Source organism: Oncorhynchus mykiss, chromosome 27, assembly GCF_013265735.2.
Source record: "Oncorhynchus mykiss isolate Arlee chromosome 27, USDA_OmykA_1.1, whole genome shotgun sequence".
Taxonomy (NCBI): Eukaryota; Metazoa; Chordata; class Actinopteri; order Salmoniformes; family Salmonidae; genus Oncorhynchus; species Oncorhynchus mykiss.
The window spans coordinates 1,701,798-1,762,745 of NC_048591.1; the positions used below are offsets into that span (position 1 = coordinate 1,701,798).

The following is a 60,948-nucleotide window of genomic DNA, read 5'->3' on the forward strand; positions in this document are numbered from 1 at the left end:
TCATAAGTGAGGAGTGAGGTTGGTTGGGGTCGCGGCGATTCAGACAGCTAGCCGGGCCATGGGTCGCAAGATGGCAGAGGATGGAGGTTTGTTTATAGCCTCCTCGTGCGTTTCCGTTGGCAGATTAGTGGGGTCCCGTGTGATAGAGGGGACCAATCCAATTGGCAAAATAGATATACAGTGCCTTGCGAAAGTATTCGGCCCCCTTGAACTTTGCGACCTTTTGCCACATTTCAGGCTTCAAACATAAACACATAAAACTGTATTTTTTTGTGAAGAATCAACAACAAGTGGGACACAATCATGAAGTGGAACGACATTTATTGGATATTTCAAACTTTTTTAACAAATCAAAAACTGAAAAATTGGCCGTGCAAAATTATTCAGCCCCCTTAAGTTAATACTTTGTAGCGCCACCTTTTGCTGCGATTACAGCTGTAGGTCGCTTGGTGGTATGTCTCTATCAGTTTTGCACATCGAGAGACTGACATTTTTTCCCATTCCTCCTTGCAAAACAGCTCGAGCTCAGTGAGGTTGGATGGAGAGCATTTGTGAACAGCAGTTTTCAGTTCTTTCCACAGATTCTCGATTGGATTCAGGTCTGGACTTTGACTTGGCCATTCTAACACCTGGATATGTTTATTTTTGAACCATTCCATTGTAGATTTTGCTTTATGTTTTGGATCATTGTCTTGTTGGAAGACAAATCTCCGTCCCAGGCTCAGGTCTTTTGCATACTCCATCAGGTTTTCTTCCAGAATGGTCCTGTATTTGGCTCCATCCATCTTCCCATCAATTTGAACCATCTTCTCTGTCCCTGCTGAAGAAAAGCAGGCCCAAACCATGATGCTGCCACCACCATGTTTGACAGTGGGGATGGTGTGTTCAGCTGTGTTGCTTTTACGCCAAACATAACGTTTTGCATTGTTGCCAAAAAGTTCAATTTTGGTTTCATCTGACCAGAGCACATTCTTCCACATGTTTGGTGTGTCTCCCAGGTGGCTTGTGGCAAACTTTAAACAACACTTTTTATGGATATCTTTAAGAAATGGCTTTCTTCTTGCCACTCTTCCATAAAGGCCAGATTTGTGCAATATACGACTGATTGTTGTCCTATGGACAGAGTCTCCCACCACAGCTGTAGATCTCTGCAGTTCATCCAGAGTGATCATGGGCCTCTTGGCTGCATCTCTGATCAGTCTTCTCCTTGTATGAGCTGAAAGTTTAGAGGGACGGCCAGGTGTTGGTAGATTTGCAGTGGTTTGATACTCCTTCCATTTCAATATTATCGCTTGCACAGTGCTCCTTGGGATGTTTAAAGCTTGGGAAATCTTTTTGTATCCAAATCCGGCTTTAAACTTCTTCACAACAGTATCTCGGGACCTGCCTGGTGTGTTCCTTGTTCTTCATGATGCTCTCTGCGCTTTTAACGGACCTCTGAGACTATCACAGTGCAGGTGCATTTATACGGAGACTTGATTACACACAGGTGGATTGTATTTATCATCATTAGTCATTTAGGTCAACATTGGATCATTCAGAGATCCTCACTGAACTTCTGGAGAGAGTTTGCTGCACTGAAAGTAAAGGGGCTGAATAATTTTGCACGCCCAATTTTTCAGTTTTTGATTTGTTAAAAAAGTTTGAAATATCCAATAAATGTAGTTCCACTTCATGATTGTGTCCCACTTGTTGTTGATTCTTCACAAAAAAATACAGTTTTATATCTTTATGTTTGAAGCCTGAAATGTGGCAAAAGGTCGCAAAGTTCAAGGGGGCCGAATACTTTCGCAAGGCACTGTATGTATATATATATATATATATGTGTATATATATATGTATATGCTTCCTGGCGGATGTTTTGGTCACTTTTGAATGCTGGCGGTGCTTTCACTCTAGTGGTAGCATGAGACGGAGTCTACAACCCACACAAGTGGCTCAGGTAGTGCAGCTCATCCAGGATGGCACATCATTGCGAGCTGTGGCAAGAAAGTTTGCTGTGTCTGTCAGCGTAGTGTCCAGAGCATGGAGGCGCTACCAGGAGACAGGCCAGTACATCAGGAGACATGGAGGAGGCCGTAGGAGGGTAACAACCCAGCAATAGGACCGCTACCTCCGCCTTTGTACAAGAAGCAGCAGGAGCACTGCCAGAGCCCTGCAAAATGACCTCCAGCAGGCCACAAATGTGCATATGTCTGATCAAACGGTCAGAAACAGACTCCATGAGGGTGGTATGAGGGCCCGACGTCCACAGGTGGGGGTTGTGCTTACAGCCCAACACCGTGCAGGACGTTTGGCATTTGCCAGAGAACACCAGTGTCTGGAGACGCCGTGGAGAACGTTCTGCTGCCTGCAACATCCTCCAGCATGGTCAGTCATGGTGTGGGGTGGCATTTCTTTGGGGCGCCTCCATGTGCTCGCCAGAGGTAGCCTGACTGCCATTAGGTACCGAGATGAGATCCTCAGACCCCTTGTGAGACCATAGGCTGGTGCGGTTGGCCCTGGGTTCCTCCTAATGCAAGACGATGCTAGACCTCATGTGGCTGGAGTGTGTCAGCAGTTCCTGCAAGAGGAAGGCATTGATGCTATGGACTGGCCCGCCCGTTCCCCAGACCTGAATCCAATTGAGGGGGACATCATGTCTCGCTCCATCCACCAACGCCGTTTTGCACCACAGACTGTCCAGGAGCTGTCCAGGAGTTTAGTCCACCTTATCAGGAGCATGCCCAGGCGTTGTAAGGAGGTCATACAGGCACGTGGAGGCCACACACAGTACTGAGCCTCATTTTGACTTGTTTTAAGGATATTACATCAAAGTTGGATCAGCCTGTAGTGTGGTTTTCCACTTTAATTTTGAGTGTGACTCCAAATCCAGACCTCCATGGGTTGATAAATTTGATTTCCATTGATAATTTTTGTGTGATTTTGTTGTCAGCACATTCAACTATGTAAAGAAAAAAGTATTCCATAAATGTGTGTGTGTGTGTGTGTGTGTGTATGTATGTGTGGAACAATAATGTGTGTAGTGTACTGAACTATGACTTGAGAATGACTGGGAAAATCTCACTGACTACTTCATACACTGTAGCTCTGGTGTCACTGAGGAGGTTTTCATTAGAGCCCACACTTCCCTTCTCAAAATGTAGGGTGTCTAGTTTCACTGACTGGGAGAGGCGGTGGCATGGTTGACGAGGCGGTAGTGCACTGGTCCCTCATGGCCTGGCTCATGACAGCTGAAAAAGGCGATTCATTTGGCAGTATCCAATGGTGGAGTGGGAATTCTCATTACATACTGTATGTCACATGCTCTTCACACTGTGAATCTCCTTCTCTGCTGTGGGTGAATCCTACCCTGGGTGTGAGTGACAAGAACATGTTTAGGAGGAGACTATTCAGAGCTATTCAGGACTTGACTCAGCATGTCTGCCATTCTATCCATACTGCTCTGCGTTGAGGCACTCATTACCTCTCTGGGGCTGCTGGATGTTATGTTTACATGTTTGCGACACTCACATGGCACGTCTGATTGTGTGCTGTCACTCACCACGGCAACGATCGGTCGAGTGAGTGCTTACTGGGCCTGCATTTCAGCTCTGATATTCATAGATTATCCCGCACCTCCTTCGCTGTTCAGCTGTCAACCATCTTGCTCTTAAACACAACAGACGGATAACTCAGGGCAATTCCTCACAAACATCATGGCTACCTCCTGTTTCGGGTTTTCCATTCTCCTCCCTTTGCTTTGGAAACACTCATCTGCTATGTCAGCTACTTTCTTCAGACGCACCCAGTAATCAACACGACTTTCATGGCCCTCGGGCAGAGTATTATAGAAGTCTGCAAGAGGCATGCAGGAATAGGAGAGGTCACTGAAGTGTTGCTTGAGGATAGCATAAATTGTGTCAGGATGCTGTACAACATCAAGAGATGTGTCACTGTGTAATCCTATTTTCACCACATATTTGGCTCTCCCCATCAGCCTACTCATTATCTCATCAGACTGGTCAGCAGCACGGACATCCTTCTTTCTCCAATATGTTGTCATCAAATCAACCCACTTATGGACAGAGTACTTGTCAGCTCCGTGTTGTCTGGTGCGTTGCTGCTATCACTGGTACTGTTTTGTGAAGGTGTTTATTCTCCATCAGACATCAACCTCGCTGTGACAGAATCCCCAGCGTGTGTCCCCAACTCTGTAATTAAAGCACCTAAATGCTTGAATAGATTGTCTGCTTTACGTGACTGATGGTAGGGAGTGGAGGTGCATGGAGCCTGTGTCACCTTGTCATACACATTATCACTAACGAACTCATCAGAAAATAACTGCTCACACAATATGTGAACCCACTGATCCTAGCACAATAACTGAGTGATAAGGAATGGGCCTACCCCTACTGTACCAACCAATGTTTTAGGGCGTACACAAACGGTTTGAAACAGATTATCACTGTTCCCCTCTGCCATTGTTAATCATAAAAAAACAGTACCAGAATTTAAAATACGAATAATCACACAATACAAATGACCACTGACGCTTGATGGCATACTATCAGCGTAAACAAATCTGACGTAACTCATTAGGCAAATATGTTAAGGACTTAACTTGCGCTAATTGCGTAACCTGCACTGTCTCTGTGGATGCAAACTTCTCCGCTGTCATACCGCTTTGTAGCTGCGTCCCGCAACCGGCAGTGAAGCCTCCATGAACTCACCAGGTCGGCACCAGATGTAACCCCTCGATTCTTGACTGTCACTACTTTGCAGGACTGATACACGTGCCCACAGGATCATCGTTCAGTCAAGTGCCCAGTTTATTGTAGTCTGGCAGTAAGAACACTATGAAATATCTGGGAAACCAGGACTGGTTTACATAGCTGACTTTGAAAAGGGTTGTGATAAAGTACAACTGGAGTTTATATATATATATATATATTTTCCTGGAATATTTCATGTATTTTCTCTTATAAAGTGGGTTAAAGTTATGTATAGTAACCCTAGGTGTAAAATAGTACATTATGGCTACAGCTCAGTTTTAAACTGTCAAGAGGAGTGAAACAAGGTTGTCCACTATCTGCATGTCTATTTATTATTGCCATTGAAATGTTAGCTGTTAAAATTAGATCCAACAATAATATTAAGGGATTAGATATCCATGGCTTAAAATCAACGGTGTCATTGTATGCTGATTCATGTTTTCTTTTAAATTCACATTTAGAATCCCTCCACAGCCTCAGAGGATCTAGATACTTTTTCTAACCTCGGGATTAAAACCAAATCATGATGTGTACTATATTACGTATTGTATCACAAAAAAATACACCTTTTACATTACCATGTAATTTACAAATAAAATGGTCTGATGTGGACATACTCAGTATGCATATCCTGAAAAAAAAAAAATCTTGCTCCAATACATTTCAATAGAAAGTTAGCAAAAATAGATAAGATCTTGCTACCATGGAAAGGAAAATACCTCTCATTCAAAAGTTATACTTAAATCCGAAATGGTTCTCTAGCAAATTAGTAAGAATCTCTCATCCCATGTTCAGGAATGGTATTTTCCCCTTTTATTAAGATGACAACCGCTCACTTTCGGTTATTTGAAAATGAAATTATATCACAAAAAAAAGTTTTGAACAAGCCATAAAGTTTGCAATTTCAGTTTAATCCACCTGAAAATACAGAACAAATAATTACAAGTATTGTGGTTAAAATCTATACTAATTGATAAAAGAAAAACAAGAACCTGAAGATCTCATACAACGCTGTGTACTACTCCCTTCATAGAACAGCGCAAATTGTGTCTAACCAGAATAGGAAAAGGAGTGGGAGGCCCCAGTGCACAACTGAGCAAGAGGTCAAGTACATTAGTGTGCATCGGGGCCTCCCACTCCTTCTATTCTGGTTAGAGACAGTTTGCACTGTTCTGTGAAGGGAGTAGTACACAGCGTTGTACGAGATCTTCAGTCTCTTGGCAACTTTTCACATGGAATAGCCTTCATTTCTCAAAACAAGAATAGACTGACGAGTTTCAGGAGAAAGTCTGTTTCTGTCCATTTTGAGGCTGTAATCGAACCCAAAAATGCTGATGATCCAGATACTCAACTAGTCTAGAAGGCCAGTTTTATTGCTTCTTTATTCAGTACAACAGTTTGCAGCTGTGCTAAAATAATTGCAAAAGGGTTTTCAAATGCTCAATTAGCCTTTTAAAATGATAAACTTGGATTAGCTAACACAACGTGCCATTGGAACACAGGAGTGATGGTTGCTGATAATGGGCCTCTGTACGCCTATGTAGATATTCCATTAAAAATCTGCTGTTTCCAACAACAACAGTCATTTAGTCCCATGTGTATCTCCATTGTTTTTGTCGCAATGCTTTGCTTTATCTTGGCCAGATCGCCGTTGTAAATGAGAACTTGTTCTCAACTGGCCTACCTGGTTAAATAAAGGTGAAACAAATAAAAATTTAACAATGTCTACACTGTGGATTTCTGATCAATTTGATGTCATTTTAATAGCCCAAAAAATGTGATTTTCTTTCAATAACAAGGACATTTATTAGTGACCCCAATCTTTTGAACGTGTGTGTGTGTGTGTGTATTTACCCCAAAAATATAAAAGGATTGGTAATGATGCAGATAATTACATTAATAAAAACAACAATCCATCTGCAATATTCAAACTGATCCACCCCCTAAAAACAAATAAATAAAATATTTAAATGAAGCACACAACACAGGTTTATATTTTTTGTTCAGTATAACTACCATGCAACAATTTAAAAGATTTTGTTGAGTTACAGTTCATATAAGGAAATTTGTCAAATCCATTAGGATTTCACGACTGGGCAGTGGCACAGCCATGAGCTGGCCTGGGGCTGCAAAGCTCACCCACTGGGGAGCCAGGCCCAGCCAATCAGTTTGAGGTTTTCCCCACAAAAGGGTTTTATTACAGATAAATACTCTTCAGCCCCCTTCCCCTCAAATGATCCCGCAGGTGAAGAAGCCAGCTGTGGATGTCCTGGGCTGGTGTGGGTACACGTGGTCTGCAGTTGTGAGGCCGGTTGGACGTATTGCCAAATTCTCTCAAACAACATTGTAGAGAAATTAACATTGAATTCTCTGGGAACAGCTCTGGTGGACATTCCTGCAGCCATGACAATTGCACGCTCCCCTCAACTTGAGACATCTGTGGTGTTGTGTGAGACAACTGCATTTTTTTTGTCCCCAGCACAATGTGCACTTGTGTAATGATCATGATGTTTAATCAGCTTCTTGATATGTCACACCTTTCAGGTGGATGGATTATCTTGACAATGGTTAAAATGCTCACTAACAGGGATCAAATCAAATGTATTTGTCACATACACATGGTTAGCAGATGTTAATGCGAATGGGGCGAAATGCTTGTGCTTCTAGTTCCGACAATGCAGTAATAACCAACGAGTAATCTAACCTAACAATTCCAAAACTACTACCTTATACACACAAGTGTAAAGGGATAAAGAATGTGTACATAAAGATATATGAATGAGTGATGGTACAGAACGGCATAGGCAAGATGCATTAGATGGTATTGAGTACAGTATATACATATGAGATGAGTATGTAAACAAAGTGGCATAGTTTAAAGTGGCTAGTAATACATGTATTACATAAAGATGCAGTAGATGATATAGAGTACAGTATATACAAATGAGATGAGTAATGTAGGGTATGTAAACATTATATTAAGTAGCATTGTTTAAAGTGGCTAGTGATGTATTTTACATCAATTTCCATCAATTCTCATTATTAAAGTGGCTGGAGTTGAGTCAGTGTGTTGGCAGCAGCCACTCAATGTTAGTGGTGGCTGTTTAACAGTCTGATGGCCTTGAGATAGAAGCTGTTTTTCAGTCTCTTGGTCCCAGCTTTGATGCACCTGTACTGACCTCGCCTTCTGGATGATAGCGGGGTGAACAGGCAGTGGCTCGGTGGTTGTTGTCCTTTATGATCTTTATGGCCTTCCTGTGACATCGGGTGGTGTAGGTGTCCTGGAGGGCAGGTAGTTTGCCCCCGGTGATGCGTTGTGCAGACCTCACTACCCTCTGGAGAGCCTTATGGTTGTGGGCGGAGCAGTTGCCGTACCAGGCGGTGATACAGCCGACAGGATGCTCTCGATTGTGCATCTGTAGAAGTTTGAGTGCTTTTGGTGACAAGCCAAATTTCTTCAGCCTCCTGAGGTTGAAGAGGCGCTGCTGCTCCTCTTCACTCCATTCATATGCAAATACATTTGATTCAAACACTGTCTTGTCTGACTGTCATGTTTTTATTTTCACCTGCCCTTCCCTTATCTGCACTGAAATAATATCATATCTGTAGTCCTCTGTTTAAAAAAATATATTTCTTACATTGCTCATTAGTACACCCTTGTGGTTGAATGAATATAGATGTATCTATATATGTATCAAGATCTAGGATACAACAATGAATAATTTGGAACAAGTAAATACCATCAAAGGATACCTTACAACTTGTCAATCAACTGTGAAAACTAACCTACCAATATTTAAGATTTGACATAAAATTTGAATGTTTTTGGTACAGTTGTCATTCATTTATTTTCACAGATTTTTGTGTGCACTCACATGGCAATCATAGACAGTCAATGGTCCTAAGCCATTTGGGGAGGTAGTATTGGATAGAAAACACTCTGAAGTTTCTAAAACTGTTTGAATGATGTCTGTGAGTATAACAGAACTCAAATGGCAGGCGAAAACCTGAGCGAAATCCAACCAGAATGTGGGAAATCTGAGGTTTGTAGTTTTCCAAAGCTTGGCCGACCGAATACAGTGTCTATGGGATCAAGTTGCACTTCCTAAGGCTTCCACTAGATGTCAACCGTCTTTAGAAACTTGTTTCAGGCTTCTGCTATAAAGGAGGGGGATTGGGAGCTGAATGAGTCATGGGTCTGGCAGAGTGTCTCAGGCTCGTGACGCACAGCCCCAACAGAGTTAGCTCTCGTTACAGTGCTTTTCTACAGACAATGGAATTCTCCGGATGGAACCGGATGGAACCTTATTGATGAGTTATATTAACATCCTAAAGATTCATTCCATACATCGTTTGACTTGTTTCTACGACCTGACGAAGTGCTTGCGCCTCATGAAGATGGATTACTGGGCTAAATACGCTAACAACAAGTGGCTAAATGACTGATTTGTTCCATAAAGTCTGTCATTTATTGTCGAACTGGGATTCCTGGGAGTGCATTCTGATGAAGATCATCAAAGGTAAGTGAATATTTATAATGTTATTTCTAACTTCTGTTGACTCCAACATGGAGGATATTTCTTTGGCTGGATTGGGCTCTGAGCGCCGTACTCAGATTATGCTTTTTCCGTAAAGTTTTTTTGAAATCTGACACAGCGGTTAAATTAAGGAGAAGTCTATCTTTAATTCTGTCAATAACACTTGTATCTTTTATCAATGTTTATTATGAGTATTTATGGGATTTTATGTGGCTATCTGCAAAATCACCAGATGTTTTGGAATCAAAACATTACTGCACGTAACGCGCCAATGTAAACCGAGATTTTTGGATATAAATATGCACATAATCGAACAAAACATACATGTATCATCTGATGAAGATCATCAAATGTTAGTGATTAATTTTATTTTTTTATTTTTCTGACTTGGCTCTGACCTAACAAAATCAAATGTTGTGCTTTCGCTGTAAAACCTTTTTAAAATTGGACACGATGGGTAGATTAACAATAAGTTTTTCATTTGCTGTATTGGACTTGTGAAAGTTACATATTTCTAAAATATATTTTTAATTTCGTGCGCTGCCTTTACAGCGGAATGTTGTCGAGCGGTTCCGCTAGCGGAATGCCTGTCCTAAAAAGGACAGTTTTTCACAATTCCTGACATTTAATCCTAGTACAAATTCCCTATCTTAGGTAATTAGGATCACCACTTTATTTTATGAATATTAAATGTCAGAATAATAGTAGAGTGATTTATTTCAGCTTATTTCTTTCATCACATTCCCAGTGGGTCAGAAGTTTACATACACTCAATTAGTATTTGGTAGCATTGCCTTTAAATTGTTTAACTTGGGTCTAACGTTTCAGATGGCCAAATTGTGGGAAGCTTATGGAAGGCTCATTCCTCCTGACAGAGCTGGTGTAACTGAGTCCGGTTTTTAGGCCTCCTTGTTCGCATACGCTTTTTCTGTTCTGCCCACAAATGTTCTATAGGATTGAGGTCAGGGCTTTGTGATGACCACTCCAGTACCTTGACTTTGTTGTCCTTTTTACCACAACTTTTGAAAAACCCATTTGCGACCAAGCTTTATAACTTCCTAACCAAGCTTTAACTTCCTGACTGATGTCGTGAGATGTTGCTTCAATATATGCACATAATTTTCCTTTCTCATGTTGCCATCTATTTTGTGAAGTGCACTTGTCCCTCTTACAGCAAAGCACCCCTACAATATGATGCTGCCACCCCGTGTGCTTCACGGTTGGGATGGCATTCTTCGGCTTGCAAGCCTCCCCCTTTATCCTCGAAACATAATTATGGTCATTATGGACAAACAGTTCTATTTTTGATTCATTAGACCAGAGGACATTTCTCCAAAAAGTACGATCTGTGTCTCCACGTGCAGTTGAAAATCGTAGTCTGGCATTTTTATGGCGGTTTTGGAGCAGTGGCTTCTTCCTTGCTGAGCGGCCTTTCAGGTTATGTCGATATAGGACTTTTTACTGTGGATATGGATACTTTTGTACCTGTTTCCACCAGCATCTTGACAGGGTCCTTTGCTGCTGTTCTGGGATTGATTTTCACTTTTCGCAGCAAAGTACGTTCATCTCTAGGAGACAGAATGCGTCTCCTTCCTGAGCGGTATGACTGCTGCATGGTCTCATGGTGTTTATACTTGCGTACTCTTGTTTGTACAGATGAACGTGGTACCTTCAGGCATTTGGAAATTGCTCCCAAGGATGAACCGAACTTTTGGAGGTCTACAAATAGTTCTTGGCGGATTTCTTTTGATTTTCCCATGATGTCAATAAAAGAGGCACTGCGTTTGAATGTAGGCCTTGAAATACATCCACAGGTACACCTCCAATTCACTCAAATGATGTCAATTAACCTATCAGAAGCTTCTGTAGCCATGACATCATCATCTGGAATTTTCCATGCTGTTTAAAGGCACAGTCAACTTAGTGCATGTAAACTTCTGACCCACTGGATTTTTGTGATACAGTGAATTATAAGTGACATAATCTGAAAACAATTGTTGGAAAAAATTACTTGTCATGCACAAAGTAGTCCTAACTGACTTGCCAAAACTATAGCCCACAATCATCACCTTGATCACATTGAGGTAGAGGTTGTTGTCCTTGCACCACACGGTCAGGTCTCTGACCACCTCCCTGTAGGCTGTCTCATCGTTGTCGGTGATCAAGCCTACCGCTGTTGTCATAAGCAAACTGAATGATAGTGTTGGCGGCTTGCATGCCCGTGCAGTCATGAGTGAACAGGGAGTTCAGGAGGGGACTGAGCACGCCCCCCTGAGGGGCCCACGTGTTGAGGATCAGCGTGGCGGATGTCTTGTTTCCTACCACCTGGGGGCGGCCCGTCAGGAAGTCCAGGATCCAGTTGCAGAGGGAGGTGTTTAGTCCCAGGGTCCTTAGCTTAGTAATGAGCTTTTGAGTTCACTATGGTGTTGAGGGCTGAGCTTTAGTCAATGAATAGCATTCTCACATAGATGTTCCTTTTGTCCAGGTGTGAAAGGGCAGTGTGGCGTGCAATAGAGATTGCATGATCTGTTGGTGCGGTATGCACACTGGAGTGTGTCTAGGGTTTCTGGGATAATGGTGTTGATGTGAGCCATGACCAACCTTTGAAAGCATTTCATGGCTACAGATATGAGTGCTTTGGATCAGTAGTCATTTAGGCAGTTTACCTTAGTGTTCTTGGCACAGGGACTATGGTGGTCTGCTTGAAGCATGTTGGTATTACAGACTCAGACATGGGGATGTTGAAAATGTCAGTGAAGACACTTGCCAGTTGGTCAGCGCATGCTCGGAGTACGCGTCCTGGTAATCTGTCTGAATGTTAATCTGTTTCTAAAGGTCTTACTCACATCGTCTGCGGAGAGTATGATCACACAGTCGTCTGGGAACAGCTGATGCTCTCTTGCATGTTTCAGTGTTACTTGCCTCGACACGAGCGTAGAAGTTATTTAGCTCGTCTGGTAGGCTCGTGTCACTGGGCAGCCCTTTGTACTCAGAAACAGGCTGCCTCACTGCTTGATAGTCAGCAGCAGCAGGTCACAGTGAATTTTATATTTTTAAGAAAATGCCATGGCGGCCACAGTGCAATTTAGAAATAGCCCAAAAACCCGCGACCTATACATTTTCATCCGCAACATTGTTTTGAAAGTAGCCCAATTTGTTAGAAAACCGGACATGGCGACCCTGCTTGTCACTTATTCACTGACAAGCTAGCGCGAGAACTACAGTAGTGAGAGCTCGTGAAGAAACCGACAAGAGCCACCTCTGTTGGCTGAAACCAGCACATACCCACTTCTATAAATAAATGATTAGTTAGAAATTACAAAGTTGACGATACATCTCACACACACAGTGACATTTTAACATGTACATTTTGGTGGGGAAAAATCCCCCCAAAAATGTGCAATGCATGCGGGCGAAGCCACTACACAACACTAAACAATACATTAATTGCACTATAACGGTAACAAACGGTGCCCATAAACTGTTAAAGCCTACAGTAAAGCTGTCCCAACAGCAGAGCTTTCTTTTCAGTACCACGGAGTGAATCCTTACCACTGCTACACCTGGCTATCAGCGGGGCCTTGTCTGGCAGCGAAACAGTTCATTCAGCCTAATTTTCTGCCTTTTATAAAACAAAGCTGATGTGGCTGACTTGCTTAAATAATTGTGTTTTCTACTGACAATTGAGGTCAGTGGCGATTTTAGCATGTAAATCTTGGTGGGGCCAAAAAAAGTGGGATGCATGCCAGCAAAGCCACTACACAACCAACACTAAACAATAAACGAATTGCACTATAACGGTGACAAACGTTGCCCACAAACTGTTAGGGCCTACATATATGTTACGGTTTTCTTTCTCCTCTTCCTCTGAGGAGGAGGTGTAGCGGGGATCGGACAAATGCAGCGTGGTTATTTTGATTCATGGTTCTTTAATAAAGAAACTATACATGAACAAACTAACAAAACAAGAAATGTGAAAACCTAAACAGCCATATCTGGTGCAAACAAACACAGATACAGGAACAATCACCCACGAAACACTCAAAGAATATGGCTGCCTAAATATGGTTCCCAATCAGAGACAACGATAAACACCTGCCTCTAATTGAGAACCACTCCAGACAGCAATAGACTATTCTAGACAACCCCACTACCACAATCCCAATACCTACAAAAACCCCAGGTAAAACACACTACATAATAAACCCATGTCACACCCTGGCCTAACCAAAATAATAAAGAAAACACAAAATACTAAGACCAGGGCGTGACAATATAGCTGTCGCAACAGTAGTCCCAGCACCTTACCATTGCTGCACCTGGCTATCAGCGGAGCCTTGTCTGACAGAGAAACAGTTCATTCAGCCTCATGTACTGCCTTTAAAAAAAACTGCTGATAAATGGCTGACTTGCTTAAACAAATGTGGTTTCTAATGACAATTGAGATGTACAAACTATGGCATAAAGGGATGACAAGCGGATAAGAGGCAATCCGTATTTCGATTAAGACATTAATGAGCCAGCTAATGTAGGATGGACGTAGTCAATACAACTATTTGTTTAGCACTTTTGAAATGTAAAGCGACAGAATTCAGAACATGGACCGTTCTTACATTGTAATCCCTGTACACCAAGTCAGAACCATAGGATAAATAAAGGGGACATATAAGCAGACAATGAAAGCTCTTACAATATTTGATGATTACATTTCTCTAGAACAGGTTATAGGCTACACCAAGTCAGAACAGTAGGCACAATTAAGAGGGGTAAATAAACCAAATTAAAAGGGAGAGGCACATGGGCTACTTAACATCTTACTACACAACTTACACTTAGTATTACTTTCTTAGCTACAGTATACACATCTCCCTGGCATATTACATCATTTATGCAGCAGCATACAATACATTTTTGGACTCACCTTGTTGTGCTGCGCTCACTTGAACAGGAAGGTGGCACAGCGGTCCTTCATGGGCAAATTTTGTCCTCAAAGTCTGGCATTCTCTGGATTTAAGGTCCAAAAAAAAACAAGTTTGAATCATGGTGACGTCATTGATCTTCAGGTCATAGCTCTAGAAAGACGACAGATTTACAATTCTGAGTTGGATGACCATTCAAAACGTATTTTCCCAGTCGGAGCTTGTTTATTCCCAACTTCCCAGTTGTCTTGAACTCACTGAAGTCATGTTTTCGCAGTTGTTTTGAGCACGGCACAAATCCTGTTTAATTGACAGCATGGTCGATGTTGAATGTTTATCATTTTAAACTTGAAAAATAGACCCTTAATCATAGATTTGGGACCATACAGACACTTCACTTCACAATGTCACTGATTCCTTCCATACCACATTGTTGAATTTGCGATTTCCAACTTGTTGTGTAATGTTTATGTCCAATGGCCAATGAGCAGCGATACGTTATCTTTAATTTCTCTTCATTGTTTTCTCTTCATATGACAAGGATTAAAAAGGATTTACCAGTAGATTGTTGAATTGACTCATGATGACTGCTAGCTAAGATTTTGAAAATCTGATGATGACATAATCAGTCCAATCAAAGCTACTGTACATATAATGTGATTTGAAGTCATTTTATCTGTGGATAATGACCTTGAGCCTTCTTGGATTGGCACTTCTAATGTAACTTCTATGGCAGCATTCAAGGGGCAAGACTTTTCTAGCTCTACCCTTAGACTTGGCGGCGACATAGTAACAGAACACTGAGCCAATCACGGCGCAATGCTCCGTATTTTCTGCTCGCTTGCCCCACCATCACAGAAAGCACTAAACTAGGCTGAAACACCTGCATTTTGGAGCTGCCTTACTCAAGAAAACAAAAAAGATGCCATGTTTGAATGTGGTGTCATAGCTGAATCAGAATTAGTTAGATGACATTGATAAATAAAATGTTTTATTTACCTTCATAATATGCTTATGTGAGATAGTCACTTGGGGCCCAGAGACGGGAGAGGTCAGGATTGTCTTCATATTTGAATGTGTCTAACAATTCCTAAACCATGTGAAGGGCTCCACCATGTCTGTACTCCAGTCACTCCCTCCTTTTCCCATTGGGGGGAGGAGTATGGCAGTGTCTGGAACCATTGTATTACCCCTCTGATGTTGCATGAATCTTGACCTAGTATATGACCTAGAGGCTCACTCCCCTCCGTGAGCTTGCCCAGTAGGGGTGATGTATTTGAGATGGGAGTATCTAGAATTGACAATTGATATATGCCATTGGATGAGGTAATGTTTTGGTACTATGAAGTACCAAGAACGAGAAGTAGAACCTCGTCTAAGAGACCAAACTGAACGATAATTTATAGCTTATGCTATCTGGCTATGGGATATATGGGATACTCCTCTCTCAAGTAAAATGCCCTTTGTGAAGTTCCTAAGATCTGTGGTTCATCTTGTGAGTTGAGAGGGGTGTATCTTATCTTATTATTTTGTAAGCACTCTCAGAGAATTCATTTATAGACACTGAATTGATCTGAGAGTCAAAGAGCTATGGTGAAGCTCATATTATCAAAATATGAAGTTTAAAATATAACACTGACTTGTGTGTGGTCTGTAAACTCTCCTCATTTATTAATACAGGAAATGACCACGACAGTGGCTTTAACTCAATGATATATACAGTGCCTTGCGAAAGTATTCGGCCCCCTTGAACTTTGCGACCTTTTGCCACATTTCAGGCTTCAAACATAAATATATAAAACTGCATTTTTTTGTGAAGAATCAACAACAAGTGGGACACAATCATGAAGTGGAACGACATTTATTGGATATTTCAAACTTTTTTAACAAATCAAAAAATTGGGCGTGCAAAATTATTCAGCCCCTTTACTTTCAGTGCAACAAACTCTCTCCAGAAGTTCAGTGAGGATCTCTGAATGATCCAATGTTGACCTAAATGACTAATGATGATAAATACAATCCACCTGTGTGTAATCAAGTCTCCGTATAAATGCACCTGCACTGTGATAGTCTCAGAGGTCCGTTAAAAGCGCAGAGAGCATCATGAAGAACAAAAAGATTTCCCAAGCTTTAAACATCTCAAGGAGCACTGTGCAAGCGATAATATTGAAATGGAAGGAGTATCAGACCACTGCAAATCTACCAAGACCTGGCCGTCCCTCTAAACTTTCAGCTCATACAAGGAGAAGACTGATCAGAGATGCGGCCAAGAGGCCCATGATCACTCTGGATGAACTGCAGAGATCTACAGCTGAGGTGGGAGACTCTGTCCATAGGACAACAATCAGTCGTATATTGCACAAATCTGGCCTTTATGGAAGAGTGGCAAGAAGAAAGCCATTTCTTAAAGATATCCATAAAAAAGTGTTGGTTAAAGTTTGCCACAAGCCACCTGGGAGACACACCAAACATGTGGAAGAAGGTGCTCTGGTCAGATGAAACCAAAATTGAACTTTTTGGCAACAATGCAAAACGTTATGTTTGGCGTAAAAGCAACACAGCTGAACACACCATCCCCACTGTCAAACATGGTGGTGGCAGCATCATGGTTTGGGCCTGCTTTTCTTCAGCAGGGACAGGGAAGATGGTTAAAATTGATGGGAAGATGGATGGAGCCAAATACAGGACCATTCTGGAAGAGAACCTGATGGAGTCTGCAAAAGACCTGAGACTGGGACGGAGATTTGTCTTCCAACAAGACAATGATCCAAAACATAAAGCAAAATCTACAATGGAATGGTTAAAAAATAAACATATCCAGGTGTTAGAATGGCCAAGTCAAAGTCCAGACCTGAATCCAATCGAGAATCTGTGGAAAGAACTGAAAACTGCTGTTCACAAATGCTCTCCATCCAACCTCACTGAGCTCGAGCTGTTTTGCAAGGAGGAATGGGAACAAAATTTCAGTCTCTCGATGTGCAAAACTGATAGAGACATACCCCAAGCGACTTACAGCTGTAATCGCAGCAAAAGGTGGCGCTACAAAGTATTAACTTAAGGGGGCTGAATAATTTTGCACGGCCAATTTTTCAGTTTTTGATTTGTTAAAAAAGTTTGAAATATCCAATAAATGTCGTTCCACTTCATGATTGTGTCCCACTTGTTGTTGATTCTTCACAAAAAAATACAGTTTTATATCTTTATGTTTGAAGCCTGAAATGTGGCAAAAGGTCGCAAAGTTCAAGGGGGCCGAATACTTTCGCAAGGCACTGTATTTATATATATATGCATTCTTTGCAAACTGATATGTGACACGTATTAATGCCAAAATAACATGTGAAACAGGAACACCCCTCCCCCCCTCTCAAACTGGGGGGCTCAAAACAGGTGAATGACGGGTCGCCACTTATTACACGGTAACCTCAAACAACCCCAAACGGTCCCTTCCACAAACTACCTGAAAACAGCTTCCACAGACTACCACAAACAACTTCAAATAACCCCAAAATACCTATATTACAAGAACAAACTACCACAATCAACCACATAATATCATAATCTGTAGCAGTTTCTAGTGTTATTTTGAGATTGTTTATTGTAGTTTGTGGCATTTTGGGGGGGTTGTTTGTGGTAGTCTTGGGTAATTCATAGGAATTACCTTTTGTTACAAATTGTCTAATGTTTGATGTTACAAATAGTTTCATTCAGATATAGTGGAACAAAAATGAATGTAATATATAATAATATATGCCATAGCGCATCCTGACGTTGCAAGTGTCATGCTCTACCAACTGAGCCACACAGTACCATATTAATGTGATTATACCATCAGACATTAAATACACAATCATACATTGAATATGTAAGCAATGCATGCTCTTTCAGGTGCATGTGGGCAAATGCATGTCCGTATTAAATGCAGAGGAAGGACTGTAACTCCCTCTGCCCATCTTTGTTTACCTACTGTATTAACAGTTTGTGCGTAGAATGGTCTGTGAGAGAAGAAATTGCAGCGATTCATCTCTGGTGATTAATATTCAAAGTGTAATCCCCTAGGCCCCTCTGCTGATGTCAGCCTGCAGACTGCTGAGTTTGACAACAAGGTCTTTACAGCTCAGAGTCAGGCAGGAGAGACTGCACTGTAGTACACCTGTACGGTGTCCATATTAGGACAATCCTAGTAAGATTGACGCTGCCCTCATATGGACACCTTATTACAGACAAAAACTAACCCCCAGCTACAAATAGCCCAAGTTAACAAATGTAACTTAATAAGAAACAAGGTTCATGAAATCAATAATTTGCTAGGAGCAGATGACATTCATATTCTGACAATCACTGAAACTCACTTAGATAATACCTTTGATGATACAGCGGTAGCAATACATGGTTATAACATCTACAGAATAGACAGAAATGCCAAAAGTGGGGGTGTTACCGTTTAATGCTTAGAGAGGATCTCATGTTAAGTACTGTTATAGTAATATGGCTACAGGTTCATCTCCCTCACCTAAAGCCCATACTGTTGGGACGCTGCTATAGACCACCAAGTGTGAGTAGTCAGTATCTGGATAACGTGTGAAATGCTTGATAATGTATGTGTTATCAACAGAGAGGTATATATTTTGGGTGATTTAAATATTGACTGGCTTTCACCAGGTTTCCCACTCAAGAAAAATCTTAACACTGCAACTGTTAAATCCCTTCGGATTGATGAGGCAAAGGGAATGGTAAGTCTGGCTGCACAACCGATTGGCAAACGTACTGCAAATTGAGAAATCATGTGACTAAACTGAATAAAAAGAAGAAACTATACTATGAAACAAGAATAAATTACATAAAGAATGATAGTAAAAAGCATTGGAGCACATTAAATTATATTTTGGGCAAAAAAGGCTAACTCAGCTCCACCATTCATTGAATCAGAGTTACAAAACTGTAACTCGGCCACTCAGAAACATTCACTGTCTTCTTGGTAAGCAACTCTAGTGTAGATTTGGCATTGTGTTTTAGGTTATTGTCCTGCTGAACGGTGAATTTATTTCCCAGTGTCTGATGGAAAGCAGACAACCAGGTTTTCCTCTAGAATTTTGTGCTTAGCTCCATTTAATTTCTTTTTTATCTTGAAAAACTTCCCAGTCCTTAACAATAACAAGCATACCCATAACACCACTATGCTTGAAAATATTTTTATTCTGGACAAAAAGTGAATAGATTTGCAACATTTTTTGCAGGCAGTATTACTTTAGTGCCTTGTTGCAAACAGGATTTATGTTTTGGAATATTTGTGTTCTGTACAGGCTTCCTTCTTTCCACTCTGTCACTTAGGTTAGTAATGTGGAGTAACTACAATGTTGTTCATCCATCCTCAGTTCTCCTATCACAGCCATTAATTCAACTCTGTAACTGTTATAAAGTTACTATTGGCCTCATGGAGAAATCCCTGAGCGGTTTCCTTCCTCTCCGCCAACTAGGTTAGGAAGGACGCCTGTATCTTTGTAGCGAGTGGGTGTATTGATACACCATTCGAAGTGTAATTAATCAGGGATATTTAGTGTCTTTTAATTTTTTTTAATGCATCTACCCATCTTTGCAAGGCATTGGAAAACCTCCCTGATCTTTGTGGTTGAATCTGTGTTTTAAATTCACTGCTCGACTGAGGGACCTTACAGGTGTAATGTGGGGTAAAGATATGAGGTAGTTATTCAAAAATCATGTTAAGCACTATTATTGCACACACAGTGAGTCCACGCAACTTATTATGTGACTTGTTAAGCACATTTTTACTCCTGAACTTATTTAGGCTTGACATAAGAAAGGGGTTGAATACATAGTGACTCAAGACATTTCATCTTTACGTTTTTGGTTTATTTGTAAAGATTTTGAAAAACATAATTCCACTTAGACATTATGGGGTATTGTGTGCAGGGCAGTGGGGAAAAAAATCTGAATTTAATACATTTTCAAATTGTGGAAAAAGTCCAGGGCTGTGAATATTTTCTGAAGGCACTGTAGTAGTAGAATGGCTCAAAGCTCAGTCAGAGGTCGCGTTCCAGGCCGACAACATTGCAACAGTTGCATTGCATCAATTAACAGTGGCATGCCATGTCATCAACTGTGCAGTCGGGCATCAGATTACTAGCTGATGTGGCTAGTGTATATGTTAAACACCTATCCAGGTGTTGTGTGTTGTGGCATACCTCTGCAATAGAGTCAACCTGGAACGCTGCCAGTGTGTACGACCCATCACGATGCACTCTGCTGGTTAGGCCTACTGTACATGTGTAAGGATTATGTCCTCGTGCTTCAGATCTTGGCCCTTAATCAAGCTGACGGAAAGGAGCTGACGATCCAATTAGTAACTAAACTCCTGCTTTATCCCGAGGGAGGCGTGACAGGGAGGACCTGAGGTGGGATGAAGTCGTCCCTAGACACTGATCTATGGTCAGTTTTGACACTTTACTCCATAGTGGTTTAGAATAGGATTCATGGAGGGTGAACTTATCCTAGATCTGTGCTTAAGGGCAATTTCTGGCTTGAGATGAGGCAGAGTCGAGGGGGGGGGGGGGGGGTCAGCAGCACCCACACAGATCATAAATGCAGCCACATAGTTGTGCCTGGTACACTAGTGTTACCTGCAGCTGACCCCTACACGTCCAGCACTACAACTACAGGTCAGTCAACCTGCCCTTGTGGCATTTCTACTGTATAGGTCGGGTGTGGGGAAGATGGGTGGTTAAGCATGTTTGTGTAGCAATTATAAGGTAGTTATGATACGATACAGCAACTTCCCTAGACTGGTATTGAGAAAATAGCAATGCCAGGTGAAGAGGCAAACTATTAGTACAATGAGAGAAAATTGGGTTGATGAAATCATATGATGGGGTTTTTAGAACTAGAATGCTGGAGGCTTTAAACTGTTTTCAGCAGCCATTTAGTGTTTTATTGCCATTACACTGATAGACTGAGTCAGATGTGTATCTATGCCTGCAGATATCGAATAAAGACGGCCGCCAATCAAACAGCCCTTATTTGATCCTATGTCAGTCAGCCGCATTTGTAGTGACAATGTAATTTCTTCTGTAGATTTCAGAGACTAAAACCATGAGCCCCAAACATGTTATCTTCAAGAAACTCTCCCGTGATAAGTCGGTGAGTATCCCTCCTAAGGCCAGCAAAGACAGTACCAGAGTTGTCTTTAAAAAATGATGTATTCATTTTGGTTTTATCCTATCCATCTGCCCGTTCTTGTCATCTATGTTCTTTTCTCTTGTTTGTTTGTTTGTTTGCATTTGCAAGCAGTTGGTGACAACTACAACAGCGTAGGCTATGTGCAGGGCCGTTTGTCATTACCATTGGAAAAGTATCATGTCTGATCTGTCATAGGTTGGGGTGTACATGGCCAAGAGGGACTTTGTGGATCACTGTGACTCTATCGACCCTGTTGGTGAGTGTGTGACCGAGAAACAAAACCATTTCAGGGAAGGGAAGGACTTGCTTCTATTTGGATCTTTTTGCCTTGTGCTTTTGTCATGCTCAAGGGCTATTTCTCTCCCCTATATGAATCAGATGGAGTTGTGCTGATCGACCCTGTACAGGTCAAAGGAAAGAAAGGTTGGTTTTTCAACATTTGAACTCATGTCAGCTTTGTAAATTAAGAATGAAGAGGGGCCAGGAGTTATTCCTGACCATGTGATTTCACGATAGGAAAATCCCTGGGTCCTAGTTATAGCCTATGAATAGGGCACCAAGTTTTTCCTTGTAAGGTTACGTTGTACCTAGGAATGAACGTAACGGTCTATATAAAATGCAGTGAAGACGTTGTTTACTACTTGTGCCCCATAGTGTTTGTCATGCTGTCCTGCACGTTCCGGTATGGCAGAGATGACATGGACGTGATGGGTGTGGCCTTCCGTAGGGACATCTTTCTGACCACCCGACAGGTGTACCCCGAACTGCAGGACAAGGAAAGGAGCATACACACCAAGATGCAGGAGAAACTACTGCGCAAGCTGGGAGACAATGCCATTCCTTTCTTCTTTGAGGTGACTGAGAGCAGACGCATGCTTCGGGGTGAAGTGTACCCTAGGTACAGATCTAGGATCAGCTCCCCTTCCCCAAATCCTAACCTTAAACATTAGCGGGGAAAATTCTAAACTGGCCCAAGATCACATCTAGGGGCAACTTCACCCTACACCGCAGACACACAGTACACAGAGGTGTCATGCCCATAGGGGGCACAGGGGCTTGTGCACTCAGATTTATTCTGTTTAAACAATATTAAATATTAATGTTCCATTTTCTGTTGTTTCTCTGTAATACTACTAACCACCTTGCACTTTTATGAAGTTGGCTTCAGCCAGCCCATGTACAGTCGAAGTCAGAAGTTCACATACAAAAACAATTCCCTGTCTTAGGTCAGTTAGGATCAACACTTTATTTTAAGAATGTGAAATGTCAGAATAATAGTAGAGAGAATAATTTATTTCAGCTTTTATTTATTTTTCATCACATTCCCAGTAGGTCAGAAGATTAAATACACTCTGATAGTATTTGATAGCATTGCCTTTAAATTGTTTAACTTGGGTCAAACGTTTCGGGGTAGCCTTCCACAAGCTTCCCTCAAGCTCCTGACAGAGCTGGTGTAACTGAGTCAGGTTTGTAGGCCTCCTTGCTCGCACACACTTTTTCAGTTCTGCCCACACATTTTCTATAGGATTGAGGTCAGGGCTTTGTGATGGCCATTCCAATACCTTGACTTTGTTGTCCTTCAGCCATTTTGCCACAACTTTGGAAGTATGCTTGGGGTCATTGTCCACTTGGAAGACCCATTTGCGACCAAGCTTCAACTTCCTGACTGATGTCTGGAGATGCTGCTTCAATATATGCACATAATTTCCCTTCTCATGCTGCCATCTATTTTGTGAAGTGCACCAGTACCTCCTGCAGCAAAGCCCCCGCACAACATGATGCTGCCACCCCCGTGCTTTACGGTTGTGATGGTGTTTTTCGGCTTGCAAGCCTCCACCTTTTTTCTCCAAACAGTTCTATTTTTGTTTTATCAGCCCAGAGAACATTTCTCCAAAAAGTACGATCTTTGTCCCCATGTGCAGTTGCAAACCGTAGTCTGGCTTTTTTATGGGGGTTTTGGAGCAGTGGCTTCTTCCTTGCTGAGCGGCCTTTCAGGTTATGTCGATATAGGACTCGTTTCACTTTGGATATAGATACTTTTGTACCTGTTTCCTCCAGCATCTTGACAGGGTCCTTTGCTACTGTTCTGGGATTGATTTGCACTTTTCACACCAAAATACGTTCATCTCTAGGAGACAGAATGCGTCTCCTTCCTGAGCAGTATGACGGCTGCGTGGTCCCATGGTGTTTATACTTGCGTACTATTGTTTGTACAGATGAACGTGGTACCTTCACGCGTTTGGAAATTGCTCCCAAGGATGGACCAGACTTGTGGAGGTCCCAAAAAAATGTCTGGTTGATTTCTTTTGATTTTCCCATGATGTCAAGCACAGAGGCATGTGTTTGAAGTTAGGCCTTGAAATACATCCAAAGGTACACCTCCAATTTACTCAAATGATGTCAATTAGCCTATCAGAAGCTTCTAAAGCCATGACATAATTTTCTGGAATTTTCCAAACTGTTCAAAGGCACAGTCAACTTAGTGTATGTAAACTTCTGACCCACTGGAATTGTGATGCAGTGAATTATAAGAGAAATAATCTGTCTGCAAACAATTGTTGGAAAAATTACTTGTGTCATGCACAAAGTAGATGTCCTAACAGATTTGACAAAACTATAGTTTGTTAACAAGAAATTTGTCGAGTGGTTAAAAAAACAAGTTTAACGACTCCAACAAAAGCGCATGTAAACTTCCGACTTCAACTGTATGTTCCCAATCTCCCAACCCCATAACTAGCTACCAAGAAACCATTTCAGGCTATCAATCAAGTTAAAGTAGCTAGCTTGTCTAACTATCTTAGCTGGCATGCCAGCTGGCAAGGTTGGTACAATTCAGAAAATAAATGTTCTGAATAAGACTCGCATTCCTTTCAATTTTTTACCCAGATTTGAGCAGAGATGCAGAGAATAATGTTTTTTTATTTTTTTAAATGTAATTACTACTAGTCAGGAGGATACAGACAGGCTTAGATATGCAGAAAAAGTATGATCTGTAGTTTTTTTTTACATAGAATTACACATAATGATTATGGCTCTAGATTGTAGGAAAACGCTGTTTCAGGTTTTAGAAAAATGCAAAATGTTCACATTTACAGATGAGGAGCTTGCCCCCCTATTTGACCACTTTCTCACAGCAGGGTAACAATCCTCCAACAACAGGAAATTTAAATTATTATGTGGATTATAATATATGGACATTTTTTGGTAGATTTTTCTGACATTTTAAAGTGAAAATTAAAAACTTTAGAAATCTTTTTAAACTGGAATACATTACAAATGTTGCATTTAATGCTGCGCAGAACATTTTTCTGCGGCAACAAGGTGATCAGATTAAGATAGTGGATGTGACACTGTAAAAAAACTGATTGTAGTAAGTAGTGATGTGACACTGTAACAGACTGACGGTAGTAAGTAGTGATGTGACACTGTAACAGACTGACAGTACTAAGTAGTGGATGTGAAACTGTAACAGGCTGACAGTAGTACGTAGTGATGTGACACTGTAACAGACCGACAGTAGTAAGTAGTGATGTGACACCGTAAAAGACTGCCTGTAGTAAGTAGTGATGTGACACTAACAGACTGACAGTAGTAAGTAGTGGATGTGAAACTGTAACAGACTGACTGTAGAGATGTGACACTATAACAGACTGACTGTAGTAAGTAGTGACATGACACTGTAACAGACTGACAGTAGTAAGTAGTGGGTGTGACACTAACAGACTGACTGTAGTAAGTAGTGATGTGACACTGTAACAGACTGACAGTAGTAAGTAGTGATGTGACACTGTAACAGACTGACAGTAGTAAGTAGTGATGTGACACCGTAACAGACTGACAGTAGTAAGTAGTGATGTGACACTGTAACAGACTGACAGTAGTAAGTATTGATTTGACACTGTAACAGACTGATAATAGTAAATAGTGGGTGTGACACTGTAACAGACTCAAAGTAGTAAGTGGTGATGTGACACCGTAACAGACTGATTGTAGTAAGTGATGTGACACTAACAGACTGACAGTAGTAAGTAGTGGATGTGAAACTGTAACAGACTGACAGTAATAAGTAGTGATATGACACTGTAACAGACTGACAGTAGTAAGTAGTGATGTGACACTGTAACAGACTGACTGTAGAGATGTGACACTGTAACAGACTGACAGTAGTAAGTAGTGATGTGACACTGTAACAGACTGACAATAGTAAGTAGTGATATGACACTGTAACAGACTGACTGTAGTAAGTAGTGATATGACACTGTAACAGACTAACAGTAGTAAGTAGTGGGTGTGACACTATAACAGACTGACAGTAGTAAGAAGTGATGTGACACTGTAACAGACTGACTGTAGTAAGTAGTGATGTGACACTGTAACAGACTGACAGTAGTAAGTAGTGATGTGACACTAACAGACTGACAGTAGTAAGTAGTGGATGTGAAATTGTAACAGACTGACTGTAGAGATGTGACACTATAACAGACTGACTGTAGTAAGTAGTGATATGACACTGCAACAGACTGACAGTAGTAAGTAGTGGGTGTGACACTGTAACAGACTCAAAGTAGTAAGTGGTGATGTGACACCGTAACAGACTGACAGTAGTAAGTAGTGATGTGACACCGTAACAGACTGACAGTAGTAAGTATTGATTTGACACTGTAACAGACTGATAATAGTAAGTAGTGGGTGTGACACTGTAACAGACTCAAAGTAGTAAGTGGTGTAGTGACACCGTAACAGACTGATTGTAGTAAGTGATGTGACACTAACAGACTGACAGTAGTAAGTAGTGGATGTGAAACTGTAACAGACTGACAGTAATAAGTAGTGATATGACACTGTAACAGACTGACAGTAGTAAGTAGTGATGTGACACTGTAACAGACTGACTGTAGAGATGTGACACTGTAACAGACTGACAGTAGTAAGTAGTGATGTGACACTGTAACAGACTGACAATAGTAAGTAGTGATATGACACTGTAACAGACTGACTGTAGTAAGTAGTGATATGACACTGTAACAGACTAACAGTAGTAAGTAGTGGGTGTGACACTATAACAGACTGCCAGTAGTAAGTAGTGATGTGACACTGTAACAGACTGACTGTAGTAAGTAGTGATGTGACACTGTAACAGACTGACAGTAGTAAGTAGTGATGTGACACTAACAGACTGACAGTAGTAAGTAGTGGATGTGAAATTGTAACAGACTGACTGTAGAGATGTGACACTATAACAGACTGACTGTAGTAAGTAGTGATATGACACTGTAACAGACTGACAGTAGTAAGTAGTGGGTGTGACACTGTAACAGACTCAAAGTAGTAAGTGGTGATGTGACACCGTAACAGACTGACAGTAGTAAGTAGTGATGTGACACCGTAACAGACTGACAGTAGTAAGTATTGATTTGACACCTTAACAGAATGGCCGTAGTAAGTAGTGATGTGACACTGTAAAAGACTGACTGTAGTAAGTAGTGATGTGACACTGTAACAGACTGATTGTAGTAAGTAGTGATGTGACACTGTAACAGACTGACAGTAGTAAGTAGTGATGTGACACTGTAACAGACTGACAGTAGTAAGTAGTGATGTGACACTGTAACAGACTGACAGTAGTAAGTAGTGATGTAAGGTTCTAATAATCTGACATTAGTAAGTAGTCGGTGTGACACTATAACAGACTGACAGTAGTAAGTGATGTGACACTAACAGACTGACTGTAGTAAGTAGTGGATGTGAAACTGTAACAGGCTGACAGTAGTACGTAGTGATGTGACACTGTAACAGACTGACAGTAGTAAGTAGTGATGTGACACCGTAACAGACTGACAGTAGTAAGTAGTGATGTGACACCGTAACAGAATGATCAGTAGTAAGTATTGATTTGACACTGTAACAGACTGGCCGTAGTAAGTAGTGATGTGACACTGTAACAGACTAACTGTAGTAAGTAGTGATGTGACACTGTAAAAGACTGACAGTAGTAAGTGATGTGACACTAACAGACTGACAGTAGTAAGTAGTGGATGTGAAACTGTAACAGACTGACTGTAGAGATGTGACACTAACAGACTGACTGTAGTAAGTAGTGGGTGTGACACTATAACAGACTGACAGTAGTAAGTAGTGATGTGACACTGTAACAGACTGACAGTAGTAAGTAGTCGGTGTGACACTATAACAGACTGACTGTAGTAAGTAGTGATGTGACACTGTAACAGACTGACAGTAGTAAGTAGTGATGTAAGGTTCTAATAATCTGACATTAGTAAGTAGTGGGTGTGACACTATAACAGACTGACAGTAGTAAGTGATGTGACTCTAACAGACTGACTGTAGTAAGTAGTGATGTGACGCTGTAACAGACTGACAGTTGTAAGTGTTTTTTATTTAATTTTATTTGACCTTTATTTAGCCAGGTAGGCAAGTTGAGAATAAGTTCTCATTTACAACTGCGACCTGGCTAAGAATAAAGCAAAGCAGTTCGACACATACAACAACAGAGTTACACATGGAATGATCAAAACATACAGTCAATAATACAGTTGAAGAAAATCTATATACAGTCAATAAATAGGCCGTGGTGGCGAAGTAATTACAATATTCCAATTCGACACTAGAGTGATTGATGTGCAGAAGATGAATGTCAAAGGAGAGATACAGGGGTGCAAAGGAGCAAGATTAATAAATAAATAAATACAGTATGGGGATGAGGTAGTTGGATGAGCTATTTACAGATGGCCTATGTACAGGTGCAGTGATCTGTGAGCTGCTCAGGCAGCTGGTGCTTAAAGCTAGAGGAAGGTAAGAGTCTCCAGCTTCAGGAATTTTTGCAAATCATTCCAGACATTTGCAGCATAGAACTGGAAGGAATTGGCTTTGGGGGTGGCTAGAGAGATATACCTGCTGGAGCGTGTGCTATGGTGACCAGTGAGCTGAGATAAGGCGGGGCCTTACCTATCAGAGACTTGTTGATGACCTGAAGCCAGTGGGTTTGGCGACGAGTATGAAGCGAGGGCCAGCCAACGAGAGCGTACAGGTCGCAATGGTGGCTTGAATATGGGGCTTTGGTGACAAAACGGATGGCACTGTGAAAGACTACATCCAATTTGTTGAGTAGAGTGTTGGGGGCTATTTTGTAACTGACATCGCCGAAGTCGAGGATCGGTAGGATGGTCAGTTTTACGAGGGTATGTTTGGCAGCATGAGTGAAGGATGCTTTGTTGCGAAATAGGAAGCCGATTCTAGATTTCATTTTGGATTGGAGATGCTTAATGTGAGTCTGGAAGGAGAGTTTAAAGTCTAACCATACACCTAGGTATTTGTAGTTGTCCACATATTCTAAGTCAGAACCGTCCAGAGTAGTGATGCTGGGCGGGCGGGCAGGTGTGGGCAGCGATCGGTTGAAGAGCATGCATTTAGTTTAACTTGCATTTAAGAGCAGTTGGAGGCCACGGAAGGAGAGTTGTATGTCATTGAAGCTCGTCTGGAGGTTAGTTAACACAGTGTCCAAAGAAGGGCCAGAAGTATAAGTATACAGAACAGTGTCGTCTGCATAGAGGTGGATCAGAGAATCACCAGCAGCAAGAGCGACATCATTGATGTGTACAGAGAAGCGAGTCGGCCCGAGGATTGAACCCTGTGGCACCCCCATAGAGACTGCCAGAGGTCCGGACAACACTGAACTCTGTCTGAGAAGTAATTGGTGAACCAGGCGAGGCAGTCATTTGCGAAACCAAGGCTGTTGAGTCTGCCGATAAGAATGTGGTGATTGTCAGTCGAAGGCCTTGGCCAGGTCGATGGCAGTCGATGCACAGTAATGTCTCTTATCGATGGCAGTTAGGATATCGTTTAGGACCTTGAGCGTGGCTGAGGTGCACTCATGACCAGCTCGGAAACCAGGTTGCATAGCGGAGAAGGTACGGTGGTCAAATACCTTATAAAGGTAGGATAGGTATAGGTCTGTGGCAGTTTGGGTCTAGAGTGTCTCCCCCTTTGAAGAGGGGGATGACCGCGGCAGCTTTCCAATCTCTGGGAATCTCAGATGATACGAAAGAGAGTTTGAACAGGCTATTAATAGGGTTTGCAACAATTTCGGCAGATCATTTTAGAAAGAGAGGGTCCAGAGTTCCTTGTCTGGTTGATTTGTAGAGGTCCAGATTTTGCATCTCTTTCAGAACATCAGCTAGCTGGATTTGGGTGAAGGAGAAATGGTTGGGCGGGTTGCTGTGGAGGGTGCCGGGCAGTTGACCGGGGTAGGGGTAGCCAGGTGGAAAGCATGGCCAGCCGTAGAGAAATGCTTATTGAAATTCTCAATTATAGTGGATTTATCGGTAGTGACAGTGTTTCCTAGCCTCAGTGCAGTGGGAAGCTGGGAGGAGGTGCTCTTATTTTCCATGGACTTTACAGTGTCTCAGAACTTTTTGTAGTTTGTACTACAGGATGCAAATTTCTGCTTGAAAAAGCTAGCCTTAGCTTACCTAACTGCCTGTGTATATTGGTTCATAACTTCTCTGAAAAGTTGCATATCATGGGGACTATTCGATGCTAATGCAGAACACCACAGGATGTTTTTTTTGCTGGTCAGGGCAGACAGATCTTGAGTGAACCAAGGGCTATATCTATTCCTGTTTCAAATTTTTATGAATGGAGCATGCTTATTTAAGATGGTGAAGAAGGCACTTTTAAAGAATAACCAGGCGTCCTCTACTGACGGGATGAGGTCAATGTTATTCCAGGATACCCCGACCAGGTCAATTAGAAAGCCTGTTCGCTGAAGTGTTTTAGGGAGCGTTTGACAGTGATGAGGGGTGGTCGTTTGACCGCAGACGGATGCAGGCAATGAGGCAGTGATCGCTGAGATCTTGGTTGAAAACAGCAGAGGTGTATTTGGAGGGCGTGTTAGTTAGGATGATATCTAGGAGGGTGCCCGTGTTTACGGATTTGGGGTTGTACCTGGTAGGTTCATTTATAATTTGTGTGAGACTGAGGGCATCAAGCTTGGATTGTAAGTAGTGGATGTGCCACTGCAACAGACTGACCATAGTAAGTAATGATGTGACACTGTAACAGACTGATAGTAGTACGTAGTGGATGTGACATAGTTCTGCTGAAGTTGACAGCATGATGTGTTCTGTGTCTTTCAGTTCCCAGACAACCTGCCGTGCTCTGTGTGTCTGCAGCCGGCTCCATCCGATGTGGGCAAGGTGAGTAACACAGCCAGCAGCAGCCTTTCTACCTCAATTAATGTGCGCTGTATGGTATTCTAAATTCTCAACCTCTCTGTTCACAGCGCTGCGCTGTCGAATTCGAAGTAAAGGCTTTCTGTGCCGAGAACCAAGACGAGAAAATCGAAAAGCGGTAAGTTCAGACTCAGAAACAAACATCTAGACACACCAACCAAAGGACAGTCCACTTCTGGATACTGTTTTTTTTTATAATTTTTTATTTAACCTTTATTTGGCTAGGCAAGTCAAATTCTTACTTTCAATGACAGCTTACACCAGCCAAATCCGGATGGCGCTGGGCCATTTGTGTGCCGCCCTATGGAATTCCCAATCACGTCCGGTTGTGATACAGCCTGTTGAAGTACAGTGCAGTTCCACCTTCCCAATTCATATACTAAACTCAGCAAAAAAAGAAACGTCCTCTCACTGTCAACTGCGTTTTTTTTTAGCAAACTTAATTAACATGTGTAAATATTTGTATGAACATAACAAGATTCAACAACTGAGACAAAAACTGAACAAGTTCCACAGACATGTGACTAACAGAAATTTAATAATGTGTCCCTGAAGAAGGGGGAGGGGCAAAAAAGTAACAGTCAGTATCTGGTGTGGCCACCAGCTGCATTAAGTACTGCAGTGCGTCTCCTCCTCATGGACTGCACCAGATTTGCCAGTTCTTGCTGTGAGATGTTACCCCACTCTTCCACCAAGGCACCTGCAAGTTCCTGGACATTTCTGGGGGGAATGGCCATAGCCCTCACCCTCTGATCCAACAGGTCCCAGACGTGCTCAATGGGATTGAGATCCGGGCTCTTCGCTGGCCATGGCAGAACACTGACATTCATGTCTTACAGGAAATCATGCACAGAACAAGCAGTATGGCTGGTGGCATTGTCATGCTGGAGGGTCATGTCAGGATGAGCCTGCAGGAAGGGTACCACATGAGGGAGGAGGATGTCTTCCCTGTAACGCGCAGCGCTGAGATTGCCTGCAATGACAACAAGCTCAGTCCGATGATTCTGTGACACACCGCACCAGACCATGACGGACCCTCCACCGCCAAATCGATCCCGCTCCAGAGTACAGGCCTTGGTGTAACGCTCATTCCTTCGATAAACGCGAATCTGACCATCACCCCTGGTGAGACAAAACCGCGACACGTCAGTGAAGTTTACTTTTTGCCAGTCCTGTCTGGTCCAGCGACGGTGGGTTTGTGCCCATAGGCGACGTTGTTGCCGGTGACGTCTGGTGAGGACTGGCCTTACAACAGGCCTACAAGCCCTCAGTCCAACCTCTCTCAGCCTATTGCAGACAGTCTGAGCACTGATGGAGGGATTATGTGTTCCTGGTGTAACTTGGGCAGTTGTTGTTGCCATCCTGTACCTGTCCTGCAGGTGTGATGTTCGGATGTACCGATCCTGTGCAGGTGTTGTTACACATGGTCTGCCACTGCGAGGACGATCAGCTGACCATCCCGTCTCCCTGTAGCACTGTCTTAGGCATCTCACAGTACGAACATTGCAATTTATTGCCCTGGCCACATCTGCAGTCCTCATGCCTCCTTGCAGCATGCCTAAGGCACGTTCACGCAGATGAGCAGGGAGCCTGGGCATCTTTCTTTTGGTGTTTTTCAGAATCAGTAGAAAGGCCTCTACTGTCCTAAGTTTTCATAACTGTGACCTTCATTGCCTACCGTCTGTAAGCTGTTAGTGTCTTAATGATCGTTCCACAGGTGCATGTTCAGTAATTTTTTATTGTTCATTGAACAATCATGAGAAACCGTGTTTAAACCCTTTACAGTGAAGATCTGCGAAGTTATGTGAATTTTTACCATTATCTTTGAAAGACAAGGTCCTGAAAAAGGGGCATTTCTTTTTTTGCTGATTTTATATTGTCTTTAGTTTCTCTGGATATTTGTGTATTCTGGTTTACTGCACTACAGGTCCAGGTCATTGCATTTCAGAATCTATTGTTATACTGCATGACAATTCTTCACCAAGCCACCAGGCTACTTACTGATTGTTGCGCTTTGACTCCCACAGGAGCTCTGTGCGTCTGGCCATCCGTAAGATCCAATACGCACCGGAGGATAGTAAGACCATCCCGTCCTCAGAGATCACCTGTGAGTTCCTCATGTCGGACAAACCCCTGCATATGCAGGTCAGCCTGGAGAAAGAGGTAAGTTTTCCTTCAGAGAAACCAATCAGTCAGCATCAGTTCCTCACCATGGGCTAGAATTGTGGGAGAAAAACTTGGAACATAGGGGATTGACAGCAGCCCTGGAAAGACAAGATTTAAAATTAGGAGTTTAGTTCCAAAGTGCTTTATCCACCAAGCTTTCACATTTGTTTTTTCATCAGAAATGTTTGGTTATATGTACCTTCATGTGTGTGTGTAAAATATTACTGTTCTCAGATTTTTTATTTATAGATTTTAGATGTGTATTAAAATAACTGCCATTTTTCTGGCCCGCAAATGGCTTTTTACGAACGAATCAGTCCTGAAAAACATCTCTGTGGCCCTCTGCTAAATTTTGATAACCCAATGTGGCTGGAATGGAAAATTTGTATCCTGTATATGTGACTGTGATCTGTGGTTGTCTCGCCGAGTGATCTAAAGATCACTGTAAGTTGCTCTGGATAAGCGGATCCGCTAAATGACTAATATGTAAAATGTTAATATTTTACATACAGATCTCATATCAAATCAAATCAAATTTATTTATATAGCCCTTCGTACATCAGCTGATATCTCGAAGTGCTGTACAGAAACCCAGCCTAAAACCCCAAACAGCAAGCAATGCAGGTGTAGAAGCACGGTGGCTAGGAAAAACTACCTAGAAAGGCCAAAACCTAGGAAGAAACCTAGAGAGGAACAAGGCTATGTGGGGTGGCCAGTCCTCTTCTGGCTGTGCCGGGTGGAGATTATAACAGAACATGGCCAAGATGTTCAAATGTTCATAAATGACCAGCATGGTCAAATAATAATAAGGCAGAACAGTTGAAACTGGAGCAGCAGCATGGCCAAGTGGACTGGGGACAGCAAGGAGTCATCATGTCAGGTAATCCTGAGGCATGGTCCTAGGGCTCAGGTCCTCTGAGAGAGAAAGAGAGAATTAGAGAGAGCACACTTAAATTCACACAGGACACTGAATAGGACAGGAGAAGTACTCCAGATATAACAAACTGACAGCATAAATACTGGAGGCTGAGACAGGAGGGGTCAGGAGACACTGTGGCCCCATCCGAGGACACCCTCGGACAGGGCCAAACAGGAAGGATATAACCCCATTCACTTTGCCAAAGCACAGCCCCCACACCACTAGAGGGATATCTTCAACCACCAACTTACCATCCTGAGACAAGGCCGAGTATGGCCCACAAAGATCTCCCCCACGGCACAACCCAAGGGGGGGGCGTCAACCCAGACAGGAAGATCACATCAGTGACTCAACCCACTCAAGTGACGCACCCCTCCCAGGGACAGTATGAAAGAGCCAGTGACTCAGCCCCTATAATAGGGTTAGGCAGAGAATCCCAGTGGAAAGAGGGGAACCGGCCAGGCAGAGACAGCAAGGGCGGTTCGTTAATCCAGAGCCTTTCCGTTCACCTTCCCACTCCTGGGCCAGACTAGACTCAATCATATGACCCACTGAAGAGATGAGTCTTCAGTAAAGACTTAAAGGTTGAGACCGAGTTTGCGTCTCTTACATGGGTAGGCAGACCATTCCATAAAAATTGAGCTCTATAGGAGAAAGCCCTGCCTCCAGCTGTTTGCTTAGAAATTATTGGGACAATTAGGAGTCCTGCGTCTTGTGACCGTAGCGTACGTGTAGGTATGTACGGCAGGACCAAATCAGAGCGATAGGTAGGAGCAAGCCCATGTAATGCTTTGTAGGTTAGCAGTAAAACCTTGAAATCAGCCCTTGCCTTGACAGGAAGCCAGTGTAGGGAGGCTAGCACTGGAGTAATATGATCAAATTTTTTGGTTCTAGTCAGGATTCTAGCAGCCGTATTTAGCACTAACTGAAGTTTATTTAGTGCTTTATCCGGGTAGCCGGAAAGTAGAGCATTGCAGTAGTCTAACCTAGAAGTGACAAAAGCATGGATTAATTTTTCTGCATAATTTTTGGACAGAAAGTTTCTGATTTTTGCAATGTTAGGTAGATGGAAAAAAGCTGTCCTTGAAATGGTCTTGAAATGTTCTTCAAAAGAGAGATCAGGGTCCAGAGTAACGCCAAGGTCCTTCACAGTTTTATTTGAGACAACTGTACAACCATTAAGATTAATTGTCAGATTCAACAGAAGATCCCTTTGTTTCTTGGGACCTAGAACAAGCATCTCTGTTTTGTCCGAGTTTAAAAGTAGAAAGTTTGCAGCCATCCACTTCCTTATGTCTGAAACACAAGCTTCTAGCGAGGGCAATTTTGGGGCTTCACCATGTTTCATTGAAATGTACAGCTGTGTGTCATCCGCATAGCAGTGAAAGTTAACATTATGTTTTCGAATGACATCCCCAAGAGGTAAAATATATAGTGAAAACAATAGTGGTCCTAAAACGGAACCTTGAGGAACACCGAAATTTACAGTTGATTTGTCAGGGGACAAACCATTCACAGAGACAAACTGATATCTTTAATACAGACAAGATCTAAACCAGGCCATAACTTGTCAGTGTAGACCAATTTGGGTTTCCAATCTCTCCAAAAGAATGTGGTGATCGATGGTATCAAAAGCAGCACTAAGGTCTAGGAGCACGAGGACAGATGCAGAGCCTCGGTCTGATGCCATTAAAAGGTCATTTACCACCTTCACAAGTGCAGTCTCAGTGCTATGATGGGGTCTAAAACCAGACTGAAGCATTTCGTATACATTGTTTGTCTTCAGGAAGGCAGTGAGATGCTGCGCAACAGCTTTTTCTAAATTGTTTGAGAGGAATGGAAGATTCGATATAGGCCGATAGTTTTTTATATTTTCTGGGTCAAGGTTTGGCTTTTTCAAGAGAGGCTTTATTACTGCCACTTTTAGTGAGTTTGGTACACATCCGGTGGATAGAGAGCCGTTTATTATGTTCAACATAGGAGGGCCAAGCACAGGAAGCAGCTATTTCAGTAGTTTAGTTGGAATAGGGTCCAGTATGCAGCTTGAAGGTTTAGAGGCCATTATTATTTTCATCATTGTGTCAAGAGATATAGTACTAAAACACTTGAGCGTCTCTCTTGATCCTAGGTCTTGGCAGAGTTGTGCAGACTCAGGACAACTGAGCTTTGAAGGAATACGCAGATTTAAAGAGGAGTCCGTAATTTGCTTTCTAATAATCATGATCTTTTCCTCAAAGAATGAATGTATCACTGCTGAAGTGAAAGCCATCCTCTATTGGGGAATGTTGCTTTTTAGTTAGCTTTGCGACAGTATCAAAAAGGAATTTCGGATTGTTCTTATTTTCCTCAATTAAGTTAGAAAAATAGGATGATCGAGCAGCAGTAAGGGCTCTTCGATACTGCACGGTACTGACTTTCCAAGCTAGTCGGAAGACTTCCAGTTTGGTGTGGCGCCATTTCCGTTCCAATTTTCTGGAAGCTTGCTTCAGAGCTCGGGTATTTTCTGTGTACCAGGGAGCTAGTTTCTTATGAGAAATGTTTTTAGTTTTTAGGGGTGCAACTGCATCTAGGGTATTGCGCAAGGTTAAATTGAGTTCCTCAGTTAGGTGGTTAACTGATTTTTGTCCTCTGGCGTCCTTGGGTAGACAGAGGGAATCTGGAAGGACATCAAGGAATCTTTGTGTTGTCTGTGAATTTATAGCACGACTTTTGATGTTCCTTGGTTGGGGTCTGAGCAGATTATTTGTTGCAATTGCAAACGTAATAAAATGGTGGTCCGATAGTCCAGGATTATGAGGAAAAACATTAAGATCCACAACATTTATTCCATGGGACAAAACTTGGTCCAGAGTATGACTGTGACAGTGAGGGGGTCCAGAGACATGTTGGACAAAACCCACTGAGTCGATGATGGCTCCGAAAGCCTTTTGGAGTGGGTCTATGGACTTTTCCATGTGAATATTAAAGTCACCAAAGATTAGAATATTATCTGCTATGACTACAAGGTCCGATAGGAATTCAGGGAACTCAATGAGGAACGCTGTATATGGCCCAGGAGGCCTGTAAACAGTAGCTATAAAAAGTGATTGAGTAGGCTGCATAGATTTCATGACTAGAAGCTCAAAAGACGAAAATTGCGTTTTTTTATTGCAAATTGAAATTTGCTATCATAAATGTTAGCAACACCTCCGCCTTTGCAGGATGCACGGGGGGATATGGTCACTAGTGTAACCAGGAGGTGAGGCCTCATTTAACACAGTAAATTCATTAGGCTTAAGCCATGTTTCAGTCAGGCCAATCACATCAAGATTATGATCAGTGATTAGTTCATTGACTATAATTGCCTTTGAAGTAAGGGATCTAACATTAAGTAGCCCTATATTACTTTATTGTTTCATAAAAAAATATATGCATATACTGTAGTACCAGTCAAAAGTTTGGACACTATTTTCTACATTGTAGAATAATAGTGAAGACTATGAAATAACATATTTTAGATTCTTCAAAATAGCCACCCTTTGCCTTGATGACAGCTTTGCACACTCTTGGCATTCTCTCAACCAGCAAAAGCCTTGAAGGAGTTCCCATGTATGCTGAATTTGTTCTAAAACGAATTGCCTAGTTAAATAAAGGTTAAAAAAATAAAAATCCTTCACTCTGTGGTCCAACTCATCCCAAACCATCTCAATTGGGTTGAGGTCGGGTGATTGTGGAGGCCAGATCATCTGATGCAGCACTCAATCACTCTCCTTCTTGGTGAAATAGCCCTTACACAGCCTGGAGGTGTGTTTTGGGTCATTGTCATGTTGAAAAACAAATTATAGTAGCACTAGGCGCAAACCAGATGGGACGTCGTATCACTGCAGAATGCAGTGGTAGCCATGCTTGTTAAGTGTGCCTGCAAAGCACCCCAACACCATAACACCTCCTCCTCCATGCTTCACAGTGGGAACCACACATGCGGAGATAATCCGTTCACCTAATCTGCATTTCACAAAGACACGGCAGTTGGATCCAAAAACGTCAAATTTGGACTCATCAGACAAAAAGACAGATTTCCACTGGTCTAATGTCCATTGTTCTTGTTTCTTGGCCAAAGCAAGTATCTTCTTCTTATTGGTGGCCTTTAGTAATAATTCCTTTGCAGCAATACGACCATGAAGGCCTGATTCATGCAGTCTCCTCTGAACAGTTGATGTTGAGATGTGTCTGTTACTTGACCTTTGTGAAGCATTTATTTGGACTGAAATCTGAGGTGCAGTTAACTCTAATGAACTTAATTATCCTCTGCAGCAGAGGTAACCACCCCTACCTCGTCACAACACAGCTGACTGGCTCAAACGCATTAAGAAGGAAAGAAATTCCATAAATTAACTTCTAACAAGGCACACTTGTTAATTGAAATGCATTCCAGATGTCTACCTCATGAGGCTGATTGAGAGAATGCCAAGAGTGTGCAAAGCTGTCATCAAGGCAAAGGGTGGCTACTTTGAAGAATCTCAAATAGAACAAATGTTTTGATTTGTTTAACACTTTTTTGGTTACTACATGATTCCATATGTGTTATTTCATAGTTGTGATGTCTTCCCTATTATTCTAAAATGTGGAAAATAGTAAAAGATAAAGAAAAACTATTAAATGAGTTGGTGTGTCCAAACTTTTGACTGGTACTGTATATAGATGTCATACATGTATAATTTGTACAGTTAAAAAAATGTAGTTATTTGTCACATTTGACTGTGTAAAAGGGTTTATAGGGTTTTGCAACAAAACCTGATTATTTTTCTCTCTGAAATGAAACCGTCGTGATAGATTTCAAACAAATACATGTATGCCATTGAGCAACCCCATGCATTGAAAAGGTGATGAAAAAACACACCAGTCTCTTACATAAGTTCTTTAAAACAATAAAAGCTATTTTAAATGGATATATAGTGTTTTGGAATCAAACTCTTCAAATGAAAATGAAAACAAAACCTCTAATGAAACTGTCACAACTGTCTCTGTCTGTCTGCCACTCTCACTCTCTCTTTCCAGAGTTGTGGACTCAGTCACATGACTTGGATTCGAGTCTGACTCGAGTTACAAATTTGATGACTTGAGACTCGACTTGATAGAAAATAAAATAACTTGAGAGACGACTTTGACTTGAGACCAATAACTAAAAATGTCATCTAACCAGGTTTTGCAATGTTTTGTTACTCATTTTGTGGCACAGCATTTATGTGGATTACTCTGCATGCAGCCAGAGATTGTTGCCTCAACGTCTCCCTTGCAACAAAAAAAATTCAACAAATTAGCTAGTGAAACGCAGACTTGCCCCTCTGATTGGACAAGCAAAATGTCAATCAACACAGGTCGGGTGAGCTAGCGAACAGATTGGGTGCAGCGCAAATTGTATGGAGAGAGCATTTTGTCCTATAGCTTGTCAATGAGGAGCTATACAGAGCTCTCCGCATTGTTACAAAATTTGAGAGATTCACAGCGATGCGGTACAGTTCTTGATATGGCCGATGTGTGCCTCCGGAGGCGCTGCAATTGCGTTACACCCTTCATATGAAGCCTCCGACCACATTCATCAGATCAAGCATAAATTGGCTTTTACGCATCAACAAGCATTGCAGTGCCATCTGAAGAAATGACCTAAAATCACCAGTGGCCAGACATTTTCATGAGGCTAATCATGCTGTGCCTGATCTTAAATTCTGTGCCATTGACCGTGTTTTCTCAAGCCGCAGATGCCGCAATATGGATGAGTGCCTTCTCCAGTGTGAAGTCCGATGGATCTTCCACTTTAAGATTCTACACCCCCAAGGGCTTAATGAGGAATTGGACCTTGTATGTTTCTTGTAGTGTTGTCTACATGCAACAGCAGTCCCCCAAATAGGAATCACTACAAAACTTATTGTATGACCTCTTATACACTATATTAGTCCCAGCCTTTGGAACTTTGGTGTTACTAGATATGGTTACTATATTGTGATCACTACATCCGATGGATTTTGTGTTCTTTTGTTCGTTAATTTGTGTTTTTTGTAACTATTTATTTTTTGCTTATTTTGTACATAATGTTGCCGGGGCCGTCTCTTATGACCGAAAATAACTTACGGACATCAGGACTGCGATTACTCACCACAGACTGCCAGAATCCGAGTCTTACGAGCCCAACGCTAACGATATACTGCTTTCTGGGGAACAGGCCCAGATCCCCGTGATCTGCTTGAAGAGGAGGAGGAGGAGGAAAAATAAACCCCCGCTTCCTTCCATTCTGCTAGCAAACGTGCAATCTTTGGAGAATAAATAGATGACCTAGACGCAAGATTAAACTACCAACGGGACATTCAAGACTGTAATATTGGGACATAAAAAACTGTAATATATTATGCTTCACGGAGTCATGGCAACACTATCAACATAACATACAGCAAGCTGGTTATACGCTGTACCGGCAGGATATAACAGCGGCATCTGGTAAGACAAGGGGTGGCAGGCAATGTATTTTTGTAGATAACTGCTGGTGCACGATATCTAAGGAAGTCTCGAGCTATTGCTCGACTGAGGTAGAGTATCTCATGATAAGCTGTAGACCACACTATCTACCTAGAGAGTTTTCATCTGTATTTTTCAAAGCTGTTTACATACCACCTCAGTCAGAGGCTGGCACTAAGACAGCATTGAATGAGCTGTATTCCACCATAAGCAAACATGAAAACGCTCACCCAGACGGTACTGTTAGTAACCAGGGACCTTTTTACCAAATTTCTAACAGCATTTTAAATGTGCAACCAGAGGGGGAAAAAACTCTGGACCACCTTTACTCCACACACAGGGACACATATAAAGCTGACCATAATTCTATCCTCCTGATTCCTGCTTACCAGCAGAAATTAAAGCAGGAAGCACCAGTGACTAGATTAATAAAAAGTGGTCAGATGAAGCAGATGTTAAGCTACAGGATTGTTTTGCTAACACATACTGGAATATGTTCCGGGATTCATCCTATGGCATTGAGGAATACACCACATCAGTCATTGGCTTCATCAATAAGTGCATCGATGTCGTCCCCACAGTGACCGTACATACCCCAACCATGCAAACCATTACAGACTACAAAGGGAAGCACAGCCGAGAGCTTCCCAGTAACACAAACCTACCAGATGAGCTAAACTACTTCTATGCTCACTTCGAGGCAAATGGCACTGAAACATGCATGAGAGCACCAACTATTACAGAAGACTGTATGATCACGCTCTCCGCATCCATTGTGAGTAAGACCTTTAAACAGGTCAACATTCACAAGAACGCAGGGCCAGACAGATTACCAGGACGTGTACTGACCAACTGGCAAGTGTCTTCACTGACATTTTCAACCTGTCCCTGACCGAGTTCGTAATGCCTACATGTTTTAAGCAGACCACCATAGTACCTGTGCTCAAGAACACTAAGGTAAACTGCCTAAATGACTACTGACCCCTGGCACTCACGTCTGTAGCCATGAAGTGCTTTGAAAGGCTGGTCATGGCTCACATCAACACCACTATCCCAGAAACCCTAGACACACTTCAATTTTCATACCGCCCTAACAGATCCACAGATGATGCAATCTCTATTGCACTCCACACTGCCCTTTCCCACCTGGACAAAAGGAACATCTATGTGAGAATGCTATTCATTCACTACAGCTCAGCGTTCAACAACATAGTGCCCTCAAAGCTCATCAATAAGCTAAGGACCCTGGGACTAAACACCTCCCTCTGCAACTGAATCCGGGACTTCCTGACGGGACGCCCCCAGGTGGTAAGGGTAGGTAACAACACATCCGCCACGCTGATCCTAAACACAGGGGCCCCTCAGGGGTGCGTGCTCAGCCACCTCCTGTACTCTCTGTTCAGTCATGACTGCACAATTATCTCTTTTGTCTTGATCATGTTGAGAGAGAGGCTGTTGTCCTGGCACCATGCGCCAGGTCTATGACCTCCTCCCTATAGGCTGTCTCATCGTTGTCGGTGATCAGGCCTACCACTGTTGTGTCATCTGCAAATTTAATGATGGTGTTGGAGTCGTGCCTGGCCATGCAGTCATGACTGAACAGGGAGTACAGGATTCAGTTGCAGAGGGAGGTGAAACGTATGGGATTTCAATATTGACTGGCTTTCATCAAGATGCCCACACAAGAAAGAGCTTCAAACTAACCAGTTCAGTCAACTTAACAGGGTAGTTACAAATACAACAGGTGTAGACCTTACAGTGAAATGCTTACTAACGAGCCCCTAACAAACAATGCAGTTAAAAAAATAAATATACACTGTAGATATATACAGTGCCTTGCGAAAGTATTCGGCCCCCTTGAACTTTGCGACCTTTTGCCACATTTCAGGCTTCAAACATACTGATATAAAACTGTATTTTTTTGTGAAGAATCAAACACAAGTGGGACACAATCATGAAGTGGAACAACATTTATTGGATATTTCAAACTTTTTTTAACAAATCAAAAACTGAAATATTGGGCGTGCAAAATTATTCAGCCCCCTTAAGTTAATACTTTGTAGCGCCACCTTTTGCTGCGATTACAGCTGTAAGTCGCTTGGGGTATGTCTCTATCAGTTTTGCACATCGAGAGACTGACATTTTTTCCCATTCCTCCTTGCAAAACAGCTCGAGCTCAGTGAGGTTGGATGGAGAGCATTTGTGAACAGCAGTTTTCAGTTCTTTCCACAGATTCTCGATTGGATTCAGGTCTGGACTTTGACTTGGCCATTCTAACACCTGGATATGTTTATTTTTGAACCATTCCATTGTAGATGTTGCTTTATGTTTTGGATCATTGTCTTGTTGGAAGACAAATCTCCGTCCCAGTCTCAGGTCTTTTGCAGACTCCATCAGGTTTCCTTCCAGAATGGTCCTGTATTTGGCTCCATCCATCTTCCCATCAATTTTAACCATCTTCCCTGTCCCTGCTGAAGAAAAGCAGGCCCAAACCATGATGCTGCCACCACCATGTTTGACAGTGGGGATGGTGTGTTCAGGGTAATGAGCTGTGTTGCTTTTACGCCAAACATAACGTTTTGCATTGTTGCCAAAAAGTTCAATTTTGGTTTCATCTGACCAGAGCACCTTCTTCCACATGTTTGGTGTGTCTCCCAGGTGGCTTGTGGCAAACTTTAAACGACACTTTTTATGGATATCTTTAAGAAATGGCTTTCTTCTTGCCACTCTTCCATAAAGGCCAGATTTGTGCAATATACGACTGATTGTTGTCCTATGGACAGAGTCTCCCACCTCAGCTGTAGATCTCTGCAGTTCATCCAGAGTGATCATGGGCCTCTTGGCTGCATCTCTGATCAGTCTTCTCCTTGTTTGAGCTGAAAGTTTAGAGGGACGGCCAGGTCTTGGTAGATTTGCAGTGGTCTGATACTCCTTCCATTTCAATATTATCGCTTGCACAGTGCTCCTTGGGATGTTTAAAGCTTGGGAAATCTTTTTGAATCCAAATCCGGCTTTAAACTTCTTCACAACAGTATCTCGGACTTGCCTGGTGTGTTCTTTGTTCTTCATGATGCTCTCTGCGCTTTTAACGGACCTCTGAGACTATCACAGTGCAGGTGCATTTATACGGAGACTTGATTACACAAAGGTGGATTGTATTTATCATCATTAGTCATTTAGGTCAACATTGGATCATTCAGAGATCCTCACTGAACTTCTGGAGAGAGTTTGCTGCACTGAAAGTAAAGGGGCTGAATAATTTTGCACGCCCAATTTTTCAGTTTTTGATTTGTTAAAAAAGTTTGAAATATCCAATAAATGTCGTTCCACTTCATGATTGTATCCCACTTGTTGTTGATTCTTCACAAAAAAAATACAGTTTTATATGTTTATGTTTGAAGCCTGAAATGTGGCAAAAGGTCGCAAAGTTCAAGGGGGCCGAATACTTTCGCAAGGCACTGTAGACAGGTATTTCCAAATCATGTCCAATCAGTTGAATTTACCTCAGGTGGACTCTAATGAAGTTGTAGAAACATCTTAAGGATGATCAATGGAAACAAGATGTACCTGAGCTCAATTTCAAATCTCATAGCAAAGGGCATGAATACTTATGTAAATAAGTTATTTCTGTTTTTTATTTGTAATACATTTGCCCCCAAAAATTGTAAAACTGTTCGCTTTGTCATTATCAGATATTGTGTGTAGATTGATGATTTTCTTTTTATTTAATACACTTTAGAATAAGGATGTAACTTAACAAAATGTGGAAAAAGTCGAGGTGTCTGAATACTTTTCGAATAGACTGTACCTACATACCTCAGGAGCTTTGTACAACTGTTTACCCCCATCATAGCACTAAATATTAGGTTGTATTGCTCCATTGTTTACTCCATGTTTAGAATATGTTTATATAGTTTCAAAATATGCATGATACTCAATGGCGGACTGGCCGTCGGGAGCACCCGGGACATTTCCCGGAGGCCTGAGGGTCGTTTTGGCCTGCGGTGAATAGTCAACTTGACCAGCAATAATATAGCTAGCAGGAATGAGTTGAGAAATCCTGCAAATGGTGTGCGCACCAAAAATGACATATGGCCTCTCCGCAACGCTTCTCTACGAATAACATTTTAGACAATTCGCACAGCGAAATGGAAAGGTGGAGCAGAGAGAGAATAAAAAAGAAAAAGGCCCTTTGCCACAGATGCAGCTAAATAAGCGACATGTTTACCTGTAAGGGACCAGGTCAGTCAAAACACTAGCTAAACCACACACACACGACACCCAGCATGGCTAGCTAAGTAGCCTAGCTAAAAATAGTGGCACAACGGCCGGTAGACTAAACAGTTTGCACGTCTTCGTGGAGGAATTATATCATAGCAATGAGTGCAACATAGCGATCATAATATGACATTGAAGGCAATATGTTTCAACTAGTATAAAATAGTAAACCTAGACTATGGACTTGCCAATATTCGGTCATGACTCATGCCACATAAGCTAGGGAAAGTGCACATACACTGTACAGCGAAACAGGCTACAGTAACCTAACCATAATACATCCATGAACTTAACACAGTAGTAGCTTGTGTGACAGAGCACAGGCAATGACAAAGATCATTAGCACCATTAGTACCAGCATTACAAGTTACAATAACATACAGCTCTGGGAAAAATTAAGAGACAACTCCAAATTAAGAGACCACTCTTTTTAATTTTTTTCCAGAGCTGTATTCATGTTGCCTACTGATACACTAATGATAGTGAATATGATAATAGAGTATGTTCTTTGCAAAGGCGGAGAAGGAAGCAGCAGCATCACTAGAGCTTCAGGTGTTCCTGCAGAACTGGAGGTGGTCAGTTCAGAGTCAGACTCAGAGCAGGAACCTTCAGCTACAACTTAAGAGCACAAACCTAAACATGGAGGCTATGATTTTAGAGGAATTGGTTCTTTATTTATGAGATTATCAGTAGGACTGTAATCGGGGGGCATACAATCAATGACTGCACAAGTAATACAAGTTTAAGTTTAGGTTATTTACAATGTTAATCGCATTCTGCAAAGCAACCAGACGTGCAGAGAGAGCGAGGTTCAGAGCCCAGTACATGGAAAATAGAAAGGCACAGCGAAAGCACTGAAAATCCATTTTATTATTTTGCCCATCAGTCCAAGGATTTTGACTTATTTTTTCAGTACCACCCAAAACAAACCCCTCAGATTCATTCCCAATATATTCCACTCCAAAGATGGCACAAACAGAAAATGTCTGACATACAATGAAGTAACTCACTCCTTGTTCTGCTCAGTATGTCTTGCATTCGCAAAACCTTCAGCCAGTGATAGTGCATTTATCAAAGGAGGCATGCAGGCCTGGAAACATGCCCATCAGAGAGTACAGGAACATGAGAGAAAGTGCAGAAGCCTTTTTCCTCAGAGCCAGCAAAACAGACATCTGTACTCTTCTAAGAGATAAGCAAATGTCAGTTCAACGAGACCAGGTCAGAAAGAGGAGGCAGGTCATGGAACGTGTGATTGATGTAGTTAGTTGTTGGTAAATGTGGGCTTAGCTACAGGACACAGACACTAAGCTGCATATAACTTGGAAAACATGGATGACAATCATGGCAAGTTTTTGAAATTATATTGCTACTAGTGGTAATTACTTCCTGGTTACTCTGAAGTAGCTATGTTATGACTCTTCCTTAACAGGCTGACAAGGGTGAAAGAACATTTGCTGTGAGTTAAAGCTTTTGTACAGAGGCATGTTTTTTGGACTTTCATATTATACTTGCAGTTATGTAGCCAATGTTCAATTTCATTGACTCAGTGTATAGATGTGTTTATTGTGTGCTGTTGGCTTTATTGACACCAGCGAGTGAACATTGTAATCTACATTTTTTGTAGAGGTCTTTTTTGACTTTTGTATTATACCTACTTACATTGTTGTAGCTTATGTTCAAGTTCAGTGAATGTGGGTGTGTGTGTGTGTGTGTGTGTGAAGTTTTTTAAAATACTTTTGATATGCTTGATGCTTGAATATAAAGAAAATAATTTGAACATTTGAGCTAACTCTGGATATTTCATTCTCTTTTTAAAAAGTGTAGGCTAATAGTTTTGTGTGTCTAGCCTTGTACATTTGTATGTGCTATGATTGGTGTATTCCTAGAGAGTTTGAGGGTGCACACATAGCCATAGCATACCTTGAAACTGGTCAGTCCCAAATGTTTGTATTTTTTAATGTGGATAACTTTCTTCCCAGATGAACATAGTGGCCAAATGTATAACTAGTTTGGTACCCGTTACATCAACAGATAAGGGTTAGCCTACAAAATTAGCGTTCTAGTGGTTTGCGTGAACAGGGTGGCCTGGGATGGAGTCAAATCCCCAGCCTGAATTGTTGTTTCAGTCCGCCCCTGATGGTACTATTACGTTGATCTTATGGAATATTAGTCTCTGCATCCACAATTCCAGCAAAGAAGAATAATACTTATATTTTCCGTTCAGATTACGAAAATGTGTCTCTTGCTTTCAAACCTTGGAGTACTCGGTCAACCACAGTGCAGCACCCCTGAAGCAATTTTTTGTGTTGATTTTGGTGCCTTGCTAAAGGGCACATCTGGCTCGACTTGACTTGCTCTTAGAATAAACGACTTGGACTTGACCCGTTATACTTCGGACTCGACTTGAGACACGAACCTTGTGATTTGAGACTTGCTTGTGACTTACACCCTCATTCCTCTATTAATAGTGGCTTGGTCTGTGTCTTCCTCTCTCTCTCCCTGCAGACACACTACCATGGTGAACCAATCAAGGTCAGTGTCTACATCAACAACAGCTCCAGCAGATCACTGAAAGACATCACTGTTGCAGGTGAGAATGTTGTTGTTGCTGTTGTTTGGCGGTGTGGTGTTTTGAAGTGACCTACTATATATGTTCATTCTGCCTGCCTCCTTCTACAGTGGAGCAGGTGACCAACGTGGTACTTTATTCCAATGACAAGTATGTAAGGGCAGTTGCCCTTGAAGAGACCTCGTAAGTATCAATCAATCAGTCTCTTGTTCAGACAATTTAATTGGATTTAATAAAATACATTCCCCATTGAATAACTTTCTACCTCTGTGTAGATTTTCTCTTTATGCTACCTTTATTGCTGGTGATTAGTTTTTTGGTCAAATACAGTTGCATCATCAAGCTGGTGGAATCACAAATAAGGCAATGTCTTCCTATGTTTCCCCACAGAGATACAGTGCCCCCTGGAACAACCCTGAAGAACGTGTACACCCTCATTCCTCTATTGGCTGCTAACAAGGAAAGACGAGGCATTGCTCTGGATGGGAAACTGAAGCATGAGGACACCTGTCTGGCTTCCTCGAGCATGTGAGTGAGCATAACTACGCTCTGCTGCTCTGAGATCTCACACTGGTTTACATTTACAAGATGGCAGCAGAAGATCTCTAATATTCTGACCTGCCCCTCCCCCTCTCTCCTGCCTGCAGTGTGAAGGAGGAAGTCCTAAAGGAAGTGCAGGGTATGCTTGTGTCATACAAAGTGGTGGTTAGGCTCAATGCTTCTGGGTGAGTATGTGAATCTTCTGTAGCTAGCCATAGCATATCTACCATAACATAATCTAAGCTCCTATGTTAAATATTCTAAATAATACCAATTATTAATTTAATCACCTTCTTTCCTGATCTATTCTCAAAAGGATGGTGGGATCTAGGTATGTCTGATTTCAACTAAATGTGATTAAGTAACTGGTTCCGCAGGCTCTTTTTTACTCATCTTTTCGGTGAAAGTATTACGAAGTATTCATTTTTTTATTTTTTATTTTACATTACAGTCACTCAGTCAGTAACAAAAAATAAAGTTTGTCTGTCATACCTATTCTCATTTTTGTGAATGTATTTTTTGTTCCAGTGAGGTTGCAGTGGAGGTCCCATTCCGGCTCATGCATCCTAAACCTGAGCCAGGTTAGTTCAGGGCCTCTTAATCCCCAGCCTCTCTCTTTATGTCCACAATGTCCACTATGTCTTTCACAAAGCTCTCCACCTACACCACCCTTCACTCTCCCTTCATCACCCTCCATGCATTCCCTCTCAGAGCCCTTGATGACTGACTAGGGCTGGGAGTTTTTCCCTGGACAGGTCACATAGTCTGGAAAATCTTCTGGCCTTTTAAATAACTGTCTACTGCACATCTTACAATCACTGTCAAGCTTCTATTACAATATTTTGCAGTCTGTTTCAAGCAGTGTTCAGAGGCCAATGTATTTAATCAGCTTGTCTTATTGCTGATTCCTCTTATTACTAAATCCACCCCAGTGACCCCACTGCTGTGTAGACAAGCTTACAAGTAGCTTTGTAATGTCCACACATACCTAATACGCCTCCATCCAGATTACATTTAGGCCTATATAGAGAGGACACAATCTCTTCTGATGACATTCTTTTATGTTATCCTTTTATGATGACCACTTTCTTTCCATTCCTTTTCCATACCTGGATCTGTTTGCATTATACAGCTAAGGAGGGGTAAGCCGCTCCTGTTTTGTTGTGATGTCATTTCATGCCACTCCCTGTTTTGTTGTGTGTGTGATCCATAGAAATAGAAAGACATTAAATGTAATGCTGAGCGTCAAGATTTAACTTCCTGGCATGGGTACACTCAATATTGCCACCAGTCCGCCGATCACGGATTTTTGACTTGACTGTAGATGTCCGTTCTATAGATTATATTTCTGTGGTGTGATTCCTCCTGCTTGCCTGTTGCTCCTATTATTCAGTGTTAGATCCTTTTGTTTTGCATTCTATTTTGTGTCACTGTGCGTCCTCCTGTTCTAATAGTCCAATAGGACTTGGCTAAATTGAAATGGTATAGTGACAGACAGTTTTATAACCTCCTTTGTCCCATTTGTAATTTTCCTAAACTGTGTCCTCATCGCTGTTTATGGGCGTGTGTGTGTGTGTGTGTGTGTGTGTGTGTGTGTGTGTGTGCGCGCGCATGCATGTCAGTAAGAACTGAGGAAGAACTGACTGGTGAGAGACCTGACTGGCTTTCTCTTTGGACTGATACTGATGTCTCCTTGTGTCCCTCTTTCTCTCTCTCCTCTCTCTCTCCTTTCTTTCTGCCCATCTCTATCTCCCCTCTCTCTCTGTGCCTGTCCTTCTCCACCTCTTCAAATCGTTGTGCTGGCAGTGAGTCTGATGACATGGTGTTTGAGGAGTTCAAGAGGGTCTACCTGAAAGGAGTCATCCCTGACGATGATGAGTCACCCACCGAGGCATGAGCGGGCTGTCCAAGCATGGGTCAGCCACACTGTCGAGCCATGGCCAAAGGCCTAATGTACAACATCAGCTGGACGTCACAGCTTGAAATGCTGAGGGTCATGAAGAACCGAAAGGCGAGATGATGTAGAGAGCTTTTAAAAATTGTTTGCTTATGTAATGTTGTCACTTGTCTGCTTTGCTGCATGACTCATTGCTCCATATTGGTCAGGTCGTTATTGTTAAAGAGATGTGTTCTACATGACTTGCCTGGTAAAATAAAGGAAAATCAATAGATAAAATAAGATTACTGTAGATGCCATGGGATTGCCATTCAGTATACCTGTAGACAAATCCAGACCCAAGGCCTATGCTTTATAGTCATGTTCACTGTTGTATTGATTTACTGTACGTTATACAGAATACATCTGTACTGAATCACTATGGACTTGAATTTTTCTTTAACATTTTATTTGTGATTTTCTTAGAGAACAAGCATATACAGACATCCAAAAACATTTAAATATATGTGATGGAAACCCAGTGGGTGCCTGTGATATGGGAGAAAAGGTTGCGTTCTGATGCTTAAAGAAAGTGACCCTACATTAAGCACCCTGGCTCCTACAGAACACACACTCTTCCCCTCCTCTTTTCTTATTTCATCAGTCTTTTTCTCTCCTTTACCTTTCATACAGAAGCTGTTCTGTTGCTGTCCGTTGACAGAACAGCACTTCCACTTAGTTACTATTTAGGCTGCGCACACCGTCCTCTTCCTTTCTGTCTAACATTACTGTAGCTACACGGCTGCGCCTTCTCACGTATCCTTCCACCGCACTGAACACAGACACACCTATGCTTCTTTCTATAACTACATCAGTGGTTCTTCAGCAGAGGGGGCCTCTTTTTGAACCGTGGTTCTGATGTAACAAGGTGTCTCCCAGTGACTGCCATGATCAGTTTACACTGACAGGAGCACAACTTTGCTTGGAGGATTTTTTTTGTGACTACCCTTTTGTAAGACATGTTCAGATACAAAGGAAAATAATAATTGTAAGAAGAATACAAATCCACTCACATACATACCCACACGCAAACTGATGTAATATTTAATGATGATCGCTTAAAACAACCATGCACACAAACATATCCCAGGAGGCAGATTGAGGCCTCTTTTCATGTGGGTTTCTAGCAATGTTTCAATTGCACATGTTGATGAAAACAAAAAAACTTTCCAGAATAGCTGATTCTGCCGACACACAGAACAAAAACACAGCAACAAACAAGCACAGAACTAAAATACTGAGGGAGGGCAGAGAGCTTACAGTTCCAACATGAACTGTTTGTGTTATGCTTGAGAGGCCAAAGTAATATAAGGTTAGACAAATATGTAGACCGAGTATCTAGGTGCTTTTTCAGATGGCTATTGGCACTTTTTCATAAATCAAATCAAATTATTTGTCACATACACATGGTTAGCAGATGTTAATGCGAGTGTAGCGAAATGCTTGTGCTTCTAGTTCTGACCATGCAGTAATATCTAACAAGTAATCTAACCTAACAATTTCACAACAACTACCTTATACATACAAGTGTAAAGGAATTAATAAGAATATGTACATAAAGATATATGAATGAGCGATGGCCGAACGGCATAGGCAAGATGCAGTAGAGTACAGTGTATACATATGAGATGAGTAATGTAGGGTATGTAAACATTATATAAAGTAATGTGGCATTGTTTAAAGTGGCTAGTGATACATTTATTACATCAATTTGTCATTATTAAAGTGGCTAGAGATGAGTCAGTATGTTGGCAGCAGCCAATCAATGTTAGTGGTGGCTGTTTAACAGTCGGATGGCCTTGAGATAGAAGCTCGGTCCCCGCTTTGATGCACCTGTACTTACTTCGCCTTCTGGAGGATAGCGGGGTGAACAGGCAGTGGCTCGGGTGGTTGTTGTCCTTGAAGATCTTTTTGGAATTCCTGTGACATCGGGTGGTGTACAGAGGATGATGGCGAACGCACCTAGGAGCATGCATACAACCATGGGGCCCAACCACGAGAGTTCCACCCAGGTGAGAAGGTCTTGGTGCTGATCCCCAGAACAGAGAGCAAAAAATGACATTGTCGAGCGGGTGGGTGACGTCAATTATAAGGTCAGCCAACCAGAGCGGAGAAAACGCCTCCAGCTTTACCATATGAACCTTCTAAAGAGATGGCAAGCACAAGAGGCGCTGTTGCGCAACGTGGTCCCGGGAACAGCAGAACCCATCCTCCGTCGAAGTTTCCATGGGGGAAGACCTCAGCATGATCCAACGACAAGCACTCCGAGAGTTGGTCCAGCAGAAAACTTCATTTAATTTTTATTTAACCAGGAAGTGCTCATTGAGATTTGAAATCTCCTTTTCAAGAGCATCCTGGCCAAGATAGGCAGCACCAAGTAATTACACAATTACAGACAGACATGAAAAACTACAAGTAATCTCGTAAAAACCATAGAATTCACAAGAGTATTACAAAATCATCAAACAGCTAATTAAAAACATTGGCAGGTCAGGGAATCAGCTTCAAAATCCTTCATCAGTGATTTAGAAATACCAATCGGGACAAGTTATTCCAGTTTAAAGCCCTTTTACCAAATTCAGTTCTGACATTTGGAACAGTTAGCAGGATAAGGCCCTGTGAACAAAGAGAGTACCCACCACACCAGAACAATAAAAATGCCCCTATAAAATGTTAGTAAACCCAAAATGGCTTTGTAAATAAAACTATACCAGTGACAGCCTATGAGTGACTAGAGAAGACCAGCCAATCTTGGTATACAAAGGGCTGTGGTGCGTAAGGGTTTTGCAATTTAAAATACATCTCAATGCGTCATGGTAAAGGGTGTCAATTGATCTCAAACACTGAGCTGAAGCATTCATATATAAATATCCCTATAGTCTAGTAAAGGCATAAATGTAGCTGATACTAGCTTCCTTTTGGCTTCAAAAGAAAAACAGGCCTTATTCCTCAAATAAAATCCCAACTTCAGCTTAATTTTTTTGTAAGTTGTTGAATATGCAATTTAAAACAGAGGCAGTCATCAATTACAATTCCAAGAGACTTTCATGAGGTTACAGTCTCAATCTCATTACCCTGACAGGTAGTAATAGGTGAAAGGTTCAGAGATCTATGTCTTGCTTTAGAAAACACTATTAGTTTAGTTGTCAGTATTGAGGATAGGCTTCAAATGACACAACAGTATAAAAAGCAGTTTGCAAGTTCTGGAAAGCTTTTGAGAGAGACGAGGCACCACAATAAATAACAGTATCATCAGCATAAAAGTGAAGTTGCTCATTTTGCACATTTTTGTCAAAATTATGTATATAAATAGTGAATAAGAAGGGACCATGTACAGAGCCCTGGGGCACACCATTACAGACAGACAATTTAACAGGTATAAGCCCGTCAAATTGAGTGCACTGAGTTCTATCAGACAGATAGTTAGCAAACCATGCAACTGCATGCTCTGAAAGACCTACACTCGACAATCTCTGCCTCAGTATAGCATGATCAACTGTATCAAAAGCCTTAGAGATCAATAAAAAGTGAGACACACTGCTGTTTTTGTCAAGGGCTTCAGTAATATAATTTAAAACCTTCATGGCTGCTGTAATTCTGCTATGCTTCTTCCTGAAGCCAGATTGGTACATTGATAAAATAGTGTTAGCATATAAAAACTCTTAAGGGTTTCAAGTATTTTCACCAGGGTGACAGCTTTGAGATTGGCCTATAATTATTTAAAAGAGTTGGATCTCTCCCTTTTAAAAGTGGTAGGACAAATGCTGATTTCCAGATCTTTGGAATTTCATTACATTCCAGGGTTAGATTGAACAGATATGTAAGTGATTCAGCTATGAAATCAGCTGGCAGATTTAAAAAGCAGGGATCCAAAAGATCAGGACCTGCAGGCTTTCTCTGATCTAAGGATTTTAGGACTTTATGTACCTCCTACACTGTTAAGGGAATTTTTATCAATGATGACTAATTATGTATACATTTCAATCAGGACTGACTAGTCCAAATGCTATTATGTACTGTACATAATTAATTTTCTCTCTTGCTCCCATTCCCAATTGTATATAAAATAGTCAGGACTTTAGTAACAATGACGGTCTGTTCCTTTGTACAAATGAATGAACTATCTCCAGATGGCAGGGACGGACTATCTCCAGACTGTCTAGAATGCTGATTTACACTGACCTTGGCTTCAGGCGAGGAGGGAAGGCTCGAGAACTATAGGGCCTCTCTACCCGTGTCATGAAGAGATAGAACATTTAGAAAACGCTGACGTCATTTTCAGTTTATAACCTGTGGAAAAATGTGTATGTAACCAGTACTCTCTTGAATTAAACGCTGTTACCTGACTTTTAAGACCGGGGCTCTGTCCATTCTTATAAAAATATAGGGACTTACAAACCCTTCGAATGCATTGACAGAGTATTTAATTCTGATTGGGAAATAATACAGAGGAATTTAGAATTCCTTCAACATACACTTAGAATGGAAAAAAGCTCAAAGTTTGACCAGCTCTCGCTGGTTCATCCACACAGGGTTGTACAGAGACAGAGGACACTGAATCAAACAGCCTACTAGATGATACAAAGTGCTCATTGAAGCATTTCAGTTGTCATTTACAGCAATAAAGTCCTTCAATACACATGACGGTAAATCATTAACATTACTGTTTCCCGACATAGACTTAATAGCCTTCCAAAACTTTATAGGGTCATTCAGGCTACCAGTGGTAACAGACATGAAATATTCAGACTTGGCCTTCATGAGAAGAAAAAAACACTTGTTTCACAACTTCCTAAAAAGAAGCCAATCAGCATCAGAACATGATTTCCTTGCCTTAGCCCAGAATATGAGAAGGAGTTATTTTGTTGTTACATTTATTTTTAGTTGCTGAGTGAAGTTGTGTTTTCTGACTAGAACCTCCCCGTCTCTGTTTCCATCCCTGTGTGCTCAACAAAACGGTTTACCACAATACGCTTTCTAAGCTAATACTACTACTAGCGAACACTATTTGACATTTGGTGCTCACTGCACTAGCTTTAACGTCTTAGGGCTGAAATCCCGTTAACAGCCAGTGAAAGTGCAGAGCGCCAAATTCAAACAGAAATCTCATAATTAAAATTCCTCAAACATACATGTATCTTATACCATTTGTTGTTGTTAATACCACCAAAGTGTCCGATTTCAAATAGACTTTACAGCGAAAGCACCACAAACGATTATGTTAGGTCACCGCCAAGTCACAGAAAGATTCTGCCATTTTTCCAGCCTAGAGAGGAGTCACAAAAAGCACAAATATATAAAATGAATCGCTAACCTTTGATGATCTTCATCAGATGACACTCATAGGACTTCATGTTACACAATACATGTATGTTTTGTTCAATAAAGTGCATATTTATATAAATAAATAAAAAAGCTTTACGGAAAAAAGCAAACCATGCAATAATCTGAGAACGGCGCTCAGAAAACAAAGATATCCGCCATGTTGGAGTCAACAGAAATCAGAAATAACATTATAAATATTCACTTACCTTTGATGATCTTCATCAGAATGTACTCCCAGGAATCCCATTTCCACAATAAATGTTTGATTTGTTCGATAAAGTCCATCATTTATGTCCAAATACCTCCTTTTTGTTCACGCGTTTAGTACACAATCCAAACTTCACGACGCAAGTCCAGGTGAAAGTTCAGACGAAAAAAAATATTACAGTTCGTAGAAACATGTCAAACGAAGTATAGAATCAATCTTTAGGATGTTTTTAACATAAATCTTCAATAATGTTTCAACCGGAGAATTCCTTTTGTAGTAGGATGCACCTTGGGGGTATCCGTACCTATGTAGGACATGCAAGGGTTAGGTTAATAAACAGGCTGGAGCTAGAACCTCGTTGTCACCTGTCCTTATTTTAGATCATACTACACCTTTGTCTGTAGAAATGCGATGGAATGCAACTAACTCTCATGTGAGCGCGGGTGACCAGCTCATGCCACTCTGGCAGACCTCTGACTCATTCAGCTCCCATTCCCCCCTCCTTCACAGTAGAAGCATGAAACAAGGTTCTAAAGACTGTTGGCATCTAGTGGAAGCCTTAGGAAGTACGATATGACCCCATTTCCACTGTATCTTGGATAGGCAAAGAGTTGAAAAAATACAAACCTCAGATTTCCCACTTTCTGGTGGATTTTTTCTCAGGTTTTTGCCTGCCATATTTAAGATGTATGTTATACTCACAGACATCATTCAAACAGTTTTAGAAACGTCTTATTGTTTGATATCCAAATCTATTAATTATATGCATATTCTAGCTTTTTGGACTGAGCAGGCAGTTTACTCTGGGCACCTTTTAATCCAAGCTAATACCAGTCCCAAAGAAGTGAATCACTCTATTTAAAAAAAAGTTGAAGAATTTCCCCCCAATTGTCTCATCGCTGTAACTCCCGTACTGACTCGGGAGAGGCAAAGGTCAAGAGCACTGCTTCTTGACACAATGCACATCCAACCCGGAAGCCAGCTGCACCAATGTGTCGGAGGAAACACTGTACACCTGGCGCCTGGTCAGTGTACACTGCGCCCGGCCCACCACAGGAGTCGCTAGTGCGTGATGAGACAAGGATATCCCTGCCGGCCAGGGATGCATTGCCCCATGGGCCTCCCGACCGAGCCTGGGCTCGAACTCAGAATCCCTTAGACCACTGCGCCACCCAGGAGATTAATCACTCTATTAATCACTCACCATAATAACTCCCAGACTGGCTAACTTGATGGGTCATGTAATCATTTGGTGAGTCTTTTGTTTAGACATGTAGCTAGCTAGCTAAACAATGAACCAGCATAATCTCAACTCATACCAATACAAATTGAATGTCATAGCTGTAGTATGAATCTGAAGGTAGCTAAAGCTAACCAACTAGCCCAATGTTAACTAGCTAGCTAACATTGAATCTATAACAACCAATGTAAATGGATTTCTGATTCGAATAATATTACAACACAGATAATTTACGCATCGTTAGCTAGCAAGCCAGCAAGCAAATGCTCACTAGCTAGCGAACAGTACATTTTAACTTGCAATGAAAATTACTTTTCTGGAAAAATTATAAAGTTATAATAGCTGTAAATGTAGCTAGACTCAAACCCATATCCAGTACATGGATGAACGCTTCACGGTAGACTGGAACCATTTAACTCTCTTTTGTTTGTAGCTACAGTGCCTTCAACGTATTCAGACCCCTTGACTTTTTCCACATTTTGTTATATTACAGCCTTATTCTAAAATGGATTGTTTTTTCCCCTCATCATTCTACACACAATACTCCATAATGACAAAGCAAAAACTGCTGTTTATACATAAAAAAAAAGATATCAAATCAAATCAAAATCAAATCAAATTTATTTATATAGCCCTTCGTACATCAGCTGATATCTCAAAGTGCTGTACAGAAACCCAGCCTAAAACCCCAAACAGCAAGCAATGCAGGTGTAGAAGCACGTATATCACATATACATAAGTATTCATAGCCTTTGACAGTGATTACAACCTCGAGTCTTCTTGGGTATGACACGGGCACACTCATTTACAAAATAAGCATGTGTGTTTAGTGGGTCCGCCATATCAGAGGCAGTATGGATGACCAGGGATGTTCGGTTGATAAGTGTGTGAATTTGACTATTTTCCTTTCCTGCTAAGCATTCAAAATGTAACCAGTACTTTTGGATGTCAAGGAAAATTTTTAAATTACAATATTTTCTTCAGGAATGTAAAAGTAGTCAAAAATATAAATAGTAAAGTACAGATGTGGCCGATGTGAAATGGCTAGCTAGTTAGCGGTGGTGCGCACTAATAGTGTTTCAGTCGGTGACATCACTTGCTCTGAGACCAAGAAGGAGTTGTTCCCCTTGCTCTGCAAGGGCCGTGGCTTTTGTGGCGCGATGGGTAATGATGCTTCGTGAGTGACTGTGGTTGATGTGTGCAGAGGGTCCCCTGGTTCGAGCCCAGGTTATTGTGAGGTTCTGTGTTAAACACTATAGCCCGTTACCATATCATATGTGATGGAATATTATTTGCTGTTGGCTTGTGTGGGTGTATGTGTTATGCAACATAGCTGACTTGAGACATTGTTAACAGTTTCAGGGCCATGGGCCTTTCTCGTGATGGAAAAATACAGAATAACATAAAAACGGACACATACAGAACGTAGTGTAGGGAACAAACTGTCTTTTGTTAGATAACAGGAGCCAGGTGCGTGATAACTGTATCGAGCATGGGCGCATAGATATTCTACACAACTACAACGACTGACCGCTGAAGCGCCTAGGGGTCTGGGACCAGCTCGGGCGCCAACGATCAACGATAGGTGAGTTTAAACCACGCCCAGTCTCTACTCTGACAGGCCGGCTCAGAAGCAGGAACTACTTCTGTCAGAGTATATTATAATATCTTTGTCAGGAACAAGTCAGTTCTCTGTTTGCCCTGCGAGGTGTGACCGAGAGCCCGTGTATACGAAAATTGCATTTACCACTTATTGCTTAGCTAATAAAAAGTACATAGTATACAATATGATGACTCAATGTCATATTTATCCTGATACCAGATTCAATTGACCCAACCCTAACAGGAGAGGGATGAAAGCTATACTGTTACACAGATACCCCAAAAAACTACTTAAGTAAAAATACTTTAAAGTACTTCTTAAGTACTTTATACCACTGCTTGCGACATACGGCTAGATTCTTGAAACGAGTCACATTTTAGGATGGTGTTTTGTCTCCTGCACAAGGTACACCTGTGTAATGATCATGCTGTTTAATCAGCCTCTTGGCAAATGAAAAATGCTCACTATAAGGGATGTAAACAAATGTGTGCACAACATTTTAGAAAAATAAGCGTTTTGTGCATATGGACATTTCCGGGGATCTTTTATTTCAGCTCATGAAACCAACACTTTCCACGTTGCGTTAATATTTTTGAACATTGTAGTTAATTTAGGAGACAAGATTGGCTTATTATTTGATAGTATGAAAAACAATTGAACACACGGAATATTGCGCTGTGTAACGTCCATCTTTATAGTTTACTTCGCTACTTGAGTCATCTCTCCGCTTTCCAGACAGCCTTAACCACGCCCCCTGTCACTAAAGGAGCACATTTGTTGTTCCTCGACCACGAGACACTTGCGTTCAGTCTGCATGGTCAATGCAGCACATGCAACAATGTTGACGACAAGGATGCTGTTTTCACTTTGTGCATCAGTGCATTGGGTCAGCATTCAGACCCCTTCACATTTTGTTATGTTTCAGTGTTATTCTAAAATTGTAATGGTACGCCTGAAGAAGAGCGTGGTAAGTGTCCATGGTTGTTTATTAAAACACATAAACTGAACACTCCATACAAAAACAATAATCGTACCGTGAATTACCGAAACCGAAAACAGTACCTTGTGGTGTAAAACACAGACACGGAAACAATCACCCACAAACAAACAGTGAAACCCAGGCTACCTAAATATGATTCTCAATCAGAGACAACTAACGACACCTGCCTCTGATTGAGAACCATACTAGGCCGAACACAGAAAAACAACCTAGACACACAAAACATAGAATGCCCACCCAACTCACATCCTGACCAACTAAAACAAACAATTAACACAATAACTAGGGTCAGAACGTGACAAAAATCGATTAAATAAAAAAAATATATAATCAATCCTCACACAATACCTTATAATTACAAAGCGAAAACAGATTTTTGCAAATGTATTAAAAATAAAAAACAGATTATTTACATAATTATTCAGACCATTTTCTATGAGACACGAAATTGAGATCAGATGCATCCTGTTTCCATTGATAATCCTTGAGATGTTTCTACAACTTGATTGGAGTCCAGATGTGGTAAATTCAATTGATTGGACATGATTTGGAAAAGCACACACCTGTCTACAGTGCATTCGTAAGCTATTCAGACCCGTTGACTTTTTCCACAATGGATTAACTTTAAAAAAATCCTCATCAATCTACACACAATACCCCAAAATGACAAAGAGAAAACAGGTTTTTGGACATTTTTGGACATTATTACATTTGGAAAGGCACACACCTGTTTATATAAGGTCCATCAGTAGACAGTGCATGTCAGAGGAAAAACCAAGATATGAGGTCGAAGGAATTGTCCATAGAGCTCCGAGAAAGGATTGTGTCAAGGCACAGATCTGGGGAAGGGTACCAAAAAACACAGTGACCTCCATCATTCTTAAATGGAAGAAGTTTGCAACCACCAAGACTCTTCCTAGAGCTGGCCGCCCAGCCAAACTGAGCAATCGGGGGAGAATGGCCTTGGTCAGAACCCGATGGTCACTCTGACAGAGCTCTCGAGTTCCTTTGTGGAAATAGGAGAACGTTCCAGAAGGACAATCATCTCTGCAGCACTCCACCAATCAAGCCTTTATGGTAGAGTGGACAGACAGAAGCCACTCCTCAGTAAAAGCCACAGGACCGCCTGCTTGGAGGCACCTAAAGCACCTAAAGGACTCTCAGACCATGAGAAACAAGTTTCTCTGATCTGATGAAACCAAGATTGAACTCTTTGGCCTGATAGCCAAGCATCACGTCTGGAGGAAACCTGGCTCCATGCCTAAAGGTGAAGCATGGCGGTGGCAGAATCATGGATGTTTTTCAGAGGCAGGGACTGGGAGATTAGTCAGGATCAAGGTAAAGATGAACGGAGCAAAGTACTGAGACTTGGTGAAGACCTGCTCCATAGCACTCAGGACCTCTGACTGGGGCGAAGGTTCACCTTCCAACAGGACAGCGACCCTAAGCACACAGTCAAGACAACGCAGGAGTGGCTTTGGGATAAGTCTCTGAATGTCCTTGATTGGCCCAGACAGAGCCCAGACTTGAACCTGATCGAACATCTCTGGAGAGACCTGAAAGTAGCTGTGCAGCGACGCTCCCCATCCAACCTGACAAATTTTGAGAGGATCTGCAGAGAAGAATGGGAGAAATTCCCCAAATACAGGTGTGCCAAGCTTGTAGCGTCACACTCAAGAAGACTCAAGGCTTTAATCGCTGCCAAAGGTTCTTCAACAAAGTACTGAGTAAAGGGTCTGAATACTTATGTAAATGTGTTTTTCAGTGTTTTATTTTGAATACATTTGCTAATATTTAAAAAAAACTTGTTTTTACTTTGTCATTATGGGGTATTGTGTGTAGATGAAGGGATAACAACTATTTAATATATTTTAGAATAAGGCTGAAAAGCCACAAAATGTGGAAAAAGTCAAGGGTTCTGAATACTTTCCAAATGCACTGTATGTGTATTTGGTCCCATATTCATAGCGCACAATGACTACATCAAGCTTCTGAGTCTACACATTTTTGGATGTATTTTCT

At 41.6% G+C, this 60,948-nt stretch overlaps 1 protein-coding gene across 4 annotated transcripts; it reads left to right on the forward strand.

Moving 5' to 3' along the window:
• Positions 1–20,800: 20,800 nt before the first annotated feature.
• Positions 20,801–49,930, forward strand: LOC110507315 (S-arrestin). Of its 4 annotated transcripts, XM_036965623.1 has the most exons (16): positions 20,801–20,885; positions 21,298–21,363; positions 21,598–21,658; positions 21,781–21,825; positions 22,057–22,256; positions 30,558–30,617; positions 30,704–30,771; positions 32,681–32,816; positions 47,011–47,095; positions 47,185–47,257; positions 47,465–47,602; positions 47,722–47,799; positions 47,931–47,945; positions 48,143–48,195; positions 48,747–48,756; positions 49,421–49,930. In XM_036965623.1, the coding sequence occupies exons 2-16, from the start codon at positions 21,316–21,318 to the stop codon at positions 49,509–49,511; spliced, it is 1,161 nt and encodes a 386-aa protein (XP_036821518.1). In that variant the 5' UTR covers positions 20,801–20,885; positions 21,298–21,315; the 3' UTR covers positions 49,512–49,930. The 4 variants fall into 4 exon arrangements, with proteins under 4 accessions (XP_036821518.1, XP_036821520.1, XP_036821519.1 ...); XM_036965625.1 differs by lacking the exon at positions 48,747–48,756; XM_036965624.1 differs by lacking the exon at positions 47,931–47,945.
• Positions 49,931–60,948: the final 11,018 nt, after the last annotated feature.

Excerpts from the sequence above, each read along its gene's own strand:
- LOC110507315 (XM_036965623.1), top strand. The coding sequence starts at position 21,316 with ATGAGCCCCAAACATGTTATCTTCAAGAAACTCTCCCGTGATAAGTCG. Across the intron at positions 22,257-30,557 it reads CCATTCCTTTCTTCTTTGAG|TTCCCAGACAACCTGCCGTG; the intron begins GTGACTGAGAGC and ends TGTGTCTTTCAG. Across the intron at positions 47,603-47,721 it reads TGTCTGGCTTCCTCGAGCAT|TGTGAAGGAGGAAGTCCTAA; the intron begins GTGAGTGAGCAT and ends TCCTGCCTGCAG.